The sequence below is a fragment of the Centruroides vittatus genome, unplaced genomic scaffold (assembly GCF_030686945.1).
Source record: "Centruroides vittatus isolate TY-2023 unplaced genomic scaffold, ASM3068694v2 scaffold_324, whole genome shotgun sequence".
Taxonomy (NCBI): Eukaryota; Metazoa; Arthropoda; class Arachnida; order Scorpiones; family Buthidae; genus Centruroides; species Centruroides vittatus.
This window is the reverse complement of record NW_027122701.1, coordinates 560,924-633,012: the sequence shown is the minus strand read 5'-3', so window position 1 is coordinate 633,012 and position 72,089 is coordinate 560,924. Positions and strand designations below refer to the sequence as shown.

General features: G+C 32.1%; 1 protein-coding gene across 7 annotated transcripts; it reads left to right on the top strand.

Moving 5' to 3' along the window:
- Positions 1 to 29,524: 29,524 nt before the first annotated feature.
- Positions 29,525 to 65,668, top strand: LOC136988220 (solute carrier family 66 member 2). Of its 7 annotated transcripts, none has more exons than XM_067286066.1 (8): positions 29,525 to 29,670; positions 32,122 to 32,217; positions 34,243 to 34,310; positions 34,837 to 35,063; positions 35,330 to 35,466; positions 44,077 to 44,154; positions 55,491 to 55,707; positions 64,946 to 65,668. In XM_067286066.1, the coding sequence occupies exons 4-8, from the start codon at positions 34,864 to 34,866 to the stop codon at positions 65,160 to 65,162; spliced, it is 849 nt and encodes a 282-aa protein (XP_067142167.1). In that variant the 5' UTR covers positions 29,525 to 29,670; positions 32,122 to 32,217; positions 34,243 to 34,310; positions 34,837 to 34,863; the 3' UTR covers positions 65,163 to 65,668. The 7 variants fall into 7 exon arrangements, with proteins under 7 accessions (XP_067142167.1, XP_067142166.1, XP_067142173.1 ...); XM_067286069.1 differs by having other exon boundaries at positions 29,549 to 29,670; positions 32,154 to 32,217; XM_067286065.1 differs by lacking the exon at positions 34,243 to 34,310.
- The last annotated feature ends 6,421 nt before the right edge of the window (positions 65,669 to 72,089 follow it).

Sequence of the window (72,089 nt, the reverse complement as noted above, 5' to 3'; positions counted from 1 at the left end):
AACTTTCGTTAAAAAATCGAAGTAGACAGAACACGGAATGGCTACTACCAACCGCTACTATACAGCTGTAGATTAGGAATATGAGGTCTTGCGGGGTCATAAGATGGTGTGATCGTTATTGATCGATCGCTTAGTTCAGACAATGAGGCTTCTATCAAGCCAAGTGCTGCCTCTATCAATGGAATTTGACCAGGGCACCTCTCTACATGATGGACATAACAAGAAAAAGGAGCCTTCCCTCGATTTTCTGGCTCTTCATTCAGGTTACCATAGCAACGTTTTGTGAAATAATGGACCTCTTCTTTTTTTTTCTTCTGTCAGTCCTCGAATCTAGAAATGTCTTTTGTGCCCCTTTCTACGTAAACAGTTGGCTTAGATCGGGAAGATAACAAAAATTTTAACAATTGTTTTGGATAATTGATGACTCGGCTATTTATTTTTATTTTTAATGTACAGAATCTGTTATGTTATTTATAAATTTGCTTTTAATTTTTTTATATAATTCTAGTAAGTTATAAATTATTATCTACAAGAAATAACTTCTCCCCCGTTTGCTTATAGACACGCTAGTAAAGTTATTCTAAACAAAAATTGGAAAATGATTTTAAAAAATTAACTTCTTCAATGATGTTGGTGACAGTCTATCAGGTTACCATAGCAACCATTCACCAATGTAACTATAGTAACCATTTAAGATCAATTTCCTAACAACCAATTGTTACGTCATTCATTCATAAGCGTAAGTAACTTACGAATGAATTATATTTTTACTTTTCCATATTTGAATGACAATTTTTGGCATGTGTTACGGGGTAAAGGTTCGTTTGACGTCATTCATAAATCATAAGCGGTATGCGAAGCGAGTCAATAAAACAAAGCCTATTTATTCCATTCATAAATCATTTTATTGTGGAGTAAAAGCATAAAATCCAATTAGTAGATATTTATAAAAGCTGTAAATCTTGAATAGGGCTATCAGACTTTTCTTGGCGATTAATTCCAGTCTCTTAGAGGGCCTATAGTCTTATTTAATTCGCTGCAACGACTCAGCCTATTGGGAATATCGGTTCTCATTACAAAGCTTGAAGCGGAGTAAACATCCGATGCTAGTTGCTCAGCAACAGAGCATTAATCTTTCAGTCAAAGTCGCTCTGTTGATTAAAAATATTCTTGAATAATTTCCGACTTCGTTAATTGGATAGCGGCCGTAAACTCTCTACTTCCGTGGTTTTAAAGATAGAAGTAGTTGACTTATCTTCTTTCTTATAATCGCTACGGTTCAGTAAACAGATTAACTCCTGCTTTTTCTACTCCAAAACTTTCAAAACTTTTATTAAATCATACACATTAAATGTTGTGGATATTATTTAAATTGTCGGTAAAATTATAAATATTTTTTCCAATTACTTTCTTATATATATCCTTTAAAAATGTCTCGGCCATTTTTTTTTAATATGTAGCGAAGTGTAAGGTAGGGAGGGAGCCCATTGTGGCCCATCAAGTATGGACTATTATTTTGAACAATTCCAACTTTTTTCTTAGCTATAGTTTAACCATTTCTTGAATTGCTCGAAATAATAGTCCATACTTGATGGGCCATAATGGGCTCCTCTACCTTAATTATTAAATTTTAAATTGTTTCTACTGCTTAAATAGAAATATTTTAATAAATTTATAGAGAGTTATACGTACACTAATCCACTTACGAGTTCGGTTAGTAGGATTGAAATATCTTGAAGTCCAAACAATAGGCAGCGACAAATTACGATATTAGACGAATTTGTAAGGGACTCCTGACAAATATTGAAGATGGGGATTGTACAATATTTAGGTCAACGGCAGTAGCGGACATTGAACTGCTACACGCTTGATACATATTCAGTTTAAAGGTTTCAGTTTTGTTTAACCCAATGCGCATCACCAAACGGAAATTGTAATTTCCTGGAGGCTCGTGTTACTTGGGGAAGTGACGTCACGGACTTTCCGGAAGTATCGTCCGTCTAGTGGTGAGAAACGAAGCTGGTTGACTCACGAAACTTGATCCTGAAATTGAAGAAGATAAAACGAACTGGATACTTGATTTTAAATGATTGCCTTTCCCGGTCAGAATTATAAGCAAACAGAGAAATTCTTCATTTCTTACCGTTTTTCTTTGTATTCTACTCTAAATACAATTGATTCGTAAACAAATCGGCGTTTTTAATTGTTAAAATTTTATAAATACAAAAGCGATATTTTCAATTTTTAATGTCGTTACAATTCCTCGCATGTACAGTACAGTATCGGCAGTCCTCAACCAGTAGTACGCGTACTCCTAGTGATCAAGGATAATCAGTTAATGCTACAAGACTATACACAGAAGAATCAGGGGGCATGCGAGTGACTAAGGATGAGAACCACCACTATATACACTATTTTTAATATATAATCTTACATTAATTAATTTGAATATTTTAAAATTATATGTTAGTCTATTTTAATGCTGTATAGTTAATATAATATTGCGATTTAAAATGTTTTCAGTTTTATTACTTTATTTTTACTTTAAATATATAGTATACTGGATTAATATATATCACACTTTGCAGCATACAGATAGGCAGGTGATATTGCTGATAAAATATTAAAGAATAACGATTTTTTTTATACATATAATATTTGTTAATGCATAACACGAGTTTTTAAAATTGTTCATTGATTTATAGTGTCAATAAATTATAAATTTATATATATTTCTGGTATAAAAACGGCGTTATAAGCACTATATTCTATGGGTCCATACGCCTCTATAATCTAAATCACTTAATATTATCCATATCAATAGTTATTTGGCAAATTGCAATCGTGTTCCTTTAGTCAAAACTCGTACCAGGGACAAAATAACGCTTCAAAATATATTCGCAATTAGCTTATTTTGGAAGACAACAATTCCAAAGAGACGCCAATCGAAGTGAATTGAGAAAATTGTCGTAGAGACAGGATATAAATTGTGACTGAATCCTGGCGAGAGGGGGTTAAGGACCAACATTAATTTGATTAATCGCCAGCATGGCACGCCTAGGTGGCAGTTTAATTAAAAGTTATGATGCACTTGCGTTCCAGCCAGCGCTGCCATCGGCGACTCTAACGTGACAATGACCGAGTGCAATGTGTCACTCGACAACATTCCTGGGCCACATCTGTCCACTACCACGCTCCCTCCACCCAACAACAAAACCTTGATAAACGCAATGACCATTTTTCAAATTGAACTTTAAACAGGTGAAACACTTTAAAATTAGAAAAAACAATGGTTGAAAATGATAAATCCACAATAAAATATTTATTTATTTTTTTATATATACATTTTAGTATACAGAACCTCGATATAACACAATAGTAAATTTAATCCTCTATTTTCTGGGCGAAATTTAACGTTGAAGATATATCAAAACATTGAAAACTCCATTGTTAATGTAAATTTATACAAGATTTTTCTCATTTTGAGAGAAATAAATAAATAAAATACTAGCTTATAGTTGTTAATGAAATAACGATAATGGAATCAATTCAAAATCGCGTGAGCCGAGGGCATTTCCTTTCCTTCTGGAGCACTTTATAAGTGTTTCATTTTCTTGCAATTCCGAGGAGCAGGATCTCTTATCGCCTCTTCAGAATATACAAAGTGCAGCAAATAAAATACACACAAGTGCAGATAATAAAATTCACGGTTCCTATTACCTGTGACGTGGTTTTGGTGTTGTGCCAGAAGACTAACCCTTTCAATCTGGCACCCATTGTGACCGGTGGAAGTACTCTCCAAATAAGAACTACGGTAATTGGATTGTTTACGATTTCTATCGCTCGAAAGTCTCCAGAGATGACTAAATTTATAAAGCTACTGCATAGGCGAGAAAGACTAGAATTGATTCGAAATTAACGGCAATGGCTGAAAGGCGGAAACGCGATTGGTTTGGAGAATAGGAACCAGACTCTACACGTATTACGAAATTACTGGCAATCATGGCAGCGCTGCGACGAAACGGTCGAATCCAATTTAAGTCATAACGATAGAGGGTCATTCACATGTAAATGAGCAGGCCTGCTACACCCATATCGGCCCTCTCCTTCATTGTTTTGTTGCGCTGCTTCTCATTGGTTTGTAAGAGATGTCTACACTTTATCTAGATTTACATTTAAAGTTGAGTTCGCTTTTCCCCAAAAAGTAAATTTGGAATTATTGTGGCGCCATCTCTCGTCTGTTTAATTAACATTTTTTTTTATTACTTTTTAAAGGTATATATTATGATTTTAAATCGTTTGTATAAAAGAAGTTGCACCTTTAAATTGCTTCGTTTCTTTCGTAACGCGTTGAACTTGCAGCCCGTTATCTTAAACTATTATTAAAATGCTGTTGAAATTAATTTCTCGCTATTGACGCTAATTATTCAATCGAGAATTAAAGCTTTCCATTTTTTTTGTCAAATTAAAATAAATTTATTTTAAAATTAATGTTAGTGCATTAAGGGAAATGCCAATGGGAATTCTTTCTGTGAGCAACATCTCCTCATATCATTCCCGATATAATCCAACATTAAACATCCCAAAACAATGTACCGACAATAGATGACTGCTACATTAAATCCAACATTTTTACGACCGACAGCTCGGGGAGGAGAGAAAAGTGATTAAATATTTGTCCCCGCGTTCGACATGGCCATCAACATGCACCACATTGCTCTGTTTCCATAAAACGCTTGGCTTAATTGTCATCCCGGACCTTATGACAATGGGGGCGTTCCATAAATATTTGGAGAGGGACACGTGACCGGACATCGATCGTCGTACGTCATCGGCCACCGAATGATTTTATCGCGCTTGTCGTTATTAAAGTCCGAGATGGGGGAGGAGGGTGACGAATTTTCCAACAGGTGTCACGGAAAAGAAAATAAGCTATCGAGATTTAACCCGTGGTAGTGGATAGGGAAGTTGACCAGGATTTACAGACTTGTGTCAGTTGAAAGTTGTTCCTAGGAAAAGAATGTATTCTTAGTCCTGTGACAGGCAATCGGGCGGAAAACTCGCATTCCTGCAAAGAGAGAGAGAGGCTCGATTTATTGTCAAAACTGGACTTCGAATGTTTGACTGTAAATAGATATTTCTTCTTGTCCCAGCCTCGTCTCTTCAGGCTGAAAAGCTTTTCCTTTCTATTTTTATTCAAAATGCACTACGGAAGATACAAACATTAGGGTCACTTAAAATTTTAGTCACGTTTCATTCGAAATATAAAAGTTTGGTGAGATTTTTATTTTGGCGAGTCATCGGTAGACAACAAGTGATTTGTTACAAGCCACCTTAAAAATTTCTGACCACTGCTGCTTATTAGTATTCTGCACTGCCTTGCACTGGAAGGGACGAAATGTTTCTGACGCTAAATTCGATTTGGTCACGGTCTGCCTCCTTAGAGGACAATGCCAATGTGACCGCTGAGTCGTGCGACCACAGTCTACGGTACCGAAATTATTTCAAACATGTTTCGAAACAAGGTTTAGACTCCTTTGTCCAACTGTCGAGTCAGAGTTAGAACAAGAGGTCAGTGAACCGAAGGTCCGCTACTTCTCTGGGATTCCGATCTATGTTTTCGATAACTCACTAAATAACGTTCGTGTTTTCTGCTGGTTTTGTATCATTAGGTCCAACAACGTCCAAAGATTACATCCTCAAATGGACAAAAACTTCATTCTTGTCTCGGATCCGTAACGATATTCACATAAAGCAAAGCTAAGACAAATATTCGAATAAAGCATCAAGCATCTCAAGAAACAAATTAAAATTCCCGTTAGAAATAAAAAATAATTTTATTAAAAAGTTCTTTAGCCTCTTTTCTACTTGTTTATTTTCGTTTAATGCACAGAAAAAGTAATAAAATCGAAGTTCGAAGGGCGTATCCCGAGTAATGTGTACCCTATAAAGCTATCTTCCTTACACAAACACGTGTAATGCAAGGAAGCATCCACCGGATGAGCAATATTACTGTAAGAATTACCATATTTTCGAGAGGACAAACAATCAATTTAATGTCCACTTTGTCATATAATAATATTAAAGTTAATTATGTTAATTTACTAATTGTAAAAACCTTTTAATATTTATAAACTCGCATTTGACTATTTTTTTGGGTGCGAATCTTTGTCCTGTCCATCAACAAGAGTTAGTATACGATGCGAAACCGTTTGAAATATTAATGGATGTCGTAGCTAACATCATCTGTCCATTTAATTTATATTTATATATCCAGGGGTGTGCCACGGTGACATCAGTGACACGGCGACAAAACTAAGTTACTAGTCTATTAGGAATCATTATATGAGTAATGCAGTCATAATAAGGTCGTTGATGATGCCGAATTCATTAATGATCATATGACTCACGTTTAGAGCATAACGGGATGGACGATGGAGAAATTTTAAAGTAGAGCGACGGCGGTGCAACAGTATCAAGTTTGATTAGCGACTCGCGATTTTGTTCGAGGTCCGATAAGGGACGAAGTAGAGGATCGCATGCTCAATAGTGCGTGTCGCCACTGTCGTAAAATTTCACTCTGTATAAATTATATCAGTCACATTTATTGGGTCGTCTGATACATCCGGGATTGGAAGTGATTTACCACGATGTCACATCGTCTTGGCAATGTGATCCCTAGACGTCACTTCATTGGAGAAGCGAGAGGTGTCACAGTTTCTCTGGCTGCCTTCATTCATCCAGAAGGATGGGGAAGCTAATACCGGGGACATTAATAAACCTCTGCAGTTGCTTGCCTAGTTCCCTTTATGGACGACAGATGGCGTAGTCCGATTTGGAAATGGACTTCGATTTACTTATTCTCACATTTCACCACTTTTTCTATAGCTTATAAAAGCCTGCCTCAATCCCATTTTAATATAACATTTTTGCTTAATTCTTAATAAAATCACGCAACACCTCTCATTTTTTAAAATTCTCTATCTCCTAAAAATGCCTCTACGGTCCCTTTTTTATTGATTTTAAATCCACCGACCCAGTGACGCCATTTTTGTAGAAATCTCTTCGATTTACGACAATAAAAACTTCATAAAAGAACGCAGCATTTTGCAATAAAATCAAATTTAAAAATGACAGCCAAGAGACAGACACACACGCAACACTTGGAGGCGGAGGAAACGATAACGATCCATCTGTAGTTGTATTGATATTGCCAGCCGAGTGACCAGGATGGACAGGAAAAGTCCATCACGTGCTCACCACGCTTGTTTGATTGGTTACTTCAGATGTGGACATATTGGTTTTCTCGCTTGGATTTCTCACAAAAGGGAAAGAGAGACGCACAAAGCCAGACTAATTACAATATTTCTGGCAAAATGGATATTAACGAAAATCGCTAACTCTTGCATAAAACCCAATTAAAAATACCTTCTCCGGCTTTCAGTGTTAGTCCAAAGATATCTGACGTTAAGATTATTAATACAAAAGTTTATTGGTAAGCTTAATTGAGAATTTAATTCGCCCAACTCCGTGCTTTATTTAACATTTAGTGTATGCGGTAAAGATCATTAGAGCAAAGAAAAGCCGATAGCAATCAGCGATGCTAAACACTTTTTGCTTCTGGTAGTACGACGTGTAGAAGCGCTCATGCATGTAAATAAGAGGGGGAAAAAAGACGATCTGCGTCTAATTAGCAAGTTTGAAAAAGGCGACCGACCAGAGTCAGAGAAACCACAGAGGTAATCAGGTCTTAGTCGCTCCTCAATTCGATCCAAAAGCGAAATCGCGACAAATCAGTTGGCAACACCCTACGGACTCTTTGGTTTTCACTCAATAATTGAGTCATCCATCTTAGAGAGAGACCACCATTCTTATAATGTCGGCAACTTCCATTTATCGACACTTTTACTCGAAAATATAAAACCTATAAAACAATGCACCAACCAACTCTGAATATTACATCCGCTGTTAAGAAAACGATAAAATGCAGCTTTCGAGCTCTTTGTGTTAGTCATCTTTTCCTTCAATTTATCCTTTTTCTCTTATTAAATTCTGATAAATAGGTATACAAAATCTTGTTAAGATACATCCACACCTAATAAGATAACCCGGATAAATATTTTTACAGGTATCGAGGTGTAAAAAATAATAAGTTTCTTTTTATATATATAATATTTTAACTCCTTTCGAGTAAAATCGTGTGAAAATCGAAGTTTTAAACGAGCAGAAATTAAGAATAAACTCAGACTTCTTCGGAATTATAACCTAAAATTAAATCACCCACATCTTTTAAATGGTAGCCATTTTATTTTTCGGTGCTTCCATCTGGCGTAGAGAAGTTAAGACCCTGACCTGCACCACTCCACTTATATAAAACTAAACATTAATTAAATCAATTTAGTATTCCGAATAAAATGCAAATCCCTTAACTAGGCAGTTAAAGAGCGGCTAGATGTCGTCAGCGCCTAAATCATGCTCGGATGCTATTTTTTCCCTTATTATTGTGACCAAGTCCAGCTAAGTTTCGTGATTTTATATCCCCAGAATCGACCGTTGTAATCCTAGAAGCCATTAATGTCAACACGGAGCAGACTAAATTATGGACAATAAACTGTCGGCTTTTCTCGCATCAAATCTTTCTTTAATTAAACTGTTCGTTGGAAAAGTGCGAATGAGGAAGGAAGGAAGAAGGAAAAAAAAACGAAACAACTCGGGCGTTTAACAGCAAAATGTTGATAATATAGTAAAGTCTTTTATCGAAAAACACAGATTGAGAGGAGCGTTTGATGTCGTACGCTTTAAAACGAGGTTGTAAATGTTGCTGAGAGCACTTCCAATACTTGGCTAGGCGATAAGAGGATAAAGGTAATGATTCTGATTACTACTCACCTTTATTATCCGTTTGGTAATCCTGGAACTCATCGAGATATCTCCATAGTTCTCAGCGCAAAATCCGATTCTGGAAGTTATATTAAATTATGAGTTTACTTAAGAGAAATTTATTAAATTACATAACTGGAATCTGTAAAATTAGATCAGCAATACGTCTAATTTCATCCAACAATGAAGCCTTGCACGATTTCTAACATAGTTAGGTTCGAATTAAAAAAATATTCGAGCTAGTTGTCGACAATTAATTATCTGGAAGCGTGTGAAAAACAAAAGTATGAAAGGAAAGGAGTTAAACACTGCGTGACAAAACAGCCAAAATATAAGAAATAACCTAAAAAAAATAGTGTTTTGGAACCACAGGCCGATCAACTGTCGTCAGCAGTAATTGCTCTTCGGCATCCAGCGGGGGAGAGATGAGATCGACCCCATCTGACTGCAAATTTCCGGCCGATGTAGATGGATGAAGAAACCTGTCTAGATGTCTTTCGTCACGTCTTTGATTAGAAATAGATTAACTGGCGACAATAGGACCTGTCGTAAACAAGCGATGCACCTTCTACCGGCAGATAGGGCCTCATTTGCATATAAGCTTTTCTTCTTGGCGTAATGAAATGTCAGTTCTTACTAGCGGATAAAGTAAATTCAATACAGACAGACTGGCGGTGGAAAAACACGTAATTGCTTTCAACTGCTTTTTTTCCCTCTTCTTTCTTTTACAGGCAATGCTGAACTCTTTAATGAAAAACCAGATTGAAGACAATGGTCAAAAGAAAATAATTTCCAGTTTGGGAAAATTCAATTTTTCTTCCAGTCAATACTGCAGTTGGACAATGAAGCCGAATGTTTCTGCAACGTTCTAATTGTGAATGCTATTTAGCATCCATACTCGTAATCTTCACTGCCCAAGATTATCGAAACAGAACTTCCAATCTATTTACACTCAAATAAACTTGCATTATATTTATCTAAGTGTATAAAAAACCATTATATAATTCTAAGAAAATCACTTTTAAACTCAAAAACTTCGTCTTCTCTATAATTACATTAGGAGACTGAAAAAATAGATGAGGGTGAGAATTAATTCAGTGCATAACTTACCGGATTAATAAAATTATCGAGTCTAAATCGGCTCTGGAATAATAAAACGTGGCGACAACTGCCTCTTACACGACTATCAAACTGTAACTTTCATTTTTTTTTACTTTGTCACTCGACTTTCAAATTATGACAGAGTACCGATGTTATTGCATTAGCGACTCGGACCTGCAAAATTATTGTTAGTCGGATCGAAAATCTTTAAATTCGCTAGAAAGCAATTAAAAAAGTAAAGAAAGTCGAGCACTTTAAACCCAATTCCTGTAAAAATTTTTCCATTATAAAAAAAACAAAATCCAATTACTAAACTCGTTTTACTTTATCCCAACATAAAAGTAGTATATCATAAATTGGATTAAGGGAGGTTTCTTCGGTATAAAACGAGCGAGTCAATAACGAAAGCGAAGAATCACCCCCTGGGAGGAGGAATCATCAAAATGTGAAGTATAGAAGCCAGATCGTTTTAAATTCCGTCGGTATCTCTTGCGTAATCAAACATCTTACAGACCATGAATCATAGACGAAAATTGACCTCCTTCAAATTAGATTACCGAAACTGTTACTGTATTGACGTCTGATTAAGACATGCTGTGGCTGCCAGGGACCCCAGGGGGGGAAGAACGATTTAAAATTCTTCCGAGATCTCGCTGCTGCCCCGAGACATCACGTACCTCCACAAATTAATTCTTGCATCCCAACGATAAACAAACACCACTTTTAATTAGTTAACTTTTGTTGAAAATAAAAATTAAGAAATTAAACCGTATCCAAAGATGATAATCACCCTTCTTATTTTGTATCTAGAAATATTAAATCACGTATTGGACTAAGATGAAGTTTAAAATTTCATTTAACTTGATAAAACTTAGGTTTTGTTATTGATTTAAACAAAGAAGAAAAGAATGGCACCGAAGATCCTAAGTTGATGGAGTGAAACTGAAATAAATATTATTAGTTTAAGAACGTGATTATTGACTGCTCCTCTCCTTAACAGGTTACAGAACACAGATTTTAGTTAATAAAAGAATTAATTATTCAGTTTTATTATTGTTTGCAGCTATTCAGAAACAGTAACAATGAATTAAAACAAATAACCTTCAAACAACGGCCATTTTTTATATTCCCGCCAGTGGCAGTTGTTCAGAGGTTCGAGAATTTTCCAGTTGTTTTCTCTCTTCTAGAAACGTAAGAAACTACAAAATATCCTCAATTAATTTTTAAATTAATCAAGTATTAACATATTTTTTCCCACGCTAAAGCAACATTTATTTAAAACAAAATTAGGTGGAGTTGTCATCTTAATATATTTAACACCGAAATTATAGAATTAAATATGAATTTTAGACATTTATTTTATCCTTCAATAAAATATTAACTTGCTTGTAAATAGGTTTATGTTCGAATTATAGACGAGTAGAGTACGAGATTCCAGAAAAAAAAAAAAAAAAAGTGGTTTGATCAAGAATGCGGCTTACATTACTGTTATAATAATGGCGAGGGGTTGTCGATAAGTGGTTTCTGCGAGTTCCCCCCATTCAATAGCATCGTAAGGTGACCTAATATATTCATCTATTGTTTCTTTCTATACGTCCTGCAAATATCTGATAAATATTTTAAGTGCTTACTTTGTTTATAACCTTTTAACTCACTGACAAATCCATTATGCTAAGGTCAGAACGTAATCCATGAATGGGGTTCCCGATCTTCTTGTTGACTAACTTTACCTCAGACCAACAAATACTACTAATAATTTATTAAATAAAAATATTTAATGTTATTGTTTATTCTTTAGGAATTGAGAAGCAAAGCTATGAATTTTTATTAATTGATTCAACTAAAAAAAACTGTAATTTTTAAACAAAATTTATTGATGTTTTCTCTCGTAATTCGATACTAAAACGTTTTTCCAAGTGCTGCCATCTGTCGGTGTTAAGTAGAAAAATCTTATTTAGATAAGAAATTTCAAAGCTACTTTAAAAGACATAATAATAACAACAACAATAATAATAACATATTTATTATTATAAAGTATATTTATATTTATAAAATAAAAATTACACGAGTTAAAAAAGACGATGGTTTAAAATTTAATTTAATCAGCAAATTAAAAATAGATGCCTTACGTATAGTACAGTACGCTTTTTGCATGTGTCAAGCGCCATCGTGTGCTTAAATTTTGAACTATGAATGATAAATCAATAGAAATAATTATAAAGTCCAAAAAATATATTTTAAAAATTAAAAAAAGTCTTTTATTCATCATGTTTTTCGAGATTGGAGTGGTGAGTGGTAGGGATGAGCCATCCGACCATATACATCAAAACAATGCATTTACACACACAGACATTATGATTAAATTCTACATTTGATTACGTTTATAGGTTTCGGGTGGAAAGGATGTTGAGGTGGGGCTACCTACCCCAAAACTTTATTAAAATGCATTGACTTAGATAAGTTTCAGCCTTCCTTGATTAGAAGCGGATGAATTTGAGTTGCAAAAATTTGAGGATGATACAAAACGAGTGAAATAAAGCGTTTCAAAATACTATTTTTCAACTAAAGATACGATAGAATAAGGGATCGAATGCCACACCTATTGTCGATAATTTTAAGAGCTTCTATGACATTTTTAAGTAAAGTAGAAATTATATTTAAATTTTTAAATATTCTTTATTGTCTACGTCTGAAATGCTTAAATTTGTTAAACTGGTGGATAGCATAAAACATATTATTCTCTGCCATATTATGTTTCTTCTTTTTTCTATCTATCACGGAGATTATGGCTATTCTATTTCCCAAATACGTTTCTGACACGAGTTTCTGATTTTGTACTGTTACCATGGCACTCTCCTAGGGACATTCCAGGTGGCGCTTAAATCTTTCCATATGTAAGAAGACCCTGTTCTATGTAGACCTTGTTATTTTGTACCTCTGCTGTGAATAGTGTATATTAAACTCTATTCCAACCAAGCAGTTCCCTTTCATTACCTCGCTACCATACTGTGCACTAACTACACCAGATTATGAGCCCAGCAGATGTTATTTGAACAGGAATAAAAGAAAAATTCACAAGAAAGAAGCGTGGTCATCAAAACTGCAGCACATGGTATTTTTTTTTTTTTTTTTTTTTTTAACTGCTTCTCACGATCCGCCAATCCAATCGCTACGAAACTTGGAAAATCAGCAGAGAGCAAAGGTATGAATTTTTTTTTTATACATTTCATGCCGATTGGATAATAAACGCTAAAATTATCGCCTTCTGAACATCGTCACAAAGACCCACGCCAGTTGGTCACGAAGTTCGATCGTCGATAGCGTCACCTCCAATTATACTATTCAATTGAAATTTGGATCATCAAGAATACTGTTACAGATGAACGTTTGTGCCAAATTTTAAGAACATCGACTGAATAAAGGCCAAATACTGAAATTTCAAATCTACGAAAGTTACAACAACGTATCGAGAAGTCGACTTCCGGCCAAGCTAGCGAACAAAGATGCAGCAACGGATTTGAACAAAACTCATTATTACAGTGGCGTGCCGTCATTGGAAGGTGGAAGCGCCGCTTCCATCTTCCAATGACCTTCCTTTGTAGTTTCTAAAATATAAATTTTCATATTTTAACATACTTTGAATTAATTAAAATTAATATTTTATTATAACTGCATTATGTATCTTATTACAAATTTCTATACTACATGTGAAAAAAACGATAAGATTGCTATTGTATATTCGAATATCAGTGGCGGAATGGAAGCGCTTACGAGACAGCTTCCACGGCGAGAATAACTGAATGGTGTAAAGCAGCCAGAGGGTATTGGCGAATGCGCATTACAGAGCACCAACCTCAGCCGGTTTAGCTGGTGGAACTACGCACGTGTAACGCTTCCAACGATTCTATCCTTTAGCCACTGGGTAGAGAGCTGTCTGACTAAGTGAATTGTTTAACATTTAAAAAGTAAAGAGTATTCAATGTTATTTTTAAGTACGTTTTTTTGCAAAGTTATATTTAATTATAATTTTTTTTTAATTATACTGTAATTGTATTGACAGATTTTCAGACATAAAATCTTTAGAATTTTTATCACTTTTACATGTTAATAATTTTAATATTATGAAAAAAATTTTTCCAAGCGTGTTTTAATTCTTTAAATTAAGTAAATTTTATGGGAAATTTTTTGATTTATTTAAATTACGGTAGGTGAATCGCAATATTTATATTCGTGTCCGGACTATTATATATTGACAAGTAACTCTTAAACATAAAACATATTATAATTAATGTCGATCCGAACAAAGACGTACTAAAAGAATTATATGATTTAATATCTTTAATTTTTACGGTACCATCTACCAGTGGGTCTGTTGAGCGCAGTTTTTCGACCACGAAGCAAATTCATACATTGGCCAGGAACACGCGGTCGGAGGAAAAATTGTCGTCGCTAGCGTTGCTTTCGATAGAAAAAGAGCTTTCAAATACGTCGATGGAGTCGACGACCAGCGACTTTTATGATAAAGTAATTAACGACTTTGCGGAAAAAATCGCCGAATAGAGTTAGTTTATAAAAAATTAAAACACAAGTTTTTCTATCATTGTTTGTATCATATCAATTTGTATTATGTATGTATTAATTGTATTTTAGAACTAAAATATATAAATTGTTTATTTTTGTCATTTCCATTATTTGTTTAAAACTTTTATGGAAATGTCATGTACCGGACAGGTCTGACCCGTCACGAAAGATGCGAAAAAACGGTTAATTTAGAGAAAAATTTATTAGTTTAAAAAAAATAGGTAAAAGTCGTTTGTGGTCGGACATCCATTGTTTATATCAAACTGCCAGGCAGAAACCATAAATCGTGGAAGGAAGTCGTTCTATGATCGGTAAAAGATCGAATTCATTTTCGATTTTGACTTTTCTCGCGCTCCGGGTAAGAGTTTCGTTACGTTTAGTAACCAGGGACCAACCACTCGGGAAGCGTGATTGAGGGAGAACGACCAATCAAATGGATGAAAGAAAGAACGGAGATTGATATAATGTCCGACAATCGAGGACACCTGGCACTCGGTTAACGTTCCGAATAACCAAAACGCCGTGTGTTAACGCGCAAAAGAAAAAAAAAATACAATTTCTCATCTATTGTGCCAACCTGTAACCCGTGCCACTTCGGACTTAGACCCTGTCCCCGACGCCAACAGAGGAAGTCTTCCCGTGCCACTTCGGACAGACGCCCGACGCCAACAGAAGAAGTCTCCCCGTGCCCTACAGACTTGTCAACGCCACTGTCCCGGGGCCACCTTCGACCGACATCAAAAAACCACATCGAGGCCCAGGATGTCCGAACGGCTGATTGTCTTAAAGCAAACTATTTTGTACATAGTATATGTTCATTTTATGTTTCTTTTTCGTCGGTTTTTGTCAGGCACGTACGAATGGACTCTAGGCCATCACTGACGCTCAATTAACTGATTGCCCCTGGAAGTCGGCTTCTTACAGAAACACAGCTTCCCTAGCATCAAATGTCACGGCACGCCACTGCATTATTAGTGGGCACATACTAGTACACAGATACTGTAACTCCACAGAATTTGAAACGATACGACGATTTTTCGATTGTAACAGTTATGATTCCTATCATTCGGTACTATATAGTATTCAATAATGATTAGCCTTTTGGTTGACCGGGAGTCGCCGCCGCCTCGTAACTACTGGTTTTGTAGTTAGAGATGTTAGGGTTTTTCCTGTTCCTCTTGATTAGGATATTCATCAAGTTTCTCCCCCGAAATGGACCTTAAGGCAGTTCGCCTTCTCAAGGTCCAATTCGGAGCCGTTAAGTCCGTGTCGTTGGTGAAAATCCCGGGCTGCCCCCACATCGACACTGGCACATTTTTCATCATTTTTTTTTTTTTTTTCATTTGGTAATCATCACTTCCCCTTCCGGGGATCAGAATCACCCTTGTCCCGCTATTCGCACTACAAGGGAGACGTGTACTTTATTCAAACATCAATTAAACAAAAGCCTTAATACTAACAACAGAAATTAAGTAACCTTAATTACAAAGGTATCTTGCCTTTACAATTGCGACTTGTGTCGCTAAGGAGGCAGCTCGCTCCCTCCCTCACGTCAGTGCTTTCCGCGTGAAGGATCTGACCTCTTGGATCATCTCTTTACTTCGAATAATCATATATAAGTCCAAGTTCGTTAAGTTAAGGGTTTCATTTGCCAGCAGCTGTAGCTGTAGCCGTTCTCGTTCATACTTCGTGCATTCTTGAATTAGATGTTCTAGAGTCTGGTCTCCCTTTCCACACTCGCATGCTATCTCGTGTTGTTTACCAATTCGACGGAGGTACTCTTTGGTGTTGCAATGGTTAGTTAGTAGCTGCGTTATAGTGTGATCCATCGGAAGCCATTTTAGTTCTTTAATTCTCTCCTCTATATTTGGAAGCAGCCAGTATGTATGCCGCCCTTTTTCGCCATAGCTCCACTCCTCTTGCCATTCCATTATTGACTCCTGCCGTAGCTGTTTTTTGACATAAGATATAGGGATTTTGTTATAAGAGACTTCAGTTAACAAGGTAGCCTCTTTGGCTAAAGCATCTGCTTTCTCATTCCATTCTATTCCGATGTGTGCTTTTACCCATCTCAATTTGACTGTCAGACTATGTTCTTCTATGATGTTTTTAATTTCCATGGCCATAACACTGTTATCAGTAAATTGCTGCAGTGTATATATTGCAGCTTTGCTATCTGTATTAACTATTATAGTGCCAGAGGCGCTAATGGGTAGGACCCATTTGATACCTTGAAGTATAGCGAACAACTCCGCCTGGTACACAGAACATCTGTCATCTAATCGATACAGGTCCTGGTATATTTCCTCGTTTTCTTTTGTCACCACGAATGCTGCTCCAACCCTGTCCTCGATCTTGGACCCATCAGTGTATATTTCTATGTCCCCTGTCTCCTCTTCTTCGGCTACTTTGATAGCTTTCCGTTTGTACAGCTTTGGTAAAGTTGCCGCCGTTGGCTGCCTCTCGTATTCCGTTTCATAGTATGTTTGTTCACTTATCGTAATTGAGTAACCTCTTCTACATTTGTAACTTTTGGCCTTTTCTCGAAGCACCAAGTCTATCGGTGTCGTTCCAGCTATCACCATCAGAGCCTCCGTGGAGGTTGTGCGGTATGCTTTTGTCATCCTCAATAATGCTACTCTCTGTGCACTCCTTAATTTCCGTTTGATTGCACCTTTTTCTGCGGCGTCGTACCAGGCTCCTGCTGCGTACGTTATCTTGGGTATGAAAGCCCCTTTATAAATTGTTGCAATGGCTTCACTCTTTAAACCCCACTTTGCTTTGGCCACACGTGCCAATGCATTGAATAAATTTGTACAGATTGTCCGTACGTGGGTAGCATGTGGTAACCAAGTGAGACGGTGATCCAACACCACTCCTAGGTAAGTTATCTCTTTTTCCACCGCTATGTTATGCCCCTCCATCTTTATTAGTGGTGGTCTCTTGTACAAGTCCGGGGTTTTTCCTTTACTGAAAATAATCGCCTTTGTTTTCTGCGGGTTGAAGTAGAGCTTAAGCTCCTTACCCCTCTTAGATATCAGTTCTAGGACTTTATCTCCAGTGTGTTCAATCTCTCTTCTAGAGTTCGAGCCGTATATAATTATGGTGTCGTCAGCATACGCTACCTCCGTTATTCCTTCTCCTTTATTCGTTTTTAGGTAACTGTCATAGACAATGTTCCAGAATAGAGGTCCAGAATTGGACCCCTGAGGGCAGCCTCTACTGAGCGCGTTTTGTAAGTTGGAGCCACTCGTGTTATAAATAACTTTCCTGTCCCGTAGGTAGTCCTCAACCACTTTGTAGATGTTTACTGGACAGTTTGCTTTCCTTAGTGTCTTTAGGATCAGGGGCCACCACGCATGGTCGAAGGCCCCTTGTATGTCCAGACTGATACTGCAACAATACTTGTTTTTGTTCAGTGTATTCTTTATCGCATCGATCACCTTACATATTACGTCCTCTGTTGATCTATTTGGGAGGAAACCGTGCTGTTTTGGGCTGAGAAAGTTTATGTTCTCAAGATGTTGCGTTATTCTTTGGCTGATGAGGAAGTCCATGACCTTCCCCATCTCTGGCAGCAGGCTGAGGGGTCTGTAACTTTTAATCCTGCTCTTATCTGCTTGGTCGTTCTTCGGAATAATGACCAGCTTTGCTATCTTCCAGATTTTAGGGAAGATGCCGAACCTAAGACATACGTTGTATACTTTGCGGAGGTAGCTGGGGTTGATGTCCCATATTCTATGCATTATTTCCGCAACCACCCCATCGTGACCAGGTGCTTTGCCTGGCTTCAGCCGTAGCACGGCATTGTTTATCTCTTCTTCAGTAAACATTGGGTCCATCGGCCCTGTGTATAGCGTACTTACTTCCTGTCTGATTTGTTTATGCTCCGTCGTGTCAGTAGCGGGGTTATCCTCTGGGAAGAACCCAGTCATCAATGTTTGTATTGTCTCCTCATAACCCTCTGTAAGTTCAGTGTTCACGTTGAGAGCCGTTAGGTATTGCGGTTTTTGTAAAGTTCCCGCACAGGCCTTATAAATGTAATTCCACGGTTTGTTTGAACTGCTGGTGCAGAACTCTCTCCAGGACTTTATTTTCACTTCCTTTAGTTTCTGCTTATAGGCCTGACAGTGATCCATATACTCTTTCCTCTTCCTATTTCTTTCTTGGTTGTCTCTTGCCCTCTGATACTTTCTGCGGAGTTGATTATTCACTTTCCGCAACTCTCCCAGTTCTTTAGTCCACCATGGGACTGCCCTCTTATTGTTTACTTTTTTTCGGAATCGTCTCATTGCATATTTCAATTACTTTATTATGGAACTTTGTTATGCTCTCTTCTGCCTCTTTACCATTAGGTATGTTATCCAACCTTATGTTTTCTATCACTGCTTCCAGCTTCATTTGGAAGAGTCCCCAGTTGGCCTTATTGATGGCGTAGTGTGCCGTTTGCTCCTCTTCCATCCAGTGACACTGTCCAACCTCCAGAAAGATGTAGTTGTGGTCACTTAAACTGGTGATTGGGGCCACAGCCCAACTTTGGATTAGTCTTATAGCTCTAGTGTTGCACATTGTGATGTCTATCCAGCTTTGGCCTCTTGGTCCGTCAAAAGTTGGCTGGGAGTTTGGGTCATTCACAACATGCAGTTCATTAGCACTTACAAAGTCGAGCAGCAGGTCAGCTCGCTCGTCATTTCCGGGATCGCCCCACATCTGTGAGTGGGCGTTGAGGTCACCACCAATTATTATGTTCTTGTGTTTGAAGTTCTTAATCAGTTCATCTAATTCGCTTAAGAGTGGACCTAAGTCCTCCGTTATCGGGCTATAAACAGTAACGATTACGACACTGTTTCTACCATGTCCTACTTCGACGCAAGTCATATTCTTGTGACTCCATTGTGCGTAGTATAGCACGGGGATGGACTTGTTGTTGATTATTATTAATGTCTTCGGTGTCGCACAGTCGTCATACAGCGTCCGGTAGGACGCTCTTAAACAGCTCGGAATTCCTCTTCGGCAGTAGGGCTCCTGCACTATTGCAACATCCACCTGCTCCATTATCTTGCATAATGCTGTAGTTGCCCCTATTGATCTCTGCGTATTTATTTGTAATACTTTCATCGTTTTAAGCTGCTCTTGGTTAGTTACAGCCATAGTCTATCTTCGATATGATCATGCGTCTCACTTTTTGAATCAAGGGACACTTCTTATCGCACGCATTGTGATTTGTTTTTTTAAGTTTCTCCCGCCTGCAGTTGCAGCACTCAGGCCGGCCCTTCTTTGGGCAATCTTTATATCTATGATTTTGTCCGCATTCACTACACACTATGTCCTTCTCTGTGCAATTTTTGGCTATATGCCCTATTTTGCAACATTTGTAGCAGTGGGTAACATTTAGATATTCTTCTAGGCGACAGCGAGACCAGCCTAAGTTAACTGTCTTTCTAGGCAACAATACTTGTCGGATTCGTGGGCTGACTTCCACGACCCAATTGGTTGTCTGCTTTTCTCGGCTACCGTACTGAAATTTTAAGTCCACTTCATTTTCGTATTCATCGGAGCTTACATTGCAATTTAATGCATCGTTCTGATCATACAGACATGCCAGTACCTCCTCTTTCGGGGTGTCCTTATTAACTCCATGGATGACTATTCGAGGTTTCCTCTTCGCTGGCTCCTTAGTCTTCAGGCCAGTCTTTTCTTCAATCTCTCTCCGTAACTTCTTCTTTTCTTCCTCAGAGCCAACTTCTATTGCCACGCCGCCTCTCCGCAGCTTTCTCATGGCTTGAATCCCCACTCCAAGCCGTCGTGGGTCTACATTCTTCTTTAACCGGTCTTTGGTTCGCTCTGGATCTTCTCCCTCTTGTTCGGGCTCAACTAGTAATATTTCTTTAGGCTTCTGCTTGGCCGTTTTCGCTACCGCTTGTGCATAGCTTTGCACTGGAGGTGCAGTTGACGTAAGAATCTTGTCTAGTTTTTGATTTACTTCATCCATTGCAATTCGCAGCGGATCTTCTTCACTCTGCCTGACTAGATTTATGATCAGCTCGATCTTTTCGATTATGAACGCTGTATGCTTTTGAGACATCTTGCAAGCACTGTTTTCCGTCATATACGTCTTGATCTCGTCGCGGACTCTTTCCGCGTGGACAATTCTCTCTGACTCAAGAGACACTTCCATCTCAAGGGACGACGTCTCGTCGTCAGTTTCTGAAGTTTTCGGCCTTTTGGCCATAGTCCTTAAAAGGACTGTTTAAAACGTGTTCAACAAACGCAGTTACTGATTAGTTTCGCCCACTAGGGGCTACTTGCGGGCAGGACCACTGGAAGGTTCAGTAACCACTTCCCCTAAGGATTCGTTAAAGCGCTAAATAAAAGAGCGCAATTGAAAGGCAAAGTAAGCCTAAAATAGACGCACAGAACTCACTAATAAGCGCAAACGAAACAAAGCTGGGGCACCCTGCCCCGACACTGGCACAGTCAAGATCTGTTTTGGAGGTAAAGAAACCTGTCCCCGACATCTATTACGCGGGTGTGCCCCTGACCTTTGGATCAAAAGTATACGCCGGGCATCGAACGTATACGCATCGAACGTATACGCCGGGACTGCCTGAAGCCGGGTCACGAGCAGCGGGACTGCAGAGAGAATCTCTGTGAAAATTGTCACAGTAGATTCCATGGTTCTCGGTTTTGCCACAAACCCTGGGTACGTTTATAAAGTCGAACGAGTTAAACGCGTTACTAACGAGTCAGTCATAAAGTACAAATTCCATTCGGTGCGCATCCTCGATCTTAAACCGTTACCCAATCCAGATGATCCACCATCACCACTTATCATTCATTACAGGAGAAAATAATGTTGAATTACTTGAAGAGTGTTCTAATTCGGGATTATTTTCATTTGTGATAAGTGATATACCTGTTAGGAAAAATGTGGAAGTGGCAGATGATCTACCTCCTAAAAGACAACGGTAGATAATATTCAATATTCAGATAAAATAATAGTCAATATTAATAGTTACTTTCTAAAAACTAATTATCCATATTATATTTATAGAATTAATTTGCCATTAGAAAAGACCCAAATCTTGTTAATAGAGGGCATTAAAACAGAACATATGAAACAAAAAACAAAGAGGAAAAACCAAGAAACTAAACAACTCAAGATAGAGCTGTTAAAGTTAAAAAAGTGGAAACTGTTACAAGAACTTTCGAAATCTGATTTTTCACTGCCACTAGAAAATAATTAAATTAATTTAACTTATAAAAGTTAGATAAATTTAATTATTTTAAACATCAAAACGGTCCTTTTCAGGGCCAACAACTTTTGTTTAATAGTAGTCAGATCGTATTGATAGCCAATTGGAAGATGACGAAAGACTGTCACAGAAGAAATATATACAATGAAATTTTATAATCTTTATTTTCAATTATTTCAGTAAGTTGTATTGCATACTATTTGACATACAAAAGTAAACAATTTCACATGTATACAGAATAACCAGTATATAGAACGCCTTAATTATTATACAGTTGGTTTGGTTATGGCAACGCAACACTTGGGCGATCTGCCTAGGGGAGATTTTTTAAAGGGAAACTGGCTCCTATTTAGGTGTTACAGACGTGGAGAAAACTCCACGTGGCCAGCCCGTCCAGCGAGGCGCGAACTTACGACCGAACTGCCAATGTTCAGGGAACGAAGGGTTTACTGGTGGGCCTTAATTATTATACAGCAATACCCCGGTTATCGTCGATTTTTTCTGCGAAAAATTTGTCTCGGATTTCGTCGGCGTGCCCACGTGACCTCGCTGTTAATTTTGCTAATTTTGTGAAAACAAAGGACGACCCATGTGTTTTCCTGCTCAGCGTGGCGTTATTTCCTGTTGAGTGAGTATTATTACCCCGCGCCTCTAGCCAAACATTTCCATTGCTTTCCTTTTCTTTTTGCTCCATCAAAGGACCAAAGAAAGTTTTTAGAGCCAGCCGCTCTTTGAAGGAGAAGGCCAGGAACACGATCGAGTTGAGGAAGGAAATCATACTGAAAAAATACGAGAGCGACATTCAGATTGCTGAAATCGGCCGCTTTTATATTCATTTTATATTAATTTTTTATTGTTTTTAGTATTAAACACTGTATTTATTCTCTATGAAATGTGTTTTTGGTATGTATTTTGGAGTTTCTAGAACGAATTAATTGGATTTACATTGATTCATATGGAAATAATTTCCTCGGTTTTCGTCGGTTTCGGATTTTGCCGATTGTTTTCGGACGGGTTATCGACGAAAACCAAGGTATCACTGTATATAAATATTATATATTATACAGGTATACATTTTTTAAAAAGTTACAAATCAGTTTATGAAAGTTTTGAATTACATTGTAAACTATTTTATATGAATTTTATTTTTATTAATTTATTAATAATACAGTTAATTTATATTACTTTTGTAAGAATATAAGATATTTTAATCGAATTTACTGAGAAAATATATTTAGCAAGATTCTCAATTTTTATTTAGAAAATCATTAATCAACTTTTTTAATACTAAAAAAATAATAAAAAACACAATTATTCTCCGGGAAGACTTTAAAAGATAGATAAATAATTTTAACGCTTTTAAATAATTTTTTATTTAAAAAATAAAAATTAATCGTGCAATTTTAAATCATATTAAACATAATTTTTTGTCATTTATTCGGAAGCGTAGCTCTGCAATTTAAAAAAAACAGACTTGAGTTTTTTTTTTAAATTTAATTATATTCGGAGAAGTCAATTTATATTCAGAACTCGAGTTACATCAATTTTATATACGTTTTGTATATATTCGACCCACTTTTAGTCTGAATCCTAACCTATATTTCTTAGCGTGAAAAAGTTCAGGATAAGGTGTGTTATCTAATCCTAAGGTGTGTTCCTAGCGTGCAAAAGTGGCTCTAGACAGAAAATTCTGCTCTGCTTCCCAACCAGTTTATCTAGTATTCATGGTATGTACTGAAAACATATTGTACATCTCTAGTTATTAAAAACAAATTTGAATATTTTTGTTTTTTTTAATTTGCACGTGAATATTTTTGTTTTTTAATGATCTCAAGTCTACTTAATATGTACTAGTTGTTGTTAAGACTACACTCAGACTTTGTTTTGGGATCGGAGACGGATTAATGCATTGTATTGTTTCTTACGAGAAAATTTGTTTCGGTTTTCGAACAACTTTTAGGAACGAATTAAGTTCGAAAACCAAGGTTTGATTGTACATTTTAATAAAAAATTAAATATGTAAAATGTACTGTACAGCAGTAATTGTCAAAGTGGGGGTCGTAAAAAATATTTGGGGGTCGCTGAAAAAATGATGCCAGATCAATTTTTTTCCAAATATTTTATAAATTGACTATGGATTTGTTTAGAAATAATAGAAATCAAAAATATATAAAATAATTTTTACTTAAATAAATTGCGCATATAAATAATAAAAACAGTATAAATATTTAAATACGAGCCTAAATATAATATTCATAAATTTGTGCGCTATTGGGGAATCCCCGAGTGCCACTCTCCGCCTAAACTATGATAGAACAATGTTTTCATTTGGAACGGTGTTCGCTAGCAGCGTTGCATCTGTAGGCACGTCCAGTTAGAAATACAGTAGAGCGTCGTTATCCAAAAATTAATCAACCGAAAAGCGTTTCAGTCGGCAAATTCGAATTTCCGCTAGTGTTGTGGCGCTGCAATATTTGGCTATGTCTTGAGATACTCCGATATTATTTTAGTTGATACGTGTTTTTAGCTGGCAGCACTGGGAGGGTACCTTGAAAGAGTCCTTAAGGACGCGCCAGTATTTGAACGAGACTTTTTCCCATTGTGAGTGGTAAGTTTTGCTTGTTTTTCTGAAGACTGTGTTGTGCTGAATTGGAATGTTTCGAGACTAGATTATTTTCCAAGATATATATATTTTTTGTTTTTATATTTTTCAAAATATTTATTTTGTTTGTGAAAAATAAAAAAATGATTTTTAAAAAAAATTTTGTTAATCTTAAGATTGACAAAAATTCAACGCAAAGCGACACGTAACGGAGAGAAATTTCAACATGGGATAGATTAATTAAACAAAATTAACTCCTGAATTTGAATTGACCCACTACCTCCGGGATGTTATCAGTTGATCAATTTACTATAAATATTGTAAATAATTTAATAAAATATCACTCATTCTTCGGGGGTCCTTTGAAATTTTTAAATGCAAAAGGGGGGTCGAGGACCAAAAAGTTTGAGAAACACTGCTGTACAGTATAGTATACATATAGTACAGTTAGGTGTATTTTTTACTTAACAATATTTTCTTATTACTGGTTTATAAAAAAGTTACCTTTATTGTAAAGATACCAGTTGTATTTCAAGTATAATTTGCTTTGAAATTCAATTTTAATTACTTCTCGAAAGTGAAATAGCAACATTACAAAGGAATGCACGTAGCCACATGCAAATTGCAGGATCGGTAGAAGTGACAGAGGTTCGCAAATGATTAAGTTTTCGTATGCATCGGGTCTAGTACCCAGTTTCGACTATAATAACCAACAGCCGGCTAGGGTTGTAAATGCTATCAGTGACGGTTTGCGGCAGTCGAACTTTCGAACATTCCCAGGAGGCCTAGGAAACTCCTGGAATATGTGAACGGGGACCTGAGGCAGTGTCACCTTGACCAGTCGGCCATCCGGGCATCAAGCCAGGAGGATTAATAGCAAAGAAACTGCTTTGAGTGAGAAAGTAAATGAAATTGACGTTGTGGTACTCTCTGTCAGGCAAACAAGCTGAGCCAGAAGAAGCAGCCACTTTTACAAATGAGAAAGCACCACGCCGATCTCAAAGAAAGAACAAAGGTATCCCCGCAAGACTATCATATAAAGTAAAAATAGAGATTTTCAAGAAGAAACGCGATGCGTTCGGAAAATCCACTACTTATAAAGCAAGACTTGCCACTAGAAGCTGTCAACAGCGGTTTGGAGAAAACTTTGAAGAAACATTTGTCCCTGTCGTCAAACACGAAACCGTTCTAATACTAGTTTCTGTTAGTGAGTACCAAGGATTAGAAGTGAGACGTCTCGATATAAAATCAGTCTTCCTCGACGGCATCTTGGAGGAAGTAATATACATAAAACAACCGTAGGGTTTCGTAGAAAAAAAGGACAAGAAAATGTAGTACTCAAGCTGAATCATAGCATCTACGGTTAAAAGCAATTCACAAGAGTATGGAATAAGAAAGGCAATGGAGCGTTAAAAGGCCTATGGTCTGTGTCAAGCAAAGCTGATTCGAGTTTATACTCAAAAACAGAAAAGGACGGTTCATTAACAAATATCTTTCTATATGTCGACGACATTCTAGTTGCAAGCAAGCATGCTGAAAACATTGACATATGTCGCGAGTGCCTAAACACAAATTTTGATACCAAGGACGTTGGCATTGACGTTGAAACCCTATCTTGAAATCCAAATTGAGAGGGAAGAAGATGGTACATTCTTTCTGCACTAACAATCCAAAATTGAAAACATGCTCGATAAAACTCATGCCTATAAAACAGCAGTTTCCAACCTTTTTTTGACCAGGGACCACTTTGATTTCATTGTTGTTAGCAGGAACCACAAGGTTTAAAAAAAATGAACTGTGTCAATCTAAAAATAAACTTTAATCAAAACTTTTAACATAAGTAATCGTTAAACTCAAGAGTAACATGCTTTAACGGTACTATTATAATAGAAAACATAACATTTTTAGTAAAAATTAAATTCAGTTTATATCAATGTGGGAATAACAATTTAAAATGAATAAAAGTTTTAAATCTTTTGCGGACCATATTTTAGCTCTTGCGGACCACTGGTTGGAAACCGCTGGTATAAAATGATCGAAACAAACCTGCTACTACGCCGATGAGGATAGCCTATCAAAACAGCATTGACAGTTCAAGTAAAACACCGAATAACACAATGTACAGACAAACTATTGGTTTGCTCCTATATATTGCTAGAGTATCAAGACCAAATATACCAGCAGCTGTAGGAATTCTTTGTCGTAGAGTAAGTGAATCTACTGAACTGGACTGGAATGTAGTAAAACGTATAATGCGCTATCTATGCGAAACTCCGTCTTTCGGCAAAGTGTGAATTAAAGCTACAATGCTACATGGATGCTGATTGGGACAATGAGAGACAAGATAGAAAATCTATCAATGGATACGTCGTAATTCTGGGTTTCAACGAGGTATTATAGTCAACCAAGAAGCCGGCTACAGTTGCCATATCGTGGACCGAAGCAATCGATCGCGTACGAATGTTAAAGTCATTTGGTTACACCAATTCCTATCAGACATACGGATACCGATGTCAAGCGCAACTACAATTTTTGAAGACAACAAAGATTGCATTAAAATGGTAAAATCTGACAGATCTAGTGCATGGACAAAGCACGTCCACATGAAGTGTCATTTGTTACATGACCTGCGTGAGAAGAAAATTATTGAAATGAAATATTGTCCGACAGAACTTATTATTGCGGATTTGATGATCAAACCTTTTCCTAAGGATAAATTGAAACGATTTGCAAACGCTGCGAATTTGGGATTATGATTATTCAGCGAGAGGGGTGCTGGCATATGTATGTTCTTATTATGCATTTATTTTATTTATTGATTTATTTATTGGTTTAATTCATTTCTCCGCGAGTTGGCAACTCTTGATTCTTTCGCTTTTTTTTTTTTTTTACAATAAAAGTTCTTTCTCAATACGTTTTCGTGTTTACTTTATGAGTGCGAGCTTCTTATGATTCATTCAACAGTGGGCATCTCTTTCTTTATTTAAATTTCTTTTTGGTTCGGTCAACAATGAAAATAATGGTGTAACTAACTCTTTAAGATTAACGATACGGGAATAAAGGCTCATTCACAATAAAAATTATGCATGAACATAAAACCTTCTACCAGTGGCGTAGCGTAGTGGGGGCGGCAGGAGCGCCCCGCCCCGGGCGGCACTTTTAGGGGGCGGCAAAATTTCACAATAAATAATAATAATATCTTGTAAAAATTTTTGTAATAAATATGATTATTATATTGTAAAACATATGTACATGACTTTTTTATTTGTAACCTGCACAATACACAATAATGATGATTGTTCTTGCCGAAAAGTTCTTTAGAATTACTGTATATTTTAGTCTTTTAAATTGAGATACCTAAATAAGGGGGCGGCTGACATTCACGCTACGCCACTGCCTTGTACCTATGTTATTTAATACAACAATTCACAATAAGTTACATAAGTATAATCTTAAACCTAATCATAAGACGTTTGCAGTTTGGAGTTTGCAGACTTTAAAAGTTTACAAACTTCAAGTTTTTATGCTTTTTACGTGATCTAAAAGAAAAAACAATCATAGTGGCTATGGAATTACCACTGATGAATTTTTCTCTGGTTCAACGAATGAATCTCTCATCTGTTGCTTGCACTAAGTTTTCTGATGCAAAAGAAAATATATATATATGCTTCGGAGTTATATCCATAAACTGCACAACTATACTAACTTTATACCATCAGTAGTCATTCAAACGTCAATCTATTTCATCGCCGACCACTATATTAAAATAATATTAAATTATATTTGAATTTACTTTTTAAAGTGCACTCTCGGCCGCCCTTGGAATTTAGCCGCCTGTGTGTATGCACACACTGCACACCTATCATAACCGGCTCTGCATAAATCATAGTGATTGCATATATGTAGAGTACTATTGACGGCCGGATGGCCGAGCGGTCAAGGTGGTAGCCCACCGCTCTGGGGGACCCGGGATCGAATCCGAACAGGTCGAATAATCCCCAGGAATTTTTCGGGGGGGGTCCGTTCGGATATGTCGGGCCCCGTCCCTCACCACCCGGTCGCCCCATTGTGGGCCTGGCCGAACCCATAATGAGCTTACTAAAAGAGGCCCTCTTAGTGCCCACAGGGCGGAAAGAGTTAAAAAAAAAGAAAAAAAATATGTAGAGTACTGTACATTCGAGTATCAAATTCTGTGATATGCTAATATTGGAATCAGGGCAATAGAAGTTATAGCGGATCATACGTTTTTATTATAAACAGTAATAGTAATCGACACTTACACATTCTCCAATTTAATTGGAGAATGCACAATTACAGTAATGATTTCCAGACAAGGACTTTAAAGATAAAAACTATCAAACGTTGGTTATTAAGAAATTCAACGCTGATTCTGACTCACGAACGTTTGAGTTTGAATCATTAGTTTTAAGATAGATACGGAGTTTTTCTAAATTCGTATTATTTTTCGTTTTCATTGACACGCAAAATAAAAACACGGAAAGATATTGGAAGATACAAAAGTAAATGATTTAACCATTTTATTTTTATAATAGTTTGTTTCTATTCATTATATTGTAAAATCATTTTTTAAATAAAAAATTGGAAAGATTGATTGATTTGATGGGACGTAACGCGAGGCCAAAGGATTCTCTGTGGTAAACAGGTCCCTATTTAGATGATACATACGCGAAGAAAACCCGGAAAACTCCATACGTCCTATCCCTTGGCCAAGCGTAAACCCACGTCTAATTACTAGTGTTGAATGGTTTTATCCATTCGACCACTGATGGGAGAATAATAAAGATATATATATATATATATATATATATATAACATAAGGAAAAAATCGATTAATTTCTGACATCTATGAAGAATTTACTTTTTAAGTTTACGTCATGAAAACTTTGCATTAGTTATAAAATAAAGCAAAATAACAACAGAAGTCCAATGTGAATTCAGGTTCTTGCAGATTGGTTCTTTTAAGGAAAACCAGCCCCTATTTACGTGTTACTAACTTGCAGAAAACCCGGAAAACTACGTGGCCAAGCGCGAACCCACCACCGTTCAGTGGTTTTCTCCGCTCCGACACTGGTGGGCGTTAATGCAGATTCAAGATCAAAGAAGAAAGTGTAATTTTGTTGGAACCAGAGGGCGCTAATTTTAACAGCTGTTATGTGACAGGAACAATTGTTATTTGGGTTAAAATACTTATATTTGAATCGAAATAAGAAATGAAATGGTTGATATAAGGTAAAATTCACTTTTTTCTTTCTTAAATATGATTTACATCATATCTTTCCTAAATTATCTACGGTATGTAACAAATAAAGTAATATTGTTTTATTTGATACGGCTCATTAAATATTTAAATTGCTTTAAATATTATTTATTGTTCAGACATGTTCTTTTTATCTTTATCAGTTTAGAAATTAATAATTTATCTTTAAACTAAACAATATATTACGAATTCAAATAGAGATGTGTAAGTCTCTACTTAAAAATAAACCATTAAAGATTTACAATATTAACATTTTATTAAAGTATTTACAATATTTATAGTAAATTGATCAACTGATAACAGCAGATCCTTCACAGCACAATGGGGGAAATTTACAATAAAATTGCATGTTATTTATTGTTTCATTTCCTTAGCAAAGATTTGTTTTGAAACCAAAAGTAATGCAAAAATGACGAGAATCATCTTTTTTCTTTATGCTGCTTTCATTTTTTTCTTTTAACATTTTAGAATAATGTCAATTATTACTGCATTGACAAACAGTTTTGAAGTTTTAAAGGAAAAAGCTGAAAGTAAGACAAACTTTGTTGTTTTTGCAATGTAAGATTAATCTGCATCGCTGGATCGTGAGTTAACAATATCTAAGTGTTGTTTCTTTGGCTGATTAGCTAGAATGACACGCTTATGTCACGCTTAACCTCCACTACTATTTCCGTCGACTTCGAGCTATTTCGGCCAAGACTGAACACGATGTTAGTGTAGTATCACTCTGTGTCGTCCGATGCATCATAATGTGAATGTTGTTTTAAGTTTTTATTTTATAGTTAATATGTTATACTGGCTGTCGTAAGTTTTCCTTAATCCATACATATTCACTTATGTTGTACAATGATTTAATTTTTGGCATACAAAATTTGAACCCATTACTTTGGAAACTGACAATTCTTAAATCAAGACGTTGCTGTGCTTAAATTTCAATGGCTGTTAATAATAATACATGACAACAATATAATTACTAAATAAGCTTAAATTTATGTATGATTTAAATTTGGAATTATTGGAAAAGTATGTTTGGAATTAGTACTGCATTAAATAATTAACAAATTATTTTATTTTCATTTTATTTAAATTAAGTTTAAAACTAGTGTTTTGTCATTTCCTGTGTCTGTATATTTTTCAAATAAAACTAAAAAAATGAATATTCACATTTTAGAATTATTGGTATTTTTACATGATTAATATTTAGTAATAATGTACAGATATCCCTTGCTTAACGCGGGATTTTATTAATACGTGAAGTTAATTGCGGCAATCCCTTTATATGTGCGGCAGAAGTTTTACTTTATGTGGCTTTACCAGCTGTCTTTACTTAACATAGTTACTATATTTTGATTAACATGATTTTGATATATGCAGTAGGATCGAGGGATTAATTATGTGTTAATCAAGGGATACCTGTAATTGTGGAAAATCTATATATTTATATTAATAAATATGTTTTCATAATGGTATTTATATAAGCTCTATATATGAAGTCTAAATTTAATTATTTTCTGTTTTATTTAAGTTTAAATGTTGGGCATTTAAAAAGTGAGATAACTGGTGAATAACTGAGATCAGATTAATTTTATTGTGATTGTATTTACATTAATTCATATAGAAAGAAACTTTAAATTGCTGAATGTAACTGAATTTAGTAGTTGAACAGTTTTTTATTTATTTATTATTTATTTATTTTACACTTAATATTTTACATTTTAAACTAATCCAGTATACAATATATATATATATTTTTAAAAAAGTTTATTTTATAATATATGTATATTAATATATATACCTACTGGTTTTAAGAGTTATTTTATTTTATTTTCCTTTTGAAAAGAAGTATGTCTTTAAAATCAGTATAAATACTTACTTTTAAATAATCTTATAAATGATTTAAATAATTTTTTAAATTAAATAATTGACGAGGAGCAGTTTTTTATTAGAAAAAATAGCGATTAATAAAAAATAAAAACACACTGAGTGGGGTGTTAACAGTTTTTTTATTTTTGCTAGTGCTTTCAACAAACTTACTTTCATCATCTTCAGGTGTTAAAAATTCATACTCATTAAAATATGAAGAAGGAGAATCATTCGAAAGAAATATACTTTTCTATATTTAATTTTAATTACAACATAAGAAAAGTGTAAGAATGCAAATAATTGGTAAAAATGTGACATATCAAAAGAATTTTGTTTAAAAAAAAATGACCTAGCAATCTTGTATACAATTATCAATAGAATAGAATGTATACAATAGAATAGCAGTAAAATAAACAACTATTTATTTTTATTCTATACAGACACAATGAAAATACTGTTATTAGATTTGAATTTAGGGATTCTAAGTTATTTATTCATTTTTTGAAGTTATTTTTATAGCTGAATAATAATTTTTTCAATTTATCTTATTTGCTTAGTAGATCAATGATTCCCAAACTTTTGAAAATTGCAGTTCCCTCTCCCTGTTGATCATATACTGACAGTACCCTCATGGCAGAGATGAAAGTATAAGTCAGGTAAACTCTGATTCTTATATTTGTTTTTGGGTAGGTTACTACTATAAGTAGAGAAATGAAGTTCAGTAACATTAAAGATATAAAAGAGATTTAATGTAGCAAAAAAAATTACAGCATATTTGTTTAAAAATGGCATATCTGTTGATCTTCATTTTCAGAATTCTTAATAAAGCACAAAAAATAAATCATTTTACATACTCAGATAATACATAATATCTGTTATAAAAATCTATCTCATTTTTTAAATTCAAAGAACATTTTTTATTATTATTACAAACAAATATAAATATATTTGTATTCTATTTCACTGTCCTAATGAGCAGGATGAGCCTGTTTATCCTTAATTAGTTCATGGTATCTTGGTGTTATTTTAGATATTGCAACATGTACTTCATTTTTGGTGTTGAGTTTCACTGTATACTTTGACTTTATTACAGCTACTGCAGAAAAACCATATTCACAAAGATAAGAGGTAGCAAACAGAATCAAAGCATAGAGTGCTTTCTTCTGATCACCAGATATTTATCTTTAATACTACACTAAAACTGTAGCACTGTCCAAGACTGGAATATTACTTTCAATGTTGAATCAGTAGAAATGTCAATGAGCTGCTCTGCTTCTTTGTTGTTTAAGGGCTGGAAAGTCTCCATCTTAAAAGGGTCACTAACCCACTCCAATGGTTTGATTTCATCTTTAGCAACATATTTTTCCATATATAGCTGTAATGTTGACGAGTACTTCATGATAATAGTTGTCAGCTCTTCTTTTATTACTATTTGGTGTTTTTGAAATTGATTCAAGGAAGAAAACATGGTATAATCTTCTTTTACAATATTGTTTTTCTACAGGATCAGTTTCTTTTTAAAGTGTTCATCCTTGCTTGAAAGCTGAAAAATGTTTCATTAGCTTGCAAAGACTTGTTAGGATATTTAGACTTTCAAAAATATCAGTTAGAAAGGCCAACTTAATTAAAAAATCTTCCTTCATTAATAAAGTCAAAAATTCTTAGCAATGAATTGCTCAGGGATAACCATCAAACACAACTGTAAAACAAAAGACATGAGTGTTCAGCACCCATATCATCACACATTTTAGCAAAGAATTTTGCTTTGTCTTGTTTTAATGAAGTTTATTGTGTTAATTACTGACTTCAAAACATCATACAATTCTGCACTGAATTTTTCTGCTGCCAAAGCTTCTCTGTGGGTCCACACTGCATTAGGTACTTTGGTCCAAATGTGAGCTTGAAGCTCTTGGTAGCTTCCTGCCATTGATCAACATCTGTCCGTGCAAACACCAACACATTTTTCCCAGTTTATCTTGTTATCCCCATCATAAAACGATCTACAATCTCAAATAAATCTACTCTTGTTGTTCCACTTTCAATTTCTTTATAGAACAACAAATCTTCAATCAACTGGTTTTCATTAAGAAACCTGATTTAGCAAATCAAAAGAGTATTTTTGTGAGTGTCTGTTGCTTTGTCTAACTCTGTGAGTGCAAACTCTGTCCTTCAAACTATTTAAAAGCTGGTTGCTAATGTCTGTAGCTATATTGTCTATCCTTATACTGATGGTATTATTGGAAAGGGGGTATTTCAAGAAGTTGATTGCCTGCATTCTCCCTAAGTATGATTTTGGCCATATCTACAGCATCAGGCAAAATTAACTGCTCTACAGTTGTGTGAGACTTCTTATTTCAGACGATTCGGTAAGCCACTTTATAAGAAGTCAGAAGAGCATTATTGTTAATTGTAGAATGCTTATAAAACTTAGACTTTTGTTGATTACTTTCTGTTAATTTTCTTACAAAAAATTCTTAGTTTCCCAACTACATTTGGATGAAGAGTTTGGATGTGCTGTTTAAGTTTACTAGGTAGCATAGTCAAGCCAAGTCAATAAACACACATTAAAATAATTACACATTGAGGGTATTCTTCATTATTAATTTCAACACAAGTAAAGCCATATTCTAAATACTTATCATTGTATTTTCTATACTTAGGCTTATGTGTCTCCATTGCAGCTTCCTTCTTCTCAGAAGAACCTGGTGCATCATTTCCTCATGCAGTTGAAGTTATGTACAACAATAAAGTTAGCCTAAGCAGATATCATTTTATCATTTCTGACCAGTGAGTAGGTGCATCACAATAACCTTGACAAGGTGCCCTTGCCAAAGATTGGCAGTGCCCCTGGGAGTTGTGGTGCGGAATTGGGAACCACTGTAGAAAATAATGAAGTAATGGTTACTTAGCATTCCCATAACACTATCATAAACTGGATTAATTTATATATATATTAAAAAAAAAAAAAACACACCTTTTCATGTGTTTCCAGCACTTTATAGTTCTAATGAACACTTTTGGCTTGGTTTACAGGCCCATAAATCAAGCTGAAAATGCTCATTAGAACTATAAAGTGCTGGAAACATATGAAAAGGTGTATTTTTTTTATATATAATCTATAAAAATTCCAGGTTATGGTAGAAGATTTAGTTTGAAACTGGATTAAGTTTTGATTTTCTGTAAAAATTTCAAAATATTTTATATGAATTAGTATGGATAAGTGAAAGTCTGTTGCATATTATCATTAATTTAAAATAACTTAATTTCAATTGTAGGCGAAATATATGTAATGATAGAAGAAAATGGAAGCAATAGAGATACTTGAAGGTTTGTCTGTAAGAACTTTACTGACATGGAGTTGTTCATTAGGCATCATATTTGGAGGAATAATTCCTTATGTTCCCCAATATTATGATATCAGGAATACAGAATCTGCTGATGGTTTTTCTTTATATGTATGCCTTTCATTATTAATAGCTAATAGTCTCAGGATATTATTTTGGTAAGTTATATAAAATTATGACATTATACATTAAAACCTATATTATAATTTTTAATATATTCACATTGAATTGTAATAAATTTACAAGTAACCACAGTATAATTGATATTATTATATGAAAATTGAAATTATATCTAGATAAATTTTATAAAAAACATTTTTAATACAGTTAAACCTCATAAATAGAACCACTTAATGTGTATGAGTTTTTTGTTGATAAGCAGTTTCATATAATTAACTTTTTAAATTTTGTAAATTATTTTTAGGTTTGGTCATCCTTATGAAATGCCACTTCTTGTACAAAGCATAATCATGAATATTGCTATGTTAGCAATGATTCATCTCTGCGTGAGAGTTCGAAATCGCACACAAATTATTCCTGGAAAAGCTCATTTCTTTACAGGTAATTAAAAGCCAAATTAATTCTTACCATATTTGTCAATTTGTATTTGTTGTTTTAAATGATAATACACTATTTAAATTATTGTAATCTTGTTTGTTTTTAATTGATTTTAACACTCAATTCTTGAGATCATAATAGTCTTTTTTCATTTTGATAATCTGATTTTTTTATAATCCATTTGTGCTTGTATATTATTCTTGGCTTTTAACTTTAAATTATCTGAAATATATTTTTAGTTTTTTTTATTTTATCTACATATTTCTATCATAAATTTTATTAAAAGAGTATACATGTTTTTTCCTGTTTTAATATTTTTTATGTAATTTTATTTTAGTTTAAGGATTTAAAAGTTTTCAGCAGTTTTGTTACTTTATTTAAATGTCTATTTTGCACATTCTTTTTGAACTACTATGTTAATTGTGTTGTTGTTGATGCATATTTCTTATTATTAGCATGAATTAATGAATCCAAAATTTTAATTATAACATTTGATTAAAGAGAATTATCATCATCATCATCCTTTATTGTCTAATGGGAATTTCTTCCCTATTACAAGGGGGTTACATTTACAATGTTTATTTGCTTTTTTACTTTACAATACTCTTTGATTTTATTAATTTACACCTGTTTTTCCGCAGATATATTTTAAACATTTTTTAATTAGAATCTTACAATCTTATTACTCTTTTTCATTAATAATAACATATTTTAATACTTCCTTAGTGTTGATTAGTTTATTTTTGTAAATGTCAATTATTTTACCAAAATAGTTATAACTTTTATATAAGTCTTTTTTACTTGTTTTGTTGAAGTTTTTTAACAGTTCTATTAGCGAGTTGCATTTATAAGTTTGAGCTATATCATAATGTTCACGAATGTCGTTTAATTTGGACATTTTATTATTAAATGACAAGGTGTTAAATCTTCGGCGCTACATAAGAAACGTTTTGTTGATAAGCTTATATAAGTGTTGTTAACATACAACGAATATTTATTTAAACGAAGTTGTACCACAAGGCGTTTTACATTCAAATTTACCGAATATAACCTATAAATTGAACAGATGGTATTTTAAACAGCGGAATATAAGCAATTAATAATATTATTAAATTATTCATTTTATTCACCAAGGTAGGCTTCTCCACTTGGACGGCCTGGACCTGTAGGTTTTGAGCTTGGATCGATTCCACTATGAAGTTATTGAAAGATTTTGTTTTATAATACAAATTCGAAGTAATCCAAGTTTCAGTAATTGCTAAGATATCCAGTTCGTATTTAGCACAAAATTTATTTATTAATGACGTTGTATTTTTTTGTTCTTTGGCCATTCCAGTTAGCAATGGAAGCCTTTGATTATTCTTTATGACTTCGTTGTATTGCATAAACTTTTGCTTAACGTGATATCAACTGTCAATATTTATTTGATTACTATAAGGACGAAAATTATTTACATAAACCAATTTGCTCAATCTTAGGCTATATGTTATTTTTTCTTGGTTTAACATTTATATATCATTACGGAGTTTCACTTGGTCTTTTTGTTTTCGCAATTTATGAAGTATTAGGAGTAAATTTTTCCTTCTTATCCTTGAGTTTTTAGTCAAATCTGGGGATATTTGCATATCTTCCCATTCTTTTGGTACGTTTTTTTGTTGTTTCTTGTGAATACAGTAGAGCGTCGTTAATCGGAACGTCGGTAATAGGAATGGCCGGTAATCGGAACGATTTTCAGTTGGACTGTGTCATGCTGAATCGAACATTTTTGATACTAGATTTACTTCTAAAGTATAATTTTCATGTTTTTTATATTCTTCAATATATTTATTTTGTTTGTACAAAATGAAGAAATAATTTTTAACGATACAATAGCCTCGATTATTATTATAAAAATTTTCGTTAGGCTTAAAATCGACGAAAATTCAACACGAAGCGACACGCAACGGAGAAAAATTCAACACGAAGCGACACGCAACGGAGAAAAGTTTGAACATAGGACAGGTTAATATATTTTTTCATACAAAGTCGGTAATCGGAACGAATGACTAATCGGAACAACCCCAGTCCCCAATTGATTCCGATTTTTGATGCTCTACTGTAAAGGTATAAAAAATTTATCACAAAGTTGCTTATTGCTGAATGTTATTCTTACTGTTTTATTAGGTTGCTTTGTGATTAAATTTGTTTCTGTAATCTCAGTTTGGGCTATATCATGAATATTAAGTACATTCGTCATAAAGTTATATACCTATAACTTAGATATGGATTTTGAACTCGGATATTTGTATACAATTATTTTTTTATAATTATAATCATTACTTAAGGAGTCTATTTTAAATTGCGTTAATTCATTTTCACTTTTTTGATTTTCTAGTTGTTGTTTTAAATTTTTAATTTCTTCCTCCATTTTTATCTGTCTTTCCTTAGTCTCGCGTATATCTTGACGTATTCGTTCTAAGTCTTCTTTTATATAGGCCATTTGTTCTAACAATTTATCATTTGAGACATTTATTAAATCTGATATCTTAGTCCATAGAAGTGCGGATGAGATGTCAAGTTGACTTGCTGAATTAGTAAGAAGACTTGAATTAATATTAGGTGACTCACCTGTTGAGCTTAATGAATTCTGCTGACCAGGTTCCATATTTTGATTCGAGAATTCTTTTGTTCCTTCTTGTAAATCACTTTTCGGTTGTGTTCCATAATCCGTAATGAGTTCGAAGTTTGAAGTGCTTGGTTGAGCTTGTTTGTTCTCTGTTCTCGTTCTGGTCCGTGGAGGTCTTCCACGATTGACTGGAGATCTTTGCATATTATTATTTTTATATTATCGCTTTTTCCTTTACCTTCACTTAGATATTGTTAGTTTAAACTTGTTTAGTAATAAATTAATCAAATGAACAGTGATTCATCACTTCGCAGCACAAATGAAAGGTTCACCAAAAAGTCACTCGCAGTGTCGATGTTCAGACACGCCCCCATTAAAGAGAATTATTATAAATATCATCATGATAATTTCATAAATTTGGAAATTTTTACAAAATTTTATCAAATTTCATCTATGATAAATCTCTCCAAACAACAATAAAAAATTTGTAAGATTTTTAACTAAGGTAAATTAAGACTATACTGATCTTGTCCATTTTACTTTATTTTCATTGCTTGTCATTATTAACATAAGTAATAATAAATCAAAATACAAAAAATTAACTGCAGTTTATTGGATGAACTGTATTGTTAAACATTTTATTTTTTGCAAAATTATTTAGTGGTAAAATATTTTTATTTGGTAAAAAAAAATGGATGATTTATTTGGATCAAGAATCATTCTTTTCTTTTTCTTTTTACCAGTATTAATTTTACATGTAATAATATTTTTTTAGTGGCTAAAAAGCATATCCCTAAACAATAATCCTCATTTAATCTGACAAATACAAACATTCATGTCTGAAGTGGGATTAAAACCTGCAATCTGATGAACTAGAAACAGCATCTTGAATTCTTGAATTTGTCTGCCAGATTGCATAACATAATTTTTTTTTCTTTATGTTAATAGAATTTAAAATTTTCAAGAATAGTTGTCAACATAACTTGAAAAAATAACTGTGTATGATTCCTTTTAGTTTTTATATTACATAAAAATACTGTATGTATTGTTATTAGACAGAGAAAATGTACAGTACAACTTCTAATATATAATTTCCTATTGTTGTGGTTTCATCATTTAGAATAATATGAATAACTAATATAAATAACTACATTAGTTTGAGAGTTGTGAATTTACCTGATATTCTTAAATTGAAATTTATTTAATATTGTAAAGTTTCAAAATATCTTTATAATTCAATAGAATTCTATTTTCTTTCAAATAAACATTTTCTGCTATGCTAATTATTATCATAATCTTACTCATTGAGAACAGAATGATTTCTACAGAAACTCAAGAATTTTTTTTGTGTTTGACATAAAAAAATTCTAATAAAATAAATTATAAATGCAAAATTATCATATAAATTAGTAAATAAGTTTAATAAAATAAAAAAATATTGCAAATTTTCAGCAGTTATCAAGATGATGATAAAGCTTTATAAATATTGCTATTAATAAGGTATTTTCTTGTCTTGATATTGTGTACTTTCAAGTTACCAATTTTTTACCTGCAAGATTAGCAGACCATATATAATATATTTGATTCATGATATCTAAGTGTACGATTTCAAAAATACCTTAAATATGGCTTTATCAAAAATTTCAGAAATTTAATCTTATTTTGCAGAGTAATAGGAACTTTGTCCTTATTGAATTTTGTTTTTAGAAAAAGTATTCTCAGGAAAGAAAATATAAACTTCAATTATATCCAATGCTCTTATTTAAAATTGTAGTTGAATTAATATATACATTATTTTTTACATAAAATAAGCTAATATAATTTTATATGCAGCACTAAGAACCAGAATTTACTTAAATTATGTAATTGATAAATTTTGATTGTATTGAAAACACTAGTTTTTATATTAATGCTTTTTTAATTCTTTTTCAATTATGTTATCTAAATCTCTTCTGAATCAAGATACTGTATTTTTGTGGAATGATCGGCATTCCACTTATAAACGGGGAAGACCAGCATGCCGGAAACTCTGGGATTACTGGCATGCCAGTTAAACTGTGATTAAAAAATAAAATGAATCAGATGTTTCAAAACTAGTTCTTAAACAAATGTTAAAAAAAAATTTTTTTTTAGAATTTCAAGAGTATTTTATATCATTACAAAGAAAACAGTAATCATAGTTTTTGATGTACTGCTGACAGTTTCACAGTTTTAGAATAAAAACTCATTCATTTTTTTTAATGTGCCCTCTAGAGAGGGATGTATAACCTCACTTAAACCGACACTCTGGTTTTTATCATATGGAAATATCTGATTTCAGTTTCCCCTGGATAGACCAGCATGCCGGTCATTCTACAAAAATATGATAAAATTTATCCACTCTGCAATCAAGGTCTAATTAGTGTCTTTTATATGTTCAAGGATCATATGAATTTAGATAATCTAACAAACATATTTCCAGCAGAAGCATATGTGTAATTGAGTACAGGTAACCCCCCCCGTATAACTTGGCACTTCTATAGCACGGATTCACTCTAACATGGTTTGAGAATTGGGTAAAATCCTCGTACAACATGAAATGTAATAAAAACTATTAAAAGCAAACTTTATCTAATTTGAAATTAGGGAAATCTCCATACAACAGTTCAATAAACATGATAAAGCTTTTAAGTGCAAAAGATATCTCATTTGACATTTTTCATTCGAGCACGTATGTACTATCAGATTTTCCTGCATAATTTTCGTAAACTATTAGTATTTAAGTACAGTATGTAAATTTTCTTTTCCTGCCTTCTGTCAATACACACGGTCCTTCTCGAAACTTGTTTCAGTGTTGCCAGATCTGGACACTTCTGCTTTTGGTGTTATTTAATTTATATTAATATATATCACTTCTTAAGAAAATTTTAATAAAGATATTTATCTTAATTATGAAAATATAATAGCATGTTTTTTAATTTTTGGAACCTAACCCCTCTTTTCATACTAGTTCTTTGTTTCGTATAACATGGCAATTTTTCGGAACATAACTCCCATGTTATATGGGGGTTACCTGTACTTTGTAACAGATTCATTTAAACTTTTTTAATCTTTGTTTCTTTAATTTTATTATGATTATTATTGTTTTTTAATTTTATTACACCAAAAGTCTCTTTCTGTAAATTTTATCACAGCAACATTTTTTTTTTCTGTAATGCCTGCTTTAATTGTTTAATAAACAATTATTATAATAATGATTTTTTTTAATAAATAGGATAATTGTCATTTTTCATTTCTATCACAGATTTGAACTGTCAATGTTTGATACTTTACAGTATTTATCAATATGAGTCTATTAATTCTACATAATTAAGAGATACAATGATTGACTATGTTTTGATGCCGTCTTCTAGTTTAGTTTAATTTTTTTTAATCTAGAAAGAATAAATTCAATACATATTATATTCTTAATATAAATTTTAATTCGAAAATATACAATAAATTTTTAAATTAATATATTATATAGTGAATGAATTCTAGATACTGATGCATCAATAACTGTTAATATATTTTATATTTATTCTTTTTAGATACAAATTATATTACATGTTTATACATAATTTATTATAAGTCTTGTAAGCTATTTTGTATGCTAAAATATTCTATTTAAACATTAATAATTTGTTTGCAATGACAAACCATTAATCAATTTTAAATTACACTATTATACACAGGATAACTTTCAAAAGTTTATGTAAGTTTCACAACTTTCATTAAAAATTCCATTATAAATTTAGTTATAATGAAGTTTCATATAATTCTACAAAAATTTATAATTAATATAAGTTTTAATCAGGGCTATGGAGTTGTTTAAAAATCTACCGACTCTGACTTCAACTTTGCCTTACCATCTGACTCCGACCAGGAGCAGACTTGTTACCAAATAGGCCCTGGAATTCTGATGTCATCATGTGATCTCAGAATAAAAGCTCAAGAGTTCTAATAAAGATAGAATGTAGAAACATTTTTATTTCCAAAGCTAAAAGTCTCCTCTAAGTAATGACACAGTCAATATATAAATATGTATTTGATAATTTTTACTTTTCCAGCTGTTATATATAATAGAGGGAAAGTGTAGTGATTGTTCAAAAATGACCACCCCCAAATTTTTACATTTTTGGACTTAGGACACCTTGAAATGTTCAGATATGCAAAAAATTCGGGATATTTTTTTCTGTATGTATGGATGTTAGAATGTGTGTGTATGGCACAATTTTGTTCACTCTATTTGAAACTTAATAACTTCTGTGGTTTTGAATTGGAGTTGGATGGTTTAACACAGGAGTTATTAAGCTTCAAAGTGGTTGAACTAAATTATGCCTTCCACACATCTGGAGTCAGCAGATTTTTGATGACTCTGACTAAAATACCAAAATCCCATGACTCCAACTCCACAGTCCTGGTTTTAACTTAATTTTCTTTTTATGAATTTTCTTTATTGTTAAGTTTATAACAGGTTCTTTATATTTCAAATATGTGGGTTTTCTAATAAATAAATAAATAAATAAATAAATTCTTTGAACAGTTAATGTCCCTCATCATCACAAGACCAAAACACTAATAAATATGTGTCCCATTAACATGTATTATATCAGTTTTAGTATAATGTCATTTAAATGTATTTTCTATTTAATATGTATCTGACAGTGTGTTTGTTTTTGAAATGTAATTTGTATGTGGATCTGAAGATGAGACATGAATTGTCTTTAAGAACATTTAATCATATTAATAAAGTGACTTCTTGAATGTTTAATAGTGTTTTGGTATTGTGATCTTTAGTGTCATTTCCTACTATAAAGTGGCTATCATTTCTTTTCAGACGTTTCAACCATCCTTATTTTTATATAGTTGAGATATTAGAATGAATGTTTTCAAACATTTTGATCTTTAGTCATGTTCTAGAATTTATAAATCTATTACATTCTACAGATGATGATAAACTACTTTGAAAACATTAATTAAATTAATATTAATAATTACAGAGAAACTGATTTTTGTGAAATTATTTATAAAGATGCATTTAATATTAATTAATGAACATCACATTATCTTATACAGAAACTCAAGATATACTTATTATTTATAGTCGTCTACGTGGATGTTATTTATTAATAGGACATTATACTGGTGTTTAAGGATTGGCACAGTAATGAGAGTTAATTCAGGAAAAATTTCTTTATTATATCACCTGTAGTAGCAATATCCGTATGGATATTGCTACTACAGGTGATATAATAAAGAAATTTTTCCTGAATTAACTCTCATTACTGTGCCAATCCTTAAACACCAGTATAATGTCCTATTAATAAATAATGTCCACGTAGACGACTATAAATAATAATAGAATTTTAAGGACAGTAAGGCTTTTCTAATTCAAAATATATTTTGTTATGATTCATATTTGGCTTGCACAAAAAATGATTGGAGAGCTTTACTTTAAACTATTAAACTACATGAACTATAATGAAGTAGCAAGTCATATAATTACTATGTAACCATTTAGAACCAGAATTTGCTCTGGTTTTTTACTTAAGGATTTTTATTTTATTGTGCAAGTCTAGTAAAACCATAAATTCAAAATGTAAGTGAACTAAAAAAAAACCCAAACATTTAAAGTCAAAATAAATTGAAATTGATAGAATAATGCACAAAGCTTTTTATTTATGAGAGAAACTTTGTCCAGTTAGAAATTGGAAGATAGTAATAGATTTTGAACAAGAAAAAAATATAATTTATACATTTTTTAAAGAAAAACTATATCAAAATAAAAAAGTTATAAGTTGCAGTTCAACTAACTGCTAAATACTCATTTATATTAGGAAATTCATTATTACTTTAATTTTTATTTTAAAATATAACAATCCTCTTTGGTATTTGCTAATTTCTAATATAATATTAATTTTAAAAGATTATATTATATATTCGGTAGGGAAATAATCTTGAATTATAATATTTCTTAATGCTATCAGAAAATAAAGAGAGGGAAGATTTTTCTCCTCCTGGTCAACAATATAATCACCATCCTCCTTCATCCCGGGTATTCTGGGGTATGTCTGTCTATTATTAATTTCTGTTTTTCTAATTCTATATTGGAATCTATTGTTATATAAGTAAAACTAACAAATTTAATAATAAATTTTACTTAAAAATAGGTTGATGCATCAAAAATTACTGAAAGATTTAATTTAGATAAAAAATTAAATGCCATTATAAATACTGTATTATCATAAATGATATGAAGTAATATGGTTAAAATGCAAAAAAAAAAAATGGATTTATATGAATAAGTTTTAATGGAGTTCTTTATGAGTAGTTCTTTGCATGTATTTTTATACCAAAAATTTATCTTGATCTAAAGCAAAAATTCAAATAATTTATTTAAGTTTCATATTCAAATACATAATTCAACATGAAAATTTTTAATATTAGAAGGGAATTGTTTATCTTAAATACATTTTGAATTACAAAGAAAATGAAATAAATGGGTAATTTAATATTTTATTGGGATTATTAAAAATAATAGGTAATTGCTGAATAATTCAATATTCTCTAATTAATACAGTGGGTGATTGGTTAATGAACATAATTTGTTCCAAGACCATGTTTGCTATCCAAATTGTTCGTTAACCGATTATCAATTTACCATGGATTTGTGGGAATTTGATTAATTCATTCTGGAGACCCACAAAAATAAATAAAAAATGATATACTTTCTTACTATGTTTATTTACATGTAATAACAAACTAAAAGCAATCTCTCCATTTTTTCATCTTTGTTTCTCAGATGCGATTTTCATTATTCCTTTATCAGCTTGAGTCTTTTTGATCATATCTTTCTTAGATAAGATTTATCTACTGTAGACCTGTTGAAGTCATCTGCCTACAATATCAGACATCTTCTGCCCACTCTCTACCTTGGCTATTATCTCTTGCTTAGTTTCTATAATGAACACAGTTCTTGACACTCCAGTCTTTTTAGGTCTCATAATAATAATAGTTTTTTAAATAAAAAGTTCAGAAAAGCACTTACAAAAACTCAGAACAGAAATTAACTAGTGCAAAAAAAGGTTATGTATACAACTGTGAAAGTCTTGTACCATAAACCATGTATAGATGCCATTAAAATATAGTTTTACAAATCTTAAACACAGTGTTTCTTCTTGTGTTTGTTCTGTGAGGTTTTGTTATCCGAACATAAAAATCTTTCGCGGAAGTGTTCGTTGTCCAATTTGTTCACAGTCCAAACTGTTCGTTAATTGATTACTCACTGTATTTGTTCAGCATTATAATAATATATGCAAAACTTTTGTCGAAAACGTTTGTTATACAAACTCTTCGTGCTGGAAAATTATGTAAGGTGTTGATTTTCTTACTAATAATATATACAGCATGCATGTGTGCATGTATGTGGACACACACACACACACACACACACACACACACACACACACACAAACACACTGTTTATATCCGGTGACCAGAAAAGTTCATGTGGTTTTTGAGATTAAAATTAAAATGCATGTAAAAAGTGAATGAAAATGTTTTTTTCAGTAAAGTAAGCACCATCACAATCTATAACCTTTTCCCAATGAGATAAAAGATTGTAAATACCACTCTGAAAAAAGTCTCAATCTTTAGAAGCAATGAAATTCTTCAACTCCATTTTCAGCACTGCTTGGTTTCTAAATTGTCAGTTGCATATATGATTTTCCAGCACCAAAGTTCGATGATGAAGTCTGGTGAATATGGAAGGTGGGATAGAATTTCCCAACCAAGGCTATGGAGCTTTTCTTGGGTTATTCATGCTGCGTGAGGTTGTGTGTTGTCCTGAAAAAAACATAATGCTTTCGTTATTAACAAGTTTAAGCTGTTTTTGATGGCCTACACTTGGAAATGTTCTAGGAGAACAAGTAATTACCATTTCCAAACAATAAACATTGTTTGGGATTGGTCACTCAATGAGTTTAAACTGAACACTAATGCAACACACGCAGCCTGAAAGATGTGTAGAGCATTTGGAAAGAACACACCGAGTGAATGCATGGTCCAAAAGTGGTCCAGAAAATTTGCATTGGGTGATGAATCTCTTGAAGGTACACCTTGTGAGGGAAGACCAAGCAAATACATTCATTTTACAGATTCATTTTACATTCCACTTATAGTAAAATACATTACTTGAGATCATTGTTTTTAATAATTGTTGTTTTTCCATTTAGCATATTCCCTATGAAACTGTCTTGTCTTAAGCTATTTAATCCATTGCTAGTTTTATTTTATAAAATATACTTATCAAATTTGTTTTTTTCTATATCATATTGCCTAGGCAATACAAAATTTTTTACTTAAAGATGATTTGCTAGGGATATACTAGTCTTGAACAATGGCATAAATAATGTGGACAAGGAAGTTTTTCCTTTATGTTTACTTGTGGAAAAGAAAGAAATATGTTTTGAACTTTATAAAAATGACTGTTATAATTTATAAATTTTTTTTCAGTGTTAATAATGTACAAGCTATTGAATAAATATAATTAAAAGAAAAAATTATAACAGATTATGAATATTATCATTACTGATGAAATTAAGTCCAGAAATGTACAAGCAACTTAAAATTAATTACATGTAAGCATATTTTTGTTTAACAATTGTTTTTGACAAGTAAATCATATATGTTCAGTTAGAAATTATTCTCAAAGTTTGACACTATAAAATGTAGAAGATCAACATTCTTTTTTTCAAATTACACAACAGGAATGTTATTGAAATGAAATTTTTTTCCCTCACTTTTAGTAGCAATTTTACTTTATACATTTGAACTAACTTTTTTTTTATTATTTGTAATCTAAAATATTGATATCTGATATATAATAACTGCATGTATTATATACATACTCAGTTTTTCCTGATAATTATTCTTGATTAGAAATTCATTCTTGTAATCATTCAGAAATAAACCATGTCTAAAATTTGTTTCAATTAATAATAATTCAGGCATCCATAAAAACTGAATTACTATTACTTTTTCAATAGTTATTATTTCAAAAAATAAACGTCATTTAATCTGTTCAATGCAAATGCCCAGCTTACTGAGCGCGCACACAAAATTTTAAAATACTAAATTTAGCTCATGAAATAAAGATTTTCAAAAATTACATTTTACAGAAATTAATTTTTTATTTCAATGCTAAAAAATTATTCATTTAATTAATCATAATTGTGTACGATGATTAATTTTGGTAATTAATAATCATATACCATTAAAAATTTAAGATTTTCTTATTTCTATTGAAACACTTAACTGTTGTTTGGGCTTTCTTTTTTAATTCACCTTCAATTTATGAAATATGCTATTGTGATAGTAAAAGTAATAACAAAATAATTAACAGTTTTATACACAGAAAACAAAGAGGCTTAGCTTCGTATTACTACTATTCAAACTTTTTATATCATGTGATATAGAGTATCCAATACTGTACAAGAGCTGGTCATGCATTGCTCCAATCAATGCAATACGATGACATAAAGGTAACTAACCAGAAAAAAGATACTTTTAATTGTAAAATTATTACATGTTTGTTATGGTAGCTTTATTTCAGTTTTATTTAATACAAAAAAAAATATTTACTTTTCCCTTTTGACATCATATTTTAAGCAATGTAATAAAAATATATAGATGAACTTTATAAAAATAATTTTTATAATTAAGTTAAAAAAATATTGAGAATATATGTCAAAATTAATATAATTTTTCTACATATTTTGAAACTGTGTTGGTAGTTGTTGTTGGTTCTTAAACACTATGAGGTGTGGACACACAAACACTTGGCAATGTTCATCTTAGTTTATTTTAGTCGAGACTTACACATGTGTTTTTGTGCAAGTTTCAGGCTTTATTAGGCCCCTCCTCAGCCAACTTGGGATCATAAATCTTAAAGGTTTACTTACTATTTATGCTTCAAGCAAGATAAATGCCATGAAAAGTACCCTTCAGGTGCCTGGCTATAGTGTTCGCGAAGTTCTATCGTCTTCTGTCAGAATCTAGAACGGATCATCTGTTATGTGAAAATATACAATTTTAAAATTTTTAGCAAAAAACCTTTAAGATCTGTGATCCCGAGTTGGCTGAGGAGGGGCCTAATAAAGCCTGAAACTTGCACAAAAACACAAGTGTAAGTCTCGACTAAAATAAACTAAGATGAACATTGCCAAGTGTGTGTGTCCACACCTCATAGTTTTTAAGAACCAACAATAATTTTTCTAAATAAAATATAGTTAATTTACAACACACTAAATTGATTTATTTTATAAGTTCAATGTTTTATTTTAAAATAAATTTCAGAATAACAGTTCTTTGATAATTTATAATTTTATTTATGAACATTATCAAAATGGCTTTTGTTGAATTCATTTATATTTCAATTCTGAAATTAAAAGTGAAGTATATTTTAAAGCAAAATTTACTTACAAGTTAGATTAACATACTTAAACATGCAATTGCATACATAATTGTCAAAAATTTGTATATTTGTCAGATGTTTTTAGTTTTTTTTTCTGTTTATAATAAATCTATCAATTTAAACTTAAGTTAAATTAATATACAAAAGTAATGATCTTACATAATGTTTAACAAGTTTGACATGTGAGCTTTCTGTATGCTGAAACCAATTAAAATCTGCACCACTATTAAATAATGATTTTTTTCAAATTAGGCAACTGAAAATATTGTTTTATATAATTTTTAAATATTATTGCCAATTCTCTTACACCATCAGTTAGATTTTTAGTAGGATATTTGAATTTTCCATTATTCAAATTAACAAAAAACAATTATTACTCTATTTTAAATTATTTGATGTTACTAACAACAACTGACATTTGCAACAATTGAAAATTTTTAATACTTTATAAGTCAAAATATCCAGAAATACATGTTAAAATGTTACATTCAATAATAATAAATACAACTGATTCTTTGCTGTTACTACTTTCAGATGACAAATCTGATTCTTTATTCAAATTAGCATTAAACTTAATTTCATTAATATTAAAATTTAACTGCTGAATAAAAAATATTACTTGCATCTAATGAAACCAGAGAAATAAGAATAAACTTTGTTGTCATTTTTGCAGTTACTTAACTTGCTTAATTTTAACAAATTGTGCAACATAACTGAGAGTATGGATGACCAAAATTGATGACAATCAGGATTATTTTGGAAACCATTTGTTCTCCTAATAGAAGAGAAAGTGTTTTCTAGACAATCCTGGTTGAGATGTTTGATAAACAGAACTGTTATTTCTTTTTCCTTAAGATGATTCCACAGCTGAATTACAGAGTTAATAGATATAATCCATCCTTTTTTTGCAAGCTGGTCTAATTTTATTGACCTTTTTTTTATGGATTACAGTCAAACCTGTTTTTATGCGGGGGATAGGGACCGCATTAAAAAAAAACGCATAAAAAAAATAGCACGAAACTTCACGAATGGCTGTAAAAAATAGTTTTCACAACACAATTAAAAAACTATTTTTTTTTATGCGGTCAACAGGGACCGCATAAAAAGAGTCTCGCATAGAAAATAACTCAAAACCGTACGAAATAGAATTTATTGACAACAGATGTCAGCACTTGACTGCATCGTCTGGTCTATCGTCTGTTTTACATATTTTTGTCCAGGTGGTGTTTTGTTGACTTAAAAAGTAAATTATTTCATTTTTCACATATTCATGCAATAATATTACTATAATAAGTTCATTTATGCTATAATAAGTTTATTTAGCTATAATAAGTCAACGTGAGACATGACGAATCGCACGAGACTAGTCGCCAACTATACCGCACAAATAAAAAATTGCACAAAAAAAACCGCACAAATTAAAAATTCGCATAAAAAAAATCGCACAAATAAAAATCGCACATAAAAACAGGTTTGACTGTATATTAAATTATGGATAAAATCAAGATTTTACTTGAAACTTTCTGTCCTTTAAATGTTGTATTTCTAAATCAAATAGTACATTGATAATTCAAGGACTTATCATTTCCTGTATTATAAGTCCTTGAATTATCAATCTACTATGATTTAGAAACAAAATTTTATCTGTTTAAGTTGTTTCAATGTTTCTAGCACCACGAATATAGATCTGTTTTTGAAATGATCACTTTGCTATTTAAACATCTTTTCAATTTAGATACCATAACACTTAAATTTTTGATTCTTCTTGTCTTAGTATAGTTAATAGTGAATTATTTCTTCTTTCTACTACTGTTAACTTATAAACACAAAAATTAGTATATTACCCATAAAGGCAAAGAACATGAAGCTAATTTTCATGAAGTATGGTCAGATATAGATATTTCCTGAAACATAATACTGTAGTTATTTTCTTCTATTTAACCTATATATGTAAAATTGCATGTTATATTTACCTTGGAATGCAACGGAATTGAATTGCGTGGTTGTTTTTCTGTTTCCATAGTTATATTATTCACCTGAAACAATTTGTCTATATTAGAATAGAAAAATAATGTTTATATTTTTAAAATAGATTATAATAATATTAATATATTTAATTTTATAAAATGTATACAGATAATAATAATGTAATAAAAGGCAATTTTTTTAAAATAAGACCTACATAATTTTATATTACCTGCTGATGTGGTAAAGCTGTCTTTCTGTCTTCTGAGGTTCTATATATTAAAGAGCTCTCTTTCTTTCCAAGACAGATTAACTAACATGTTAGCCAGCTGGATAGTTTCTACATAGTTTTTTCTATGCTTTCTTAATAATGACAAAGTGAAAGAAAAAATCCTTCCATATCTATTTCTAAAAGTTAATTATGCGAAGATATGAAATCAAATTTCTCCCTGATATCAACACTTTATTCTGAAGCGTAAAATGTTTAACTGAATATGAAATAATCTAATTAGACTGTTAACTGCAAAAAATGGTGTTAATCAACATGGTTTGTTGAATCATTTTAGTTTGCTGATTATTACTAATTATGTGTATAATTTTGAAAAATTTTATTTTCATAAAAATTATAAGTAACTTTAATATATTTATAGGATATTTATATATTTTTTGAATTTTGAGTTTATATGCACACACAGATTTTAAAAACTTACAGTACATTACTTGAAATAATAGAAAGACTCTTAACTATATTTGTGAATTAAATTTCCAAATTGCCAGAAGTAAATAAAGGCAATAGCTGAGTGAGTGACAGATTAACTGCTATAGTCTAGAGAGAAATCAATAATTTTAATCTGTCATTTGGCAGTTGCCTTTTATCATCATTTATGATTTGAAAATTTGGTTCCTTCTGAATGTGTTTTTTAAAACATTTAAAATTGTAAAGTAAAAGATTTTAAAGGAAAGTTAATTGAAGTTATTTTAAAGTGAAATGCATCTATATGTTAAATAAGAGAGTAATGCTACATTGTAAGAATATTTTATAAATTATATTACTTTTAAATTAGAATTAGTCTGATGTTGATCTGGCCTACAATTGTTTATTAATCTGAATGCATTGTGATATTCTTGATACTTTTATATATAATTTAAACAATTTTATGCTTTTGTATAAATTATATATTTATAATAATTATACAAGTTATATAATTAATATATTTAAATTTATTAAATAATATACAGTTTCTGTATATTAATTAATATATATATGGTTTCCTACCCATCTGAAAAGTCAGGGATTTTTATTAGTGTTTGGAAAAAGTCACAGAAGTGTCTCCTTGGTTATCTTGTTGGTTTTTTTGGCTGACAATATGGCTGACCAAGTGTACCTGTCTTCAGGCAGCAAGAAGGGAATGGCACACTCATAGCAGCAGGCCAAGGGATCCTAACAAAGTAAAAGAAAAGAAAACTAGTAAATTTTCCAAAAATATTTTTTAATTAAAATTTATTTTGTTTTTATTTAATTTGTGTCATGTCTTTTATTTTTATATTACTTCTGAATTAGTGGTCATATAAGGTGGGAATTTTATGGAATTTGCATTAAAACTCTTTTATGCATTCAACTTGGCTCCCCAAGATCTTGAGTGTGCCATTACAAGAAGTAATGTGGTGCAATACAACTTATGAGCAGAGTGCAGAATATTTTCAGAACACAATTTCTGGGAAAATTTTATGTATGTTTGTTCCCCAAAATAAAACCATAATTTATGAACCAGTTAATAATTACTACTACATAGTTTGGAAAATTCAGATTAAATAGATCTACCATGTAACACTAAACCAATAAGTTAACACAAAAATATTGTAGATTAAAAGAACACTTTAAGTGTGTGTCATCATCATAGGATAGCATATACAATTATAAACTTGTAATATGTTGATTAATAGAAATAAAATTGAAGTCAATACCATGGTTTATTTTTATTTTTAGTACAGGCAGTAATTAACAGACTTCAATATCCAAAAATGCAAAATTTATTTGACAATGACTTCAGATGAATTTTATAAGACCCTAAGATTTCTTAAATGATAGTTACCGATAACAATTATTATTGTGAAACAATGAGGAGTGGATTTTTGTATAATTAATATAAACACTAAAATGGTGTGGTTGAGATTATGGGATGATCTCAATTTATTCATTAGCCACTTACTATTGAGATCTTAGTGGACAATTATTGCTTTTAGAAAGCTGTTTTATTCAGTAACATAAATCTTTTTACAATATGCATTTTGGCCAATTTACTAGTTTGGCCCTCTCCAGTTGTACTATAAATTAAAGTACATAAAGGTTACAATTATATTTATATATTATTCTAAGGGGTATTTTTACAAAGTTTTATATTACACCAGGTTAATGCATGTCCTTGGGGTATATTGCATGTAAAAGCATGTAGTTCTTCCAGTTTTTCAAAAATTATATTAATTTTTCTCTCATGATTTAAATAAAGATACACTGTTAATAATATAATATTATTATTATTATTATTAAAACTATTACAGTGAAATGTTGACTTAATGTGTGAGGAAATGTAAAGAATATACAAGTGCTATTCATCTGTTTTTTTTTACTATATCTAAAGATCAAGTTTTTGAGCAGTTCTTTAAACCTTGCACAACCATATCAAATGAGCTAAGTTTAATTTTTACAATTTTTTACAATTTTAGATTTAATAAGTACGTCTTATTACAATTTTAGATTTAATAAGTACGTCTTATTAAATGTAAGACTTACAATATTATAATGCAATAGAAGACTAATTTAAAATCATTCAAAATCAGACCTTATAAATTGTGATTACATTGTGCATTTTTTTTAATTATTTTGTTTAATGTTCACACATATATTTCTTTTACTGATAATATTAGTTTTAAAATTAATCTGTACTAATTGTTTATATGAAGAATAATTATAAAATACAACAGGGAGGAGAGCATTGCAAAATCTTAGGAGATGAACTAAGTCCAAAATATTTTATAACATATATCAATTGTCATTTTTAAATTTTAAAATACTTTTAGATTTTAAAACTGCTGTATTAATTATGTAGTATTATGAATTTAAGACAAAAATCTGTAATACTCTTAATAATCTAACATTGATAAAAATATTTTTGAAATGTTTTAACTCTGAATCTCTCACAATTGCCATTTACACACACAATTTGAGTACAGTTGTTAATGAACTGATAAAAAAAAATGATAATGAAGTACAAAAAATGATAAATAATACCATTTAAATCAAAATTATTTATCATTTTTCATTTTAATAATTTTGATTACATAACAGAACAATTTAATTTTTTCCAGTTTATTAATATTTTATAAAGTTCAGGAAATTTATTAAAGGAATTTAATAAATTTATACTTTTCTATATGGATTATACAGGATTTGTTTAAAAACAAAGCTGGAACAATAATTAAAGTAATACCTCTCACTTCTTACTTCTTTCCAGCACATAATTTAGTAGTTCAAACAAATATTTTTAGCTGCTTAACTGCATATATTGGGTCCACCTGCAGATCACTCTTGTTGAGAATCAAGGAGCATTTTTATGACACTAAGAAAAAGAAACAAATGACTACTCTGATACAATATGCATCAGGAGTTGCATAATGCTGTCTTGGGCAGAGGCTAGGCTCTTAAAAATAGTATATGACAAAGCTATGCTTAAAACTACAGAAATAATTGAAATATTTAAAGAAAAGTGCAAACCTGGAGGTATCAATTATAAAGATAAACTAAGTTTTCCACAAGCCTGACAGGCTTGTTGACTCTTTAAATGATCTACAGGCATGTTAACATTTTTCAAATTTAGCAGCTACAAACTCTAACAACTTTGAACATTATTTAAATGGTTTAATTTTTCACACCTTTTGGATGAAGTCATTCTTTGAACATTGGTTTGTATGGAGCAGCAGGCAACTAAGTACAACATTTTAAAAAAGTTTCAAATGTCTAGGAATGTAATAGATGCTATTTATACTTGATGAGAGCCAGTTAAGAGACTGAAAATGTTTGTTTGAACTACTAAACTACATGCTGGAAAGAAGTGAGAGGTATTACTTTACAGGATTTGTTAATGAATAATAAATAAATAATGGTTTTTTTTAATTTTTTTCAAAGTCATATAGTTTTATGGTTATGGATTAATAACAGGATAAATTACTTTTATTAAATAAAACATTTAATTTTTTAATTTTTATAATTCAGCAATTATAACAAATACATAATGTAATTAGAAAAAATAACTAACTAAAAAGTTGGATAAGCAATAACATATGTGCATAATAAGTCAAGTACTGTAAATTTTCGTCCAATTGAGATTATATTTTTTTAATAAAATTGAAGACAAAGTCTGCCCAAAAGGGACCACCATTTAGTTTTTTTGTGTTCCAGACAATACACATTCTTGGCGACTGACCTGTATGTCACCAGTTCCTTTTTTAGAAATTACTTGTAATTTTAATTGAATGTATTTTGTGTTTTTTAAGACTTTTTTAACTTCTGGCAACAAGTAGCCTACAAAGAAAGGTCAGTTGCCAAGAATGTGTATTGTCTGGAACACAGAAAAAATAAATGGTGGTCCCTTTTGGGCAGACTTTGTCTTCAATTTTATTAAAAAAAAAGTTAAATACTGTTTTATTTTGTTAATATGTCATATTGTAAGGGACATGAGGATCAGGGAATGTGTGCAAAGTTGGTCAGGGAAAGTCATGGAATTTAAAGCAAAAATATGAGTAGGAACCCTGTATATAAAGGATTATTTATTCTGTTTAATTAAATGATTTACTTCAAAATTTTGTTCAAATAATTTAATGCCAAAATGTATTAACTTTTTAAAAAACTTTAAAGCATGTAAGTTATTGTGAAATAAATATTTAATTATGATTAATTTATTACAGATTTTGATATCCACTTTTTTTGGGAATGGACAAATTTTTCCAGTTATATAGAATTTATGCTGCTATTTACAACTGTTGTGGGTACTGTTATGTATGTATTCATTGATGTTCCAATTGTTGTAGAGACAATTGGTTTTATAGCTGTTTTCACAGAGGCAATGTTAGGAGCACCACAATTTTATAAAAATCTTCGAAAGAAATCTACAGTTGGAATGAGGTAAACTTAAATTTTATTTATAAGTTTCAGAATAATAATCTAATTTGAACTTCCAACTCTCTTACACTTTATATACTAATATATTCTATGAATAATTTTTAAGATAAAAAATATGTTTCAAGTTTTTCATTTTCAATTCACAACAAAATATTATCATCATTGATGTAGTAGTATGTTTAAAATATTTCTTCTGGGTTTTATATTTTTCATTATTGTATAATAAATTAAATTTTGTTTATTTATTATATATAAATTATGTACTATAATTATGATTTACATGTTGATTAATTTCCTGGAGTTTTGAGATATAAAGATATAAAGATTCGTTTAAATTGACACCATTTATTCCATGGAAACACATATATATATGTTTCCATGGAATGAAATGGTGTCAATTTAAACGAATCTTTATATCTTTATATCTCAAAACTTCAGGAAATTAATCAACATGTAAATCATAATTATAGGTTCAGAATTTAGAGTGTTCAAAACTAATGGAACTCTACTGTATATATATATTAATATATACACAGTAGAGTTCCATTAGTTTGAACACTGCTAATCTGAACATGTTTTGGTCAGTGGAGAGGAAATTTTCTCTAACAAGAGGTGTTTCCCTTTCTCTTTCTGAAGTGAACCACATGAATAAGGCTTCATCAAGCTTGCCATATATTGAGGGCCTTGCTGTTTGTCAATTTTCAACTGATTTTTCCTGAAGTAGAGGCACAAAACTGTTTGATCTTTGCATGGTTTTTTTTCCAGTCTGTTATTGTGGTCTTGCCCACTCCAAACTCTACTGCCAATTTCATTGCACTTTCAACCTTGTCCAGCCTTTTCAAACAGTCCAGCTTATCTTTCAATGTACACGTTGTGTGTTTCCATTTCATGGCCATTGAAGCAGCAGACTAAACTAAACTAAAATAATTTAGAGCAAAGAGTACATTAAACATCCACAATTAAGCATGCTAACTCACACAGTAGCATCAGTCAACTAATTGGATTCCTGGACTGTGTATTAAAAACAACGTTTTTTACAGTTAAAATAATTTTAAGGTAAACAATGAAGGCAGGTTGCCATTTCAAAATTACAAAACTTGTTTTTGTTAATTGTTTGCACCCTCTATTGAGTACAAGTCAGATAAAATAAAGGATGAGGTGCTGACATCATTGATGGTTAATGTCATCTATATAAACCAGACTTGTTTTACTGCCTGCTTCTGCATTATTTCAATTATTCACAGGGCTCGATCCCAATTAGTTTGGACTAGCAGGACTCTACTGTAATCAGATTATTCATTCTGTCTGAATATTACTAAGTTGTCACTAATGTAATGGTTTTCTGGCTTATTTTATGCAAATAAATTAAAATTAAGAATTTTTAAAATAATTAAAACAAATAAAATGTTATAGTTAAATTAGGGTTGCCAGATATCCTGGTTTTTCCACATTGTCTATTGTCCTGGATTTTTCCTGGCTGCCAATACTTGCTGTCATCTAGCAACAGGAGTACAACTTTTTATTCCATTTTTACATTTTGTTTTATTTTGACTTCTTGCTGTGTATTGTTATGTAAGTTGTACTTTTGTTTTCATTGATAATCCTTGCTGAAGTTTTCTGCTAGAAAGATTATTATTATTATTTTTTTAACTCTCTCCACTTTGTGGGTGCTAAGAGAATCTTTTCTAGTTATATCCATTATAGGTTTGGCTGTGCTTTTAATTAATTGGGACAGCTGGGTGGTGAGAAGCAAGGCCTAGCATATCTGGAACAGATCACTCACTGAAAAATTCAGCCATCTTGATTCAGTTCTAAGTCTCCCAGAGTTGTAGACTGATGTCTTAACCACTGACCATCTGATCATCAAATTCCACTAGAGTTTGTGGAAGAAGGGAAGATTGGCATTGCAATGAAAAGAAAGTAATATAAATAAAGGATTACTGTAGGTTGGGTTGCAAACTGATGGCCCACAGGCTGGATACAGCCCATTAAGACTTCATATCCAGCCTGTAGCATTGATGATTTCTTTTCTAAATATCAATGTTTCTAGTGTTTTGTGGGGATTAAAACAAAAAATTCAAACATCTGTTAACATAAGTCATAAAGGCCTGGCAACAAAAGGGCCTTTTTAGAGTATTTTTTTAAATTACAGTATGTTTTGGTTTACTGAATAATAATGAATAAGACCCACATCTGATATACATCTGTTTGACAGGCCCTTTGCTGCATTTGAGTTTGAGATGCCTGCTGTAGGTTGTGAGTACAGAATATTCTCTATTCTCTGTTTCAATGCTATTCTACTGACAAAAGACTTGTTTGTAGAATAGCATTTTTCTCTTTTGATTCAGCTTAATGAATCTCCTTCAGCTGCTTGAATAAAAAAATAATGTACAAATGATGTTCTCTTTTGTATTCTATTTGAGCAACCGAGTTAGATCAAAAATGGCTTTAATTACATTAATAATTGCTGGAGTGTTATAAGGTGTTAGTTGTTTCTCCATTTCCTGTTGTTTATTATAACTCTCTTTAAAACTAAAACTGCCAAAATGGAAAACTTTGGTTAGCACCAACATGTTTAATTTTAATCAATGTTTTACTTTATAAATTATGACGATGATTTGATTTCTTGAGTGAGTATATCAATTTTATAAGGAATTGTTTTTCTATTATATATTGTATGAATGTATAGATTGTGACCTTAATTTTTTCACATATAATACAATTTATTTATTTATTACTATTTATTAATATAAGTACTCTCATAATTTAAGTGCATTGTCTCAAAATTATACAAAATAAAACTAAATAATTCTTGACTATACTGTATATTAGAAAAATACAGTATAGTCAAGTATAGTACAATATAACTAAAAATACAATTATATTTACATCAACAAAAATAGTGCATACTAAACATCCCAAAGCCTGATACATAGATACTCAACCAAACGATTACCTTAAACAATTACCTTAGTATTTAATCATTAATAATAGTGGATTTATAGCCGATTTAAGGCATTCGTTTGGTTGAAAAAATAGTGGAATATACAAACAAAAAAAACACCTCAGAAGTTGGAAAAGGATATAAATACTCAGACACCTTCTGTATTGTTACCAGCAGATAGATTTAATGTAAGAAAACAACCAAACAAACAGAGAGAGAGAATGTTTTTGTTAATTTAATTTTTAATTTTACAACAATAATAATAAACATATTGCAGAATGATTACATCAACAATGATCACATAATCCTTCAGAAACAAGATACATGCATTGACAATACTCTTACACCACTATTATTTTCACTGATGCTGACAATATCAACACTTTTTCATTACCTAAAATAGATTCAGGTTTAATTTATACTCTCTCCCTTTTTTCCAGGAAGCACTTACTAAATTTACAGGCACTGACCCTACACAATGGCCTTGTGTTCCCAAAATAAACACTTCTAAACTAGTAGGGAAAACTCTATACTATGTGAACACTTACATATTACCATATAGCATCATTCTATTTCTACATTCTCAGACATCCATACCTTAGTGTTTTCTTACTCAGTCTCAGTAGTGACTTACCATGGACTAAAACTGCATCCACAGAGAGAAGCACACAAATCAAAAATCTTTCAGAAGCCTGCCTGGAAAAGAAGAATAGAAATACAGATAAACAATATTAGAAAGCATCTAAGTGACACAATATACTAATAATAAAACAATACCTAAATTAACAAAACATCTAAAAAATTTTCAAGAAAATTAAAACACACACAAAGCACACAACACAATGTCCACCAGTGGTGTGCTGTTATTGGAAGCGGTGGAAGTGCCGCTTCCCTTGTATTTTCTAAAATATAAATACATATTGCGTGATTATTTTCATATTTGAATGTACTTTGAATTACTTAATACGGTTATAATAAAATATTAATTTTATGTATTTTTATTACAGATTTCATATAGAAATCTGTAATAAAATACATAATGCGGTTATAATAATAAAAATAAAATATCTGTGAAAATCAACGATAAGATGGCTATTGTATATTCGAATCTAAATTCGTGTATGCGTTTTCCCAATGGAAGCGCCGTGTTGTCGAATACAGGACAGCTTCCGGGCGAAAATATTTGAATGGTGTAAAGCGACCTCTGGCGGTTTAGCCGGTGGATGCTACACACCATAACGCTTCCAACGATTCTATTCCTTAGCCACTGGTAGGGAGTTATTTTAAAAGTAAAGAATATTCAATGTTATTTTTATGTACTGTACTGTACGTTTCTTTGCAAAGTTGTATTTAATTACAATTATATTGACAGATTTTCAGACATAAAATCTTTAGAATTTTCATCACTTTTAGATGTTAATAATTTTAAATATTATGAAAAACAATTTTCACAAGCATGTTTTAATTCTTTAAATTAGGTAAATTTTATGGGAAATTTTTTGATTTATCTAAATTACGTAGTGAATCTCAATATTTATATTCGTGTCCAGACTATATTGACAAGTAACTCTCTGACATAAAAAGTATTATAATTAATGACAATCCAAACAAAGGTGTACTAAAAGAATTATATGATTTAATATCATTAATTTTTACGGTACCATCTACCAGTGCATCTGTTGAGAGCAGTTTTTTGACCATGAATCAAATTGATACATTGGCCAGGAACACTCAGTGGGAGGAAAAGTTGTAGTCACAAGCATTGCTTTCGATAGAAAAAGAGCTTTCAAATACGTTGATGAAGTCAACGACCAGCGACTTTTATGATAAAGTAATTAACAACTTTGCGGAAAAAATCGCCGAATAGTTATTTTGTAAAAAATTAAAAAAACAAGTTTTTCTATCATTGTTTGTATCAGATCAATTTGTATTATGTATGTATTATTTGTATTTTAGAACTAAAATACATAAATTGTTTATTTTTGTCATTTCCAGTATTTGTTTAAAATTTTTATGGAAATGTGACGTTCCAGGACAGGTTCGAACCATCACGAAAAGGCGCAAAAAATGGATAATTTAGAGAAAAATTTATTAGTTTAAAAATACATAGGAAAAAAATTCTGTGTGTTCAGACACCCATTGTTTATATCAAACTGCGACGCAGAAACCATAAACCATGGAAGGAAGTCGTCCTATGATTGGTGGAAGATTGAATTCATCTTTGATTTTGACCTTTCTCGTGCTCCAGGTAGAAATCGCATTACGCTTAGTAACGAGGGATCAGCCAGTCGCAAAGCGTGATTGAGGGAAAATGACCAATCAAAATGGACAAAAGAAAGAATGGAGATTGATATAATCCTCAACAATTGAGGACACCTTGCACTCGGTTAACATTCCAAATAACCAAAACACCATGTGTCAATGTGCAACAAAAAAAAAAAAAAGTTTCTCGTCTATTGTGCCAACCTGTAACTCATGCCACTTCGGACTTAGACCGTGTCCCCGATGTCAACAGATGAAGTTTCCCTTACAGACTTGTCAATGCCACTGTCCCGGGGCCACTTCAATTGACGATTAAAGAACCACATTGACGCCCAGAAAGTCGGAATAGCTGATTGTCCTAAAGCAAACTATTTTGTACATAGTGTATGTTTATTTTATGTTAAAATAAACGGTTTTGCCTGATACTTGTCGTCTTTGTCTCTTCTGCCACCACACATGTACAAATGGACCCTAGACCATCACTGACGTGCAATTAATTGGTTGCCCCTGGAAGTCGGCTTCTTACAGAAACACAGCTTCCCTATCATCAAATGTCACAGCATGCCACTGATGTCCACATTGCAGAATACATATAGATACCGAAACAAAAACTTGCGGCCACAGCACAGCAACTCAAACATTACAAAATTTGCTCTTTTCGGAAACAACAAAATAAATTATTCACAAACAATGAAAGACTCTTATACAGACAAATTAATAGCAAATCTAGTACTGATTCTCAACACGATGGTATGCCAACTGAAGAAGAATTCATAAATTATTGGTCTTCTTTGGTTTACTGCTGTCATGCACAATGCTGAAGCAGACTGGATCAAAGAGGATTGCAAAGACATGCAGGACACACCTAGTATGCATTGTGTTGAAGTAAATACACAAGACATCTGTTGCACAATGCAAAAAGCACACAACTGGACAACACCTGGTGTATACAACATTCACAATTTCTAGTACAAAAATTCACAACCCTACACCAGGAACTAGCTAAACATTTAACTTACATCATTAACAACCCACAAGACATGCCAAATTTTCTCAAGTAGGGCAATTTTTTCACCTACATGAAACCAAAAAACACCAAAGACCCTGCACAGTACAGACCAATTACATGTCTTCCAACACTTTAAAAATTCTTACCTCTTGCACTGCAAACAAAATATACAATCATTTGATGAACACAACATTCTTACAGAAACAACAAAAAGGCTGCTGGAAAAATCACAAATGCCAAAAACAACTACTCATTGACTCTGTTATACTACAGCGAGTTCATAAGCAACATAGAAACATACACAAGGCATACATTGATTACAGAAAATCATTTGACAATATCTCACACACTTGGCTGCTGCACACACCTCACATCTATAAAATCTATCTCCAACACATTAGTTTCTTGGTTTTACCATGCTCCCTGGAGAACATTACATTTTAATCTCCATAACACTCACATAAAAACAAATCGAATGTACATCAAGTGAGTAATTTTTCAAGGTAATTCCTTGAGTCCTTTTTGATTCTGCCTTTCACTTAAGCCTTTATCTAACACATTGAACAAAATACAATAGGATTAGAATATTAGACACAACATATTAACACTGTTCACATTATCATACTCATGTACAGTACATGAATGATATCAAACTTTACCCATCCACACAGAATCAAAGTCATCATTTCTTACAAACTACACACACATCACACATACTCAAATAATATGCAAATGGAGTTTGGTCTAGACCAGAGGTGGTGAACCTATGGCACGTATGCCCAAAGTGGCACATAAGGAGAAATCATCTGGTACATAATGTATCATACAATTTCTGTCTTTTTTAATCATTCTTTCAGTTTATCAGCCGATCATCCTTTTTTCAATCAGCTTTTTTACAGTTATTCTAATTAAAGCGTATTCATTTAATTTCTTTAAATATCGTTATTCGAAGTCTAAAACTTTGGCATGCATTAACATCTTTAAAGCTAAGTATGCTTACAATATGGCACACAAACACAAAAAGGTTCACCATCCCTGGTCTAGACAAATGCAAAACACTTCACATTGAAAAAGGAATTCTAAAGAAAGAAGACTTTGTACTTAGAAGTAGAGATATTATTGAGTCCATGGAAGAGGGCAAGTTTTACAAATATTCAGAATTCCAACAGGCCAAACTTACAGAACATGCACAGATAAAACAAAAATTAATACTCGAATATCAGAACAGATTACATGCCGTACTAAGAACACACCTAAATGCAAAACATACTATTAAAGTCTATTAATACATATGTTGTCCCTGTACTCACTTATTCTTTTGGAGTTATACACTGGACACAGTCTTGAGCAACATCAAAGGCAAACAAGAACAACACTTACTAAGCATAAACATCATCTAAAATCATCCATAGAAAGACTAACTTTTCCTTGTAAAAGTGGTTGTGGCCAGGCTAATATAGTTAATCTGCACTACAAACAAATTCTGACACTGTGGGAGTTATTCCACAAAATACAAGAAACATCAAGATTACATAAAGCTATAACTCTGGCAGATTATAACCACACACCTTAAAACTTACACTCTGAGCATCTGGACATAGCTCAAAACATCAATAATATAGATACCATTAAACAGTTGTGGGCCCAAAAGACACTTTATGGCAGGCATGCCTATGACCTAGTTCAGGATTATGTTTACAAAATTGCATCAAACTACTGGCTGTTTAGGGCTATTGTTTGGAGAGACTGACAGGTTTATAGTTGCCATTCAAGATCAGGTCATAAACACTAAAAACTACAGAAAACACATTCTGAAAGATACATCATTCACAAACAATTCTTGCAGAAAATGTGACATTTTGTCAGAAACAATAAAGCATATAACCTCTGTTTGCAAGCTCTTAACACAGACTATTTACATAGACATAATGAAATAGCAAATATAATATACCAAGAAGCTTGCACAAAAACACAGATTATTAAACACCTAGGTATCATACTACAAATATACTCCACAGGCAGTATTAAAAAGTGACACACAAAACATATTATGACAGAGCTATAATCACAGATAAAACAATTTATCACAATAGACCTGACATCACTTTTATTGTCAAATTCAATGAGATCACTTATATTATAAACATCTCCATTCCAAACACTCAAGATTAAAAATGCTCACACTTAAAAAAAATCAATAAGTACATGCCACTTACACAAGAAATAAGACAGATGTAGAGAATGGATAAGGTATTTATTGTACCTGTTGTACAGTACCTGTATCATTTATATTCATTTATTTATTTTAAATAATAATGAATATAATGTACTAGGTTTAACTTTGATATCCAGGTTTATTTGAATAATGGCTACACAGCTATTATCTGCAGAATTCCACAATTAAAATTACTAAATTTGCTATAACATATTTACTAAAATAGAAGCTAATCATTTAATGCACAAAAAATTGAAATAATTTTTATTTTAGATTTAATGTAGAAAAAAATAAGGTTTTTATTAAATATTCTAAGTTAAATCAAAAATACTAAACAGTATTGCATTTATTGGTTGGGTTAATAGAATTTTTGATATAATTTAAATCATTACTTTATGAATTTACAAGAAAGTAAAAGCTATAGGCAATAATTATATTAAATTTTCTAAACAAATCACTAAATATCAGGTTAATTTCAGGCTATCTTGGTTAACTATTAATTATCAATCCAATTTATAGTTCAAAATTAATCTGGTATTTAGGGATTTACTTTAAGGATAAACCAAACTGTGTTTTGGAATTAAAGTTGTTTACTTGAAAAGTTATTGATTACAAACAAGTACTTTTGACATTTCAAAATGTCATCTTTAGGCAAAGTAACAAGCATACATAACATTTGTTATATACACTTGGTTTGGTTTATTCTTAATCAAAGTTTGGCATTGTTAGAGAGCACATTTTTATATACTAGGGATTTGTTTTGTATAAAGATCAGGCTTGTTTATATATACTAAGTTTTCTTTAATTTCAGTAAGAAAATGGTGCTATTATGGACATTGGGAGATGTATTTAAAACATGTTACTTCATTATAAGAGAAACACCTATACAATTTTGGATTTGTGGCTTTTTGCAAGTTTTCATTGATATAGCAATACTATTGCAAGTATTAATTTACAAAATACCTAGTCCTGTTATATTGGTTAACATGAAAAAAACTATAGTTAAAAAAACTGACCATAGAAATTGAAATATTTAAATATAATTTATGAAAATAAAATTTAAATATAAGGTATTTATAATGTACATAATTATCAAGTAATTTCTTGGGTTTTGTTTTTTTTTTCATCATAAACTGAAATTCTTATATTGAAAAGTGTTGTTTATATACATAAATTTTATTCTGTTCAAAATTTTTTCTAAGCTTAACAATGCAATTTTATATTTTGTACACTGTTTACATTTTGTAAATATATTTGTTAAATGTAATGGGATCTACTAAACTAATTTAAATATTTAAGTTTTAAATTTGCAAAAATTTTTAAACTTTCCTAATAAGTAAAGGAAGCTGCAGGATTTCCCTGAAATCTATTGTAGCTGTTGAAAAACTATAATGTATTTAACTGATTTAGTATTTAGTTTATTCCAAAGAATTTTTTAAATATTTTGTATTGTTTGTTTTAAGAAAACATTGAGCTAATTTTCAAAAATAGCTTATGTAATTCAATTAATATCAGTTTAATAAATTTTATTGTTAATAAGTTACTTAATTTATAATATAAGTTACTTAGTATATAAATTTATAAATTAAATTTTTCTTCTTATTTTATTCTTCTGGACAATTGTAAAAATTTATTATAAATTTTCCTTATAAAAAACATTTTCAAATGTGTTTAATGAATAAAAGATTTATTTTATAAACTTATAACAATTAAAAATATGATTAGACATTTAAAAAATGTCTAATCATATTTTTAATTGTTACAATTTAATATGAATGTCAAAAATGAAAACTTAATGGAATAAGATAATTAAAATTTTTATAAAATTACATTCTAATTTCTTTCTTAGAATAAATAGAAGAAATTTAATTATCATTATAATTCTATTTATTCAAATTCAAATTCAAATAATTCTATTTATCAGATTAATTTCAAAAATTTTCAAAAATGGTTCTTATATTTGAATCAATTTTTTGTAATTAATTGAACAGGGCAACAAGATAGAATAACATAGTGCCGTGGGCAGCAAATACAACACTTCCCAAAGCCTATATAAAAAAAATCTAGCAACGAGTTGCGCAACTTTTCCGGCTTTTATGAGATTTTATTTTAAAAATAACATTTGTATTATTAAACAAAATAACTCAAAGTGTATATGGCGCCATCTGTTACGAGATTTTCTTAAAAACTTTTGCTATTTTATAATACCGTATATCTCGGCGGATAAGACGATAGTTGAACCATAAAAAATGGCCCCGAAAATCCGGGGTCGTCTTATAGGACAGATACAAAAAAAATAGATTGAAATTTATATAAATCAACACCATTTTAAAAAGACAGACACACCGTAACTATTTACTAGAAGAGAGTACGGTATGTGCACAAAATAGAATAACCCATAGGATGTTTTTGTAAATAGTCAAGGTGCCCGAATGCCCGAATTAGTGCGAATGTGTGCAAAAATCGCCAGATGCAAGAAAATAAAATTTGTTCATTTGAAAAATTACAATTAGGACATAATTCCATATACGCTATACAGTATTATTATCCAGATAATGATTGCTGATCTAAACTACATTCATAAACCGTTGATAGTTTGGGGGTCGCCTTATAGGTCAGATATATGCTAAAACTATAAAACTTCGACGAAAATTTATACATCGTCTTATCTGAAGGTCGTCTTATCCGCCGAGATATACGGTAATTAGAAATATATAGACTTAATTTTGAGGGTAGAGATGAGTTGTATAAAATACTGTAAATGCTAACGACAAAAAATATTGTCCGATTCCTCGTGAGATACGACACGTGACTATCCTCTAACTCTCCATCCTCTCGACCTTTCACAACCAAAATTTAATAGCATCAATGCCTCATATTAAACGAAATAGACGCGAAAACACACAGCCATACAACCACGAAATTTTGATTTTTTTTAATTCAGGAGGCCTCAAAACTTTGAAGTTTGCAAAAAATTCGGAGAGTCAAATTTGTCATGATTCCCCATACTTTTCCTTGTTATGTATACATAACGGGGGAAAGTAAAAATGGAGGTCATGAGGATTACAGGGGAAAGGTCAGCTTGACTACAATATTGTATCAATAAATACTAGTTGTGCATTTTTATCAAAACTACCAAAAACAATAAAATAGTTTGAGGAATTACAGTTTATAGCTAAATTATTTTTTACGCATACGCTTTTTTCATATTTATTAGGGGTTGACAAAAAATACCTTGAAAATAGTAAGTCAAAGATATTTACTGGTACTTATAAATACTACATTTATAATCGTTTGAATTTCTATAAAATTAATGTTTCATAGACATTTATGAAACATTCATCAGCATTTTTGTTGTAAATGTAAAGTTTATGAAATTATTTGATTTATATTACACATGAATGCATCAAACAGTTTTATAAACTGTACTTTATATTTAATGTGTAATGCTGTTGCAATTTTTTATACAGTCTAAATAATCTGTTTATACATAAAATATATTAAAATGATAAAATACATTTACACTTTGGGCCACTTGGAGGTCCCTGCGGATTCACCGCTGTAATACTGTACTGTACTGTACAGTATTACAGCGGTGAAACAAACTTCCATTTACTCTCTCCCTCCTGATGTCGTGATGGACAACGACGATTGTGGATGTACTCAATAACACATTAATGTTTGACAGTTGAACGGTGTTATACAGTATTAACTGGTCGTTGTTTAGTTTCGATAACAAATTTATCTAGTCATATATCAAAATTTGCCGTGAATCTGGTCTGGTCTGCCAGGATCTGAATAATTTATAACGTGTCCCACAAGTGCAAGTTTTATATAGTGGCCGAGTGAAAGCGTTGTCAAGGTCACCTTGGGTTGGCCCAGTCACTTAGATGCGACCATTACAGAATGCCTCGTGCGAAAAGGTTTACGCCAATTACTGGCGCGGGTCTGCGTCTTTCTGCCCACAGACACGCCCATGTGAAAGCATAGCTTCAAAATACAAGGATTTCAAGGGGAAGATGAATGGACGCGACCGAGTGACTCTTCTGGAAGCGCCTTATTTAGTGATTGATATTGTTATATGAATTTATGAGAGTAATATTCACTAAAGTGTCGTTAATTATATCTTCGTATTCTCGCAACGTTCTTATATACGACAAATTTACGACATATCGTATCTGCAATTCACGAAGTCAAGCGGAACCCGATTTACTATTTACGACACAAAATATCAGTCATCTGATTTCGAGAGTACAGTAAGATCTCGTTCAGCACTTCTTCGATTAACGCTGATTTGATATAACGCGGTCTGCTGGAACCCTAAAAAAAGCTCAAAATTTACGCTTATTCAAATTATCGCTGCATTTCATTGATTCGTATATAATAAGATTATTCTCGAACACGAACCAATCAGCAAACGGTGGCAATTCGTCGTAGCGCTGTGCTTCCCCTAAATCTATGTATGTATGGTGCAATTTTGGAAAAAATATAACATCATGGATACCATAGGCAATATCGACTTCGCTTGGCAAGAATTAATTGATAAATGCATGAATGGAGTATGGAAGAAGGTATGGCCGGAGATATTCTCAACGAGAAGAGCCTATCGTTGGCCAAATTGTCAATCTAATCGATACAGCAGGACTAGGAGTTGTAGACGAGCAAGATATCGAAGAGTTACTGCAGGTTTTTGGTGAGAGCCTCACCAACGACGACCTTCAAGAACTGGCAGACAAAGAATTCATGTAGAACTGGAAAATAGTGATTCTGAAAACGAAGAACCCAAAGAACTTGTTACAAATTTCCTTAGTAAAAGTTTGGTAACGATAACCGAAATCGTTGATCAAACTGCAGCGAATGATCCAGATTTTGTAAGGAGTGCAAAAGCAAAAAGAGGCTTTTTGGATGCGATCTCCTGCTACCGACATTTGCTTAACGAAAGAAAAAGAAAGCGACAACGAGTTCATTGCAAAAAATCAAGAATTTCAGAAGAGTCAGGGCCTTCGTCATAAAAATGAACTTCATATTTCTGTGTGCATATGTTTGTTATGTAACATATATTATTATGCAAATTAATATAAAAATAACTTAAAGTAAAATTTATTTATTTTTTGTCGCGTATTCTCCTTTCCCTATTTACTATGGGTTTAAACGACCTCGTTTAACGCTTAGGATGCGTTCCTAGACGACAAGGCGCTAAACGAGGTCTTACTGTATACTATTTCGTCTAATATAAATATAGTCCGGAAACTTTCAAATGCCGCTAGTTGTTTCCCACGTGAGTTTCGGTGATAAAATGGAAGAGAGAAAAAGAAGGCCTCATTTTATTTCTTCCGAAATACAGGCAGGGCCGGATTTACATAAGGACATTTGGGGTCTGTGCCCAGGGCCCCCACAAAACTATGTTTAAACATAATTGTTTTTTCCTATTACTGCGACAGCCTAGTGTGGCCTAATCATGAGGGCCACAGGCAAAGAAAACCAAACCCGGGAAAAAACCTAAGAAACATTGGAAAATTTCGGGAAAAAATTTTACATAGATATTTTTCAATTAAAATAATTAGTTTTACACAATAAAATATATGTGTGTTTACAGTAACCTTATTTTAAAATGAAATTTACAACTTCTTAGTTGAAGTCTACTTGAAAGAACAGTATTTTATGTAAATTTTCTAAATCATCAAATTTGCCTACTCTTAAAGGAGGCCCCCACCGAATTTGTGCCCAGGGCCCCTGGATTGGTAAATCCGGCCCTGAATACAGGTATTGATTGATGGAATCGAAAGAAAATAGTAATAGAAGGGAGGATAGATCCAACTATTACTTCTCGTGGAAAATAATGTTGTTGGAGATTAGGCCTAATTTGCGAAGAAGTGAGTAGTGTTAGTAATTTACAGTACGTAGAAGAATAGATGAAATTCGACGTAAATGGAGAAAGAATTACAAAAACACTTCAAAAAGAAAAGGCTAGAAAAATTTCTATATAATTGATTATAACAATTCTGTTCATAATTTTAACATGATTAAGAGAATATTACATAACGTGTACGCCTTTTCTTCTCAATTAAACTAATAGTTTCTCTCGACATTCGACAAGAAATAAACGATAAATTTTCGATGAACTGTGTAATTCGTTGATCGAGAAAGCTAAATACTCATCGGCCATCATGAATTGTCTTAAATCAAGACAATTCATGATGGCCGATGACCACTCAATGTCACAATACGACGACACCAATTTACGATGTTTCGGTTACAAGTTTTACGAATACCAAATTTGGGTATACTATAGATTACTCCCTATGGAATTTCGTGTGTTTGGGTATATATCTGAACTCAGGGGACCGAGACGAGTTCAATGATACTCTACTTTTAGACCGGAGACGAAAAATAAAGTTATCATACTTTTTTCCGGCGATCGCGCGATGATAGGGAGTCGCGTCGCTCTCTGCTAAGTCGGCATCGCTATCGCAATCGGGAGTCGCGTGCTTGCCGTTAAAATTGCCTTTAGTAGACGTTTCCCCCTTTTTTTACTTTGTTCAAGAACTACCGTGAATCGATCACTAGTTTAGCACATGGCGGCGTGTGGTGGCTCCCATACGAGAGGTCAGTCGGGCCGCCATGTTCGCTGCCATAAGTAACATTAACCGAAATGGCGATCGCGCGATGATCGGAAGTCGCGTCGCTCTCTCCGCTCTCGTATCGCGTGTTTAACGCTCCGGGAGATGACCGTAGTCCGACGTCACGGTTTGCAGACTTTACCGCAAGATGGCAATACTAGCAACTACGGTGCCGTCTGCATGAGAGCATTAAAAAAGTATGGTAACTTAAAAAGTGTGATAACTTTTTTATTTTTCGTCTCCGGTCCAAAAATAGGGTACCGTTGAACTCGTCTCGGTCCCCTGAGTTCAAATATATAATCAAAGTCCTGAAATTCTATAGGGAGTAATCTATAGTACACCCGCAAATTTTGTATCGCAACTCACGACGAATGTTCATCGTAAGTTGTGATACGACGCTTTCGTGAATCCGGGCCCTGGATTATAAAAAATGGTTTGTTTTTAGATGAAATTTTTTGCATTAAAAGAAATTTCAATTTGAAAAATAGGTTAGTACTTTTTCAAATTGCAGTTTGCAAAACTAATAAATAAGAAATTAGTTTCAAATCCTTTAAAATTATCTGATTTAAGTTTTAAAATATAACTTCTCTATTCATCAAAACAGAGAAAAAATTTATTTTTGTAGTAGACGATTACAATATTTTTAGGAATAAAACTTAACAAGGAGAAAACACTTGACTTCCAACATTATATATATATATATATATATAGATTTTTTTTTAAGAAAAAAGAATCACATTATGAAAAATCAAAAGAACTCTATATGAGTAAAGTTTAAGTAACATTATTAGGCAGGGCCGTTCCGACCCGGGGGGTGCAGAGGGTGCGGGGCACCCGGGCGGCAAGCCTAGGGGGCGGCGCGAGCCGCCTTAAAAAAAAGGGAAAAATTAATTTATCATTAAATTAATATAATACATAAATATTATTCTAAATATTATCATTAAAATACTACTATTCTAATATTATTTGAATATATGTACTATTCTAAATATTATTAATTATATTTCAAATTCAAATTTTATATACACAACTTATTCAGGCCACAAGTGGCAAGTATAACAGTTTCTTGTTTTAACTCGTCTTAAGCTATTTTTCACGTCGGTCGCGAGGAAGATTTTACAGGAAAATACTCGTCTGTGGTCAAAGCATAGAAATGCACGCACCGGGATAATTTCTTTTATTTTAATTTTAAACGTGTAATCGTGTAAATCGCAACAGCTTAAAAAGTTTTTGTTTGATATCGTAGTTAGGGAGACAGTAAAAATTAAAGGTGAGTATATACATTAATTTGATTATATTTTGCTTTTGCGCGGTTAAATAAAATTTAAATAATAT

What these genes read in the sequence shown, in the direction of transcription:
- LOC136988220 (XM_067286065.1), top strand. Translation starts at nt 34,864, where the DNA reads ATGGAAGCAATAGAGATACTTGAAGGTTTGTCTGTAAGAACTTTACTG. An exon ending in TTCATCCCGGGTATTCTGGG is followed by an intron (nt 44,155 to 55,490) that starts GTATGTCTGTCT and finishes AATTTATTACAG; the next exon opens with ATTTTGATATCCACTTTTTT. An exon ending in AAATCTACAGTTGGAATGAG is followed by an intron (nt 55,708 to 64,945) that starts GTAAACTTAAAT and finishes CTTTAATTTCAG; the next exon opens with TAAGAAAATGGTGCTATTAT.